The sequence below is a fragment of the Phocoena phocoena genome, chromosome 1, assembly GCF_963924675.1.
Source record: "Phocoena phocoena chromosome 1, mPhoPho1.1, whole genome shotgun sequence".
NCBI lineage: Eukaryota > Metazoa > Chordata > Mammalia > Artiodactyla > Phocoenidae > Phocoena > Phocoena phocoena.
The window spans coordinates 105,801,089-105,871,178 of record NC_089219.1 but is presented as its reverse complement, the minus strand read 5'-3'; the positions used below and the strand labels follow the sequence as shown (position 1 = coordinate 105,871,178).

The 70,090-nt window shown below is 46.8% G+C and overlaps 3 protein-coding genes across 4 annotated transcripts; 1 reads left to right on the top strand and 2 right to left on the bottom strand.

The window, feature by feature from the left end:
- The first annotated feature begins 7,031 nt into the window (after positions 1–7,031).
- ZNF697 (zinc finger protein 697) lies at positions 7,032–10,049 on the top strand. Its single transcript, XM_065896030.1, has 2 exons — positions 7,032–7,275; positions 8,671–10,049. The coding sequence occupies exons 1-2, from the start codon at positions 7,032–7,034 to the stop codon at positions 10,047–10,049; spliced, it is 1,623 nt and encodes a 540-aa protein (XP_065752102.1).
- Positions 10,050–25,731: 15,682 nt separating this feature from the next.
- LOC136125408 (3 beta-hydroxysteroid dehydrogenase/Delta 5-->4-isomerase) lies at positions 25,732–33,221 on the bottom strand. Its single transcript, XM_065880165.1, has 4 exons — positions 33,171–33,221; positions 32,815–33,046; positions 28,939–29,103; positions 25,732–26,610 (listed from the first exon to the last, which is right to left on the bottom strand). Exons 2-4 carry the CDS (start codon positions 32,957–32,959, stop codon positions 25,799–25,801), a joined length of 1,122 nt encoding a protein of 373 aa, XP_065736237.1. The 5' UTR covers positions 32,960–33,046; positions 33,171–33,221; the 3' UTR covers positions 25,732–25,798.
- A 10,872-nt stretch (positions 33,222–44,093) lies between these two features.
- HAO2 (hydroxyacid oxidase 2) lies at positions 44,094–58,841 on the bottom strand. 2 transcript variants are annotated; one of them, XM_065890695.1, is made up of 8 exons: positions 58,709–58,841; positions 56,826–56,977; positions 54,827–55,110; positions 53,386–53,595; positions 48,944–49,102; positions 48,504–48,573; positions 44,517–44,581; positions 44,094–44,420 (listed from the first exon to the last, which is right to left on the bottom strand). In XM_065890695.1, the coding sequence occupies exons 1-7, from the start codon at positions 58,837–58,839 to the stop codon at positions 44,526–44,528; spliced, it is 1,062 nt and encodes a 353-aa protein (XP_065746767.1). In that variant the 5' UTR covers positions 58,840–58,841; the 3' UTR covers positions 44,094–44,420; positions 44,517–44,525. The 2 variants fall into 2 exon arrangements, with proteins under 2 accessions (XP_065746767.1, XP_065746776.1); XM_065890704.1 differs by lacking the exons at positions 44,094–44,420; positions 53,386–53,595 and having other exon boundaries at positions 44,526–44,581; positions 58,709–58,839.
- Positions 58,842–70,090: the final 11,249 nt, after the last annotated feature.

The window sequence follows — 70,090 nt, the reverse complement described above, 5'->3', positions numbered from 1 at the left end:
AGAATTCCCAAGTATATGATTCCACGAAATACAGACATTGAACATTTGAGCCAACTACTGAGGAGTTATCTGAAGACAGTTTTTCTGAGGACTGCCCAGGTGCTAGATAAAAAAAATCGCTGAGGGGCTTCCCTGGTGGCGCAGTGGTTGAGAGTCCGCCTGCCGATGCAAGGGGACACGGGTTCGTGCCCCGGTCCGGGGAGATCCCACATGACGCGGAGCGGCTGGGCCCGTGAACCATGGCCACTGAGCCTGCGCGTCCGGAGCCTGTGCTCCGCAACGGGAGAGGTCACAGCAGTGAGAGGTCCGCGTACCGCAAAAACAAAAAAAAGACGCTGAGGCTATACATAAGTAGTGCTGGTAGATGATGCCAAGCAGAGCAGAGAAAAAAATCTTGAACAGAAGTATTCCCTGTGCATCAGGTAGAATATTCTATTTTAGTTAAATGTAAAATCTGGGACGAGTAAATGCCTGCATGAAAACCTTTAGCTTCTGTGCCTTCTCATCTGAGGGCAGATGGTCTAACTTTGAAGCAGCTTAGAATCTGTCTCTGCATTGCAATAATTCTTATTTTGTGTGGGAGTTGTTAGGTGGTGGCAGAGGCTTGGCAGCTGTGACAAGCTGAGGCCCTACAGCCAAACTGAGGGGTCCTGGCCCAACCATTAGACAGGAAATGCCTGACCCCAAGGACATATGTGCTATTCTTGACCATAAAGATTGGAAAGAATCTCAGGCTAGCTCTGGCCAGTGGGGCTGTAAATGGATTTCTCTGTTGCCTTGGTTTTGAGACTGTCTCTTTTTTCCAATAGGGCTTCCCTCTCCAGGTAGAAAAGCAGTCACCACAAGGAGGAAACCATATTATTTTAGCTTCTCCTGTCTGGGGAGTGGTCAGTACTTAGCTGCAGTCATCTTTTAGCTGTGTCTGAAATTACCATGCAGCTTATGCAGCAGTCTGCCACTTGGGAGGTTGGCATTTGGGGTTGGACAGTCTGGGTGTGTGACTGGGAAGTCAGCTGGCCCTTGGGGTGCAGACACATTCACCCCGTTCAGTGGAGGCATCCCCTCCCAGTATGGTGAGGTGGAGTTCTTCGCCCTTTTCGTTCTTTCTGACCATAGGCTCACCCATGAGGAGGTAGGACTCCGATGGCTGTATACCCTGAGAGGCTGGTTGACTGTTTACCCAGTTGGTGCCTGAAGATTGACAAATGATGAACCCCCCGGAATCCCCGGTGAGACCCCAGTTACGGTCATGAGTTCAGCCTTTAGAGCCGCAGACTTAAATTGTTTTTCTAGCATTCTACGCAGCCGGGCGCCCCTGCCGGACTCTGTGATGGAAACCATCCCTGGGGAGAGAGTGGTGCGCAGGGGGCGTGGGAAGTGAAGGGAGGAAGCACTGAGGGCTTCGGGGGAGGCGGGATCTGAGCCGCGCCGAGGTAGGGAAGGGACCGCCAGAGCAGAGGGGACCGGAAAGGAGCTGCAGCCTGGAGGAGGCCGAGTGGGAGCCGCTCCTGGCCGGCCGCCTGGCCGCTTCCTTCCCCTGACATGACAGCCCCGCCGGCCTGGCTCCCGGCCACCTGGCAGTGGCTGTGGCACATGACTGCCTGTCCCGCCTGGGAGGGGGCGGGGAGAGGTCTGTTCTCAGGCGGTGGCTCCCCCACCCTGGCCATCCCGCCTGCCCAGGGGCTGCAGGTGGGCCCGCTCCTCTCCGGGGGTACGCCCTGGCCAGCTGTCCCCTTCCCGGGGAGTGGGAATGCCATGGCAAGGAGCCAAGAGACGCTGGGGAGAGACCTGACAGTACCTAGGAGCTGTGTCACCTGGAGCTCAACTGGCTAAGCCTCAGTTTTCTTCACGTGGAAAACAGGGTGGATGACCCTCGGTGCTCACCCGACGGAATTACTGGAGTCAAATGAGAGGGATCCGCTCCAGTGCAGGGTCAGCTGCACTGGGCATCCCAACGGGAGACGACAGGCAGCAGTGCGCTGTGAGCGCCGCACTCCACCACTCCCATTCCCGCCAGCAGGAGGCGTGACACGGGAGGTCCTGCGCACGATACCCCAGAGAAGGACGGCCAGTGGCTCATCTACCAGGAAGGTGGGGGAGAGGTGTGTGCTTGTGGGCATCAACGTCTTGGCAAGAAGCGACGTTGAATCCTTAAAGTGGTGGCGCTTTTGCTGTTGGAAAGGAATGGGTTTTGCGTTTCTATCGGTCCAGAGGGCGCTGTTGGGAGAAGGTGCCAAGAAGCTCAGGCGGGTGAAGTTCTGATTCTGGCTCCGTGGCTGGCTCCACTTCCCCTTCCCCCACCTCATTCCCTCCCACCCCGATCCTTCCTTCCAACATACGTTATCACATTTACTTCCACTGTGTAGCAATATCTTCAGACTGATCGGATTCGTCTTTCGCAGGGGGTTGAGCTTGTCTAGAAGGCGCTTGAGCCTAGTGACGTTATAGAGTTAGAAACATTACTCTTTTCTGAGTTGGGGGGGGAAGGGGGTAAGAACATGAAAATATTAAAGGTTCTAAAAACTAGAATTTGAGCAGTCTCGGCAAAGTTGGCTGATCCTACCCTGATGTGGTCTGCGCCCTAGAGAAGGGTTTGGTGGTGGCGGTCTTGGGTGTTTGGGAAGTTAACAGCTTGCTGTGGGAGTCAGGTAAACGAGCTGGAGTTGAACGTGTCTAACGAAACAGACAGTGGTGCCTCCCTGGATTCATGCTCCTGCTTGTGGCATGACCAGGAGAAGAGGACTCGGGCACATTCATACCCAACCTCCTCATTGAACAGAAGCCCAGAGGGGCAAGTACTTACTGTAAGTCACACAGCACAGTGTCTTTGGTGGCCAAAACCAGGGCTCTCCTCATTACTGCTAGTTCAGTGATTAGAACCAGATGCAGAATGGATCTTATTTGCCTGACTACTCCCACTATTACCTCTGTTTGGTTTTCCCCCCTTTAAACTTGTGCCCCTTCTTACTAGGGGGGAGAAGAGCTCCCTTATAGATGGTTTAAGTCAGGATTTGTTGGACCACGCATACTTTAGACGAATACTTCCTGTGTGCAGGATGGGTTATCAGCATCTCCAAACCAACATGGAACTGAACTGTTTTCCCTCTCCCCAGCTCACCTAAGCATCCAGCCCCTCCCTGGTTCTTGTCTCCACGTGGTGGGCTATTCATTAATAGAGCCCTTAATGGCCAAGCCAGAGGAAGTTTTTTGTTCGTACTTGCCAAACACCATTCTCGGTGAATATAGCTATGAAAAGGCGACCCCCAATTTGCGAAGTGTGTGTGTGTGTGTGTGTGTGTGTGTGTTCTTTAATCAAGTCATTGCCGTAAGTTTCATATTATAACTACCATTTACTGTGTCTCTACAGCGTGCCAGCTGCTTTTCCACTAACCTTATATGGTAGGTGGCAGCATGCTTGTTTTTATGGATGCAGAATCTGAGGTTCAGCAAGGTTGATTCACTTGCACAAGGTGAAGTAGCTGACAAAGAACAGGATATGAACCCAGGTCAGTTTAGCCGCAAAGCTGTCACAGCGTCCTGCCACTTCCTCATTGGCCAACCCTGGCCTTGCCTCAGAAAACATGTTGCTAGTTCTTATTTTGAGAATGAATGGAACAAAATGTGCCTAGATAGCTAGTGACTGACAGTTCGATTATACTGGTGTGTAGATAACATTTCTGAGAATTAAGTCTTCTTGATTGAGCTAAGCACAACTCCTGTCCTTGTCTTCCTTTTTGCTGCTTTTGAATAATTGTAGGTTTTCCTATAATGTATTTTATCACATTGAAAACAAAGTTGGCATATTTTGCTGCTAATAATACATCTTTATTGTAGAAAATACTGACGTTCACAAAAAGGAAAAGTTATCCCAGACAACACACCAGCTTCTCGTGGGTACTGGAGCTGGACCGCAGGGGCTTTGTCCCTGCTGTGCCACTTATGATTTGTATGACCTCGAGCTAATCGCTTAACTTAAGTGCCTGGTTCCTCGTCTCTGAAGTTGAAAATCATACCCTGCTTTATTGGGTTGTTAAGATTAAATGATGCAAAGCCCCTAGAAGTGACCAAGAGATATTTAACATTTTGATAAATAATCTTCTGGTTTTCCTCTCGGAACCTGTGTAGACATGTGTAACTATATACTGGTGTGCATATACTAATAAACAAATGAGATGATTTTTAAACCAGCTAGTTTTCATCTAATAATATATTGTGACTACCTTTCCATACCTCTAAGTAGCCTTCTCCGTTACTTGATAGCTGCCTAGAATCCTATGGTGTGATGGTGTGAATGGAGCTGAATCCATATTGTGGGGCATGCAGATTTCCAGTTTTGCACTAACATAATGCATTTTAAAACAGATTTGAGTAGATGTTGTACCATGAGTGTATCTCTCTAGGCAACAGGAGCTTCCAGAACATACCTAATCCTCCCTCCCCTGGTGTGAATAAGGATCTGGACGTGCTCCCTTTGGGAGCTCAGAGCCTCCTTAATCCTGAGTGGGGCAGCATTGTGAACTTCATAAGACAGCTCTAAATGGGGAACTTACTCAGATTCTGCCTCTCCCTGCTCTCCCCACTTAAATCTAAAAAAAAAAAAAAAGTTTATTTATTTAATATCTCTGGTATGAACTATCTCTTGGTTCCCAAGAAATCACAAATCAGAAAGTCCGCTTGTTCCATTTTTGCTGTGTCTGAGGTGATCTCTGAGAAGGCGCTCTGTCCTTAAAAGGGTTTGGGGTAAAACCTTAAGCTTTCCTGCTTCCCAGGGTAGACTGTTAAATCCTACCTTTCATGGTGGAGGGCTGCAGTTACTTCTGCACCACTCTGGGTACCATACCCTGCCATTTTAGTTTTATGAATTTCTCGTGACACACTTATGTGATTTCCCTTACTTTATTGATAAAATTCTTCTTGCTGGTCTCAGATTGGCAGAAACCATTGATTAGGTCCCCTTTAAGTCCCCCTCCCAACTCTCCACTGCTTTCAGCCACTAGCAAACCAACAGGTCACATGTTTGAAAACCTCCTACCGCCCACCTTCGGGGTGTATATATCTATGCTGACTCAAGGGCTGTACTTGTCTGTAGAGTCTGAGCTCCAGGAGGCAAGAGGGTGATGGGTAGAAGTGACTTGGGGTCAATAGTCCCTTGCGGGATAGACCTCTTAAAAGGTTTATGGCTTTAAAGGGATTTTCTCCTACAGCCTAATCCTGAGTGTTTGGGACCTGGCATTTTAAACAGTTATACATTCTAAAGGGACCAGCTGTGTTCCATCCTCAGTCCAGCCATTTTCCTGTGATGTTTAAGAGGCAGGCTTGATGGTTCCCTCTAATCTAGGGAGCATATCATCAGCTCTGAGAAAGGATGTAATGTGCTATTTAGGGCTCTGGGTCTGCCAGAATTACGGAGGGGCTGGTGTGTCTTTGAGGTGTGCTGGAATGGCATCAGGACTTAGAAAGAGGAATACTGTGTGAATTCCACATTTGGACTAGTCAGAGTATCGAGTCCCTACCACAGTATTTTCCAAAGTGCTTTTTAATGTTTCCTTCTGACACCCTCCGTGTGTGAAAGGTTATGTAGCATTATCCCGCTTGCCCTGATGAGGACACTGAAACAATGAGAAGTTAACTGACTTGCCCTGGGCTGCAGAGTAAGGCTGACTCCACCGGAAAGGCTGCTGCCCGTAATTCCTGCTTTCCACGCCGAAGAGTCACAGAGCCAGGGCTGCCTCTGGGAAGCCCTGTCAACAGAGGCAGGTAGGAAAAGCCGCATGCTCAGCCATATTCTTGCTAGTCCTGTTTGGGGACTGCCAAGGCAGAGAGAGAGCTGGACACTTCAACGTCGGTCCAAGATCCTTGACCTGTAAAGTGTTTTGCTGCCTTGAGCTGAGCTGTGAGAGTGATAGACGGCAGACGTCAATTATTTTTGGCTCAGCTGGGCAGTCTTGGCAGGGCGCCCTATACTTTTGAAACGTAAACCTGCCATCTACAAAAGGGTTTAGGGATCTGATGTCATCGTCTCCCTACAACTCACACGTTGGCCTGTTCTGTAGAGGGGTTAACCAGTTGTGCCAGGGGACGTTCCTGTTAAGGGCTCTCTACAATTAAAGTATATAATAAGGCAAAGTATTTCATCAGGCTGTAGAGATGGCTTCTGATACGGAGGGTCCCTGCATCTCTTCCACCACCACCCCCTCCAACAGACCTACTAAAGCTTGAACTACTTGGCTGACTGCTCACAGGAAAGCAGCGGATCCTCACTGGAGCCAGGATGCTGCTGCTGTTGGTGACACAGTCTTAGATAAGAAGTTAAAATACCGATGTTTTTGTTAGTCTTGTGTCTCCAATGTACTTTTCCTCTGGTTCCTTAGAGGCCCCCTCATAATTAGCTAAAATCCTCACAAAATTGCTGTGGGTTTGAGGAGGGCAAGCTGCCCCTCCCCCCCCAGCTTTACTGAGGTATAATTGACCTCAGTAAATAAAATATTGTATACAAATAAAAATTGTATCTGTGTAGAAGAGGGCAAGCTTTAACTAGAGTAAGGAACTCATGGAACTTTGAAGCAGCACAACTGGTTTAATTCCCACTTTACTGCTTACAAGTTAGCCTTAGGCTAGTGGGGTCTTCTTTTTAAGTTTTCTCATCTGTAAAATGGGAATACCACTGTTACCCCACTGTTAAAGCTATAGAGCCATGTTAATAGAAGAATCCACTTCATATATGGAAGCAGATGGAATTGTAGTCCAGTGAGAGTTGACACGTGGCCTCATGAGTTGACACTGTTCCTCTGCTACCCAGCCAGACCAGCCTCCTTTTCGCTCAGTTCTGTTTACCTTAAAGCGTGAGATGGAGCAGAGATCTGCCGTCTGGGGCTTGGAACTCTGTACATTTTATTGGACTGTGCCATTGATTTTCATGGAAATCAAAGCCAGACCTGGTAGGGGGATGAGGCCAGACTCACGTGACTTTATCTGTGTGTTTTGTCTGGAGCAGGGATCCGTGGTCACCTCCCTTGTCCTGGTCTTCCTGGATGGAACGAGAAGATAAACGGGGCATGTGTGAAGCCCAGGACTCGGAAGACAAGGGGATGGGCTCTGATTTTGAGAACTCTGAAGACAGGGAAGGGGACCCAGAAGACAGAGGAATGGGCTCTAACCCACATGATGCAGACAAGAGAGAATGCCACCTGGAGCAGGAGATGGGCTCCAACCCACAGGACGAAGCTCTAAGAGGGGACTCAGAGGAGAGGGAACTAGTGTCTAACATCTGCACAGGTGAGGAGAAAATGGCAGTTTCGGTGGAAGTTGCCGCATTCACATTTATTTCTAGCTCCTCCAGAGATAACCAGGGGCAGCATTCTTAGGAGGCAGCTCTCTAGAGGACACCATTAAGCAGATTCTGTACCATCTTACGCCTGTTCATCAATCTGGTCTGAGGTGGGCTGTACTGGTAAACATGGGTGAAGAGGGTAACTCACAGGCGTGCACTTTACAGCATACAAAATAAAGTAACCCTTGTAACAGCACAAGAGGGAACAGAGGTAGCATTGGGACCTACGTCCTGGCCTTGTTGGAGAGTTAGATGAGTTGCTTAGCACAGATCTAGACGTCTGCAGTTACAGTCATCATCCCCGCTTGCAAATAAATAAACACAGTGGTAAGGGACCTGCCCAGGTTCATGTGGCTAATACCCAAAGTGCCCAAGGCCTCTCCTAAATCCCTTGCTATTCGTGATCTGGAAAGAGTAAACGCTGGGCCTCCATCCGCTTCCTCGGTTCCATCTTTGGGCTTTTGTTGCTTTATCCTGCTCTGTGCATGCCTTGGGGACAGAAATGAGCTGAAACACCTTATGATCAGGGCCGTGAGGTTACATTCCTTCCCCAGGACACCTCCCAGACCCCCGCTACTGCCCTCCCTTACGGTGCACAGAGCACATGGTCTTTCACATCCCAGTCACTTTCTTGGGTGTCCTCTGCTTGGGGATAAGCAGCCAGAGGCAGACAGATGTGTGTTCTGGATCACCCTCTAAGTTGGACTCACCAGCTCCAGGCCCTGCACTCACCTCCCCTTTTTCCCAACCCCCCACCCTCCTTACATAGTAAAGCCCTTAGGTTGGGGTGTGTTTGGTTTGTTGTTCCCACCTTAAGCGGTTGCAGACTGACCAATCATATTTAAAAACTCAGTTCGGAGCCTAGTTAGGCCGGGTGGTCTTTTCTTGTGGTTGGCTGGGGTGGCCTTGTCTTTTGAGGCTAGGGCCTTGAAAGGCATTGGTGGCTCTTGGAGTGGGCAGATGTCTTCCGAGATCCCAGAGAGTCCCACTTGGCCCAGACTTGACCTTCTCAAGCTGACTGTCAGGCCTTCAGGTGGCCCTGGGGAACAGAGCCTCAGGTCCAGTGGGTGGGGCCTGGGCCCGGAGACAGCTGCCTGAAGAACTGGAAAGCCAAGGGAGCAGGTGAGCTCGCTCTCCTTTAGGCCTTCCCCAGGAGTCACCAGGTGGGAAGGAGGCTGGAAGTGGGGGTGGAGGAGACAGGGACCTTGGAGAGAGAGTTTGAGAGTCCCCGGGGGAGGGGATTACCCCGTGGCCCACCGTCTTATTGAGACGGGCTTCCTCTGGGTTTACCTGTTGAGCGCCCAGTATAGTCACCCCCACTGCCGCCTTTTCTGTTGCAGAGGGGCTGCTGAGCGAGGAAGAAGGGGTTGCTCTCCGTGAGGAAGACGATGACCAAGCTGGAGTAGCTGAGATGGCGATGTTCGCAGGGCTGTCTGAGTCCGTCGGCATTTCCCGGAGCCCCCAGGAAGAGGGCGAAGAGGAGCAGCCGCCTCCTGCCGTGCTTCCCTGGAGGCGGCACCTCTCCCTGGGGAGTCGACACCGGGGTGACAAGCCCGCCCACCGCCGATTCCGCCGGCTCCACCACCCCATGGCCATAGACCTCGGGGAGCTCGACAGCCTGATGGCCAGCATCATGGACGCGCCCACCATCTGCCCCGACTGCGGGGAGAGCTTCAGCCCGGGCGCCGCCTTCCTGCAGCACCAGCGCATTCACCGCCTGGCGGAGGCCGCCGCGGCCGCCAGCCTGGAGCCCTTCGGCTTCGCTGGCGAGTGCGGCGGGGTGGTGGGGATGATGGGCGTGGGCGTGGCGGGGGGCTTCGGGGCGGGGCCCGCGCTGGCCCGGCCCCCGCGCGAGAAGCCCTTCCGCTGCGGGGAGTGCGGCAAGGGCTTCAGCCGCAACACCTACCTGACCAACCACCTGCGGCTGCACACGGGCGAGCGGCCCAACCTGTGCGCCGACTGCGGCAAGAGCTTCAGCTGGCGCGCCGACCTGCTCAAGCACCGGCGCCTGCACACGGGCGAGAAGCCCTACCCGTGCCCCGAGTGCGGCGAGGCCTTCAGCCTCAGCTCGCACCTGCTGAGCCACCGGCGGGCGCACGCGGCGGCCAGCGGAGCGGGGCCGGCGGCGCTGCGGCCCTTCGCCTGCGGGGAGTGCGGCAAGGGCTTCGTGCGCCGTTCGCACCTGGCCAACCACCAGCGCATCCACACGGGCGAGAAGCCGCACGGCTGCGGCGAGTGCGGCAAGCGCTTCAGCTGGCGCTCGGACCTGGTGAAGCACCAGCGCGTGCATACGGGCGAGAAGCCCTACATGTGCTCCGAGTGCGGGGAAACCTTCAGCGTCAGCTCTCACCTCTTCACGCACAAGCGCACGCACTCGGGTGAGCGGCCGTACGTGTGTCGCGAATGCGGCAAGGGCTTCGGGCGCAACTCGCACCTGGTGAACCACCTGCGCGTGCACACGGGCGAGAAGCCCTTCCGTTGTGGCCAGTGCGAGAAGCGTTTCAGCGACTTCTCCACGCTCACGCAGCACCAGCGCACGCACACGGGCGAGAAGCCCTACACGTGCATCGAGTGCGGCAAGAGCTTCATCCAGAGCTCGCACCTGATCCGCCACCGCCGTATCCACACGGGCAACAAGCCGCACAAGTGCGCCGGCTGTGGCAAGGGCTTCCGCTACAAGACGCACCTCGCGCAGCACCAGAAGCTGCACCTGTGCTAGGGCTGCGCCCGACGGAGGCTGCGCACTGGGGGGCGGGGCGGGGGGCTAGATGTGCTGGGGACAGACCCTGTAGAAAGAAATGGGGAAGGGGGGAGGGGCAATCGGAGAATGACTGGGGAGCCTTGAGGTGTTGGGGGTCCTGAAGGGGAGGGTTGAGTAAGACTTGTTCTTTCGGGGGTGCTGTATTTTGCCTGCCTCCTCCCTAATGAGGAAATGTTTGGGAGGTGTGCTTGAGCGTGGCGACATACACGCTGTGGAGGATGAAGAGCGTGGAGGAGCAGGCACTTTGAGGACCTTGAGGAAGGGGAGTTGGGGGTGGGGGAGGGTACAGGATGACAGGCAATAGAGTAGCTTGGGCAGTGATGGCCCGTGGGAAGCGGGGAGAGCAGGGAGAGCGTGTGGTTGGAGTGAGGGTTACGGGGTAAAGTGAAAGGCGGGTATGAGTAATTCTGTCCTGGTTTCAGCAGGTATTAAGCCACTGTTTGCCCTGTCCCCACACATCAGCTATAGTCCCGCGAAAAGTAGAGGAGCTTTGTCCGTCCTACAGGAGTGGATATTTGTGTGCTCTTCCCTTCCTTCCTCTGAGCCACAGCTAGCTGCTATTTTGAGGCGTCCAGGGGAAACTGGGCAGAAAAGCTACGCACCCTCGTCTCCAGGGTGGAATCTGAGGTTTAGAAATTCATTCACAACTGGTTTTCAGATCTGGGAAATCGTGGTCCTGCTCCTGGTTCTTTGCTACTTCCTTTAAAATAGTCTAGCTTCATGCTGGATCAAGGTAGTCTGTGTGGATGACCAGACCCCTGCCCCCGGTGTCAGGTGTGTTCCAGGCCCAGTATTTCTTTCAGGTCTCATCTGTAATCTTTTTAAGTGCTGGGAAATGGAACAGTCGCAGCTATGTGTGACTTTTCCTTTCCCAGGTCAGCTTGATGCTTGTTTCAAGTGAAACTCAGGCCATCAACAGTTGCTCCAGCGACCTGCTACAAAAGTCAGTTTGCTCAGAGTTTTGCTGGCCTTATGTGAGAAATCCAGGAAAGCAAATGTTCCCATGTTGGGGCGCCAGGCCCCTTCGTCTCATCTGCCTTCATTTTGTATCTGTGTACCCCTCCCCCTCTGCAGTAATGGGGGAGATAATCGAACCCACACCCCCACCCATGTTGATATGGGCTCTGTTCCGAGTAGAAATTTCTCTTTCCTGCACAGGGCGGCACAGTAGAAAGCTCAAGACTTTACACAAGGAGGGCACAAGCGGGGAGAGGTGTAAATGCAAAATTGACACATAGCACAAGCAACGAATGTCTTCCGGTTGTTATATAAATGCCAAAATAGCACTTTTGTATTTCGAAAGTGCTTTCTGCTTTTTAATGCTTGTTAGTTGTTTCTCACGTCTTTGTGAGGTAGAACAGTATTATGACCCCTGTCTTAGGGAAGGCCTGGGGACAGGCGTGGGACAGGTAGTTCTGAAGAGAGGCTGATGACAGTGTGGATAGGTGTGGTCTGCCCTTTGGTGCTCTCCAGCTCAGCTGCTAGGAAGACTTACCTGTCGTGATTTATATAATAAGGACACTGAACATTCTTAACGCTTGATGGAACACTTAAGGCTAGTCTAGAAGGGCCAAAGATGTCCTTGTTGACAAAGCTGGTCTTTGTCATGTAATTAGAGTGTCCTAGATAGGTTCCATTTCTAGTAGGGGCTATAGTTAGATGACTCTTGTATAGACTTCAGTTACCTATGCTGAAAATCCCTCCCTTAGGTTAGCCTTTAGAAGGTAGAGTTGTGGAAAGCAGTTTTCTTTTCTTTATTAGCAGTTGTTAACCTATACTTTTCATGGAAGCATCTTCACAAACTGTTGGACACGCTTGAAGGAAAAAAAAAAAAAAACCCACAAGATTGTTTTTACGGTTTTAGCAAGCTTTCTATGGATGCTGGTAATTTATACTTGCTCAGTTGTATTCTAGCAAAGAACCTCTTTGGGGACTCTAGGAAAGCATGTTTTTGCCATCATAACACTTAAAAAAAAAAAAACCCTTAGAATTCTGGGCTTGTATAATGCCTGTTGATCTTGCCCTCTTAATCGGTTTGTTGTTATTCACAAATGCAAATAGATTTTCAAACTATAGATAGTTTTGGAAGATACTAATTCCTTTTTATTTTAGTCAAGAGTAATCTGAGCAAAGCAAGTGTCCGTTATTTATTCTGACTCTTGTAGTTTGAATACCAAGTGTATGAGACTCACATGAAAATAATATAGCCAATTTGTAGGTAATCTTATTACTTTGTGTTTTTTTATGCACATCTACCTCTTCCAGCTGTTTTAAGTTCTCTTGAGTCTGTGCCTATGAAATCTCATCCAACTTTTGATTATTCCTGGGTTTATGATCCACATTCTGGGTCACTTGGTCTTTTGCTGACGTTTTCATACGATTGCACAGTCTCTAGCAGCAACTTTCGAGCATGGGTTCAGTGGGGAGAGGAGATTGAAGCTAATGTAAAATAATTTACTGGCGGTGGAATTCTTTGGATTTCACTGACCCACTCTGTTCTTTCTGTTACCATAGATAAGAAAGCCAGCCACTACTTCACTATCCCTTCTGTGACCACATCCCTCAGCAGAAGAAAACAGTCCAGGCACCAAACACCCCACTCTCACGATGCAGCTAAAACGTGATTCCATTTTTCTTACTATTCTTCAAGGAACATAGCTGCATTAAGTGAGGTTTGGTGCATTCAGGAGGTTGTTTCTTGTATCTAGTTTTAGAAAAATAGTATTTCTAAAGCAAACCCTGGTAACTGGTTCACCCTTGAAAATGTTACTCTGAAGATTCCTTCCACCAACTCATTAATGATGGTGGAGGCAAATGTATCGTTTATTTCCTGGGGAGTTTGGTCAAGTGCAGGCTGCCCTTTACTGAGAAGAAGCTAGAGCAGTTTTAAATAGGTTAAATGGCTTGATTAAATATTGAGCTCTGAGCTGGAAGGAGAAGACGAGAAGTTAACCCCTTGAGCCATGTGGCCTCTTCAAGATCCAGAGGCTGTACATATGTAAAAAAGTACAAATTAAGAACCTGTGTTCGTAGACAATCTGAACTGTGTTTCTGAAGTTTGTGCACATTTTCCTTCACTGTAATGTTATTTTACAGCTGTTTGTTAAAATGGTGAATAATTTAATGATCCTAAAAGTAACAGGTTTTGTGTGCGTGTGTGCTTGTGTATGTGAGAATTGCCTTATTTTTAGGTCTTATTTAATGATGGTTCCCTGGACAGCATTATGGTGTTCAGCAACCAGTATGGAATATTTGTCATTAAATCCGGATCAGTCTTTTACCACGTCAGTCTTTCCTTTTTACTTGTCACCCATTAAAGATCACTCAGTTCAATCTACGGAAGGTGTGCTCCGGTAGAACAGGAGTGAGCAAACTACCAAATCCAGTCTGTCCCTCTGTATGAATAGAATTTTGTTGGAATACAGTTCTAGCCAGACAGCCTTCCTGACATAGTGTCTCTGGCTGCTTTTGCACTACAATGGCAAGGCTGGGTAGTGGTGACCGAGGCTACGTGATTCACAATTTGAAGATATTTATGATCTGGATTCGTACAGAAGAAGTTTGCTGACTCTTGATTTAGAATGTTCCAGCGGATCCTAGATCATCCTGGAACTGGCTGATGTCTACACAGCCTGTGCATTGTAACCCATAATTCAGCGCAACACTTTTGCACTAATGTGGCTTTGGGATGTTGGGAATGTGTTAATGTTATACTGTTGTACCGATTTCCAAAGATCTGTGTCTTCGTTCCTTGTAAGAAGCAATCTGTGGGGAATTTTGGCAGTAGGCAGGGGGAAGATAGTCACGGAGAAGGCAGGCAGCCTCAGGTCCCATCTCTGATCTATAAAACATGTATTCGTGAATCACATAACAAAGTATTTTCTCTCCCCCAGTTCTCGGAAATGCAGCTTAATGACTATAGATAATACTGAACGGAACTTATCAGCTAGACTGACCTTTTGCTCAAAATATTTTCTAGGGCTTCCCTGGTGGCGCAGTGGTTGAGAGTCCGCCTGCTGATGCAGGGGACACGGGTTCGTGCCCCGGTCCGGGAAGATCCCACATGGCGCGGAGAGGCTGGGCCCGTGAGCCATGGCTGCTGAGCCTGCGCGTCCGGAGCCTGTGCTCCACAACGGGAGAGGCCACAGCAGTGAGAGGCCCGCGTACCGCAAAAAAAAAAAAAAAAAAAAAATTTTTTCTAGCTAGTCTCTGCCCATGGAGACAATGAGACAGCAGTTTGTAAGGAAGGGGTTCACAAGAAACAAAAAAGAGGAAGCATGATGATAAAAACACCTTAATTTCTTTTGATGAGCACAGCTGCCTCCTTGAGTGAATGTCCACAGCCCTTTCCCTGCCTAGCAGGGCCAACGGATGCTGGGTTCTGGTCCTGGAAGAAGGCAGTCAGTTCTGTGACTGCAGCATTCCTCCCCGAGCCTGACTGTTCTGGCTCCTAGTCTAACTCCTAGTCTACATTAAACCAAGCATTTGAACCTACATTAAACCAAGCATTTGAAGTACTCATTCAGTGTCCTGTGGGGACACAGCAGTAAACCTGGCCTTTGGTGCTGCACCGTGAGGGGATGCTCAACCTCAACTTCCAATCAGAGCAGCCCCTGTCCACGTTCCAGGTAGAGAAGGTGTATCTGGTCAACTTGGAATTCTCCAGGCTTGGTTAGTTTCAGACAGAGATTTTCTTAATTTAACATTGACTGCACCGTAGGATTACCTGGAGAGCTTTAAAAACAAATGCCCCCAACCCCACCCCAGAACACTGTTCAAGACATCGATTAATTGGTCTGGGGTGATATCCAAGTACCCTGTGATTTTATAAAGTCTTCCCAGGTGATTTTAATGGGAATCTCAACCAGGGTTGAGAGGTCTGTAGGATGAATTAAGCACCTCCTTTCTTTCTTGGGGATTACCGTAGGTGAAACGCCTAAGCCGCAAATCCTTTCCTCTGCCTCTGTCAGAGGGCATCTGTCAGATGCAAAGGGTATTGTCAGAGATGCAGCAGGCTCTGTTGCTTGTCTACTCTTGGTAGGTCTCCGTTTCGCACAGGCCTTCCCCAAATAGTTAAAGATAATAAGGGCCAGGAAAAGTGTCTGTCTTTGCTGTTCATCAGATAATGCCCCAGGGACATCTCAGGCTGCCACTGGCCCTTCTCTGTATTTGCCAACCACAGACTGCCTGCCTTCCTTTCTTTCTGACCTTCATTCCCTGTCTCGTCTCGACTCACTTAACAAAGCGAAATTCCATTCATTTCTCTTTTTCTCAGCTGCGCTTGGTGGTCGAATTGTTTCCTAAATTTTGCTGCTGGAGGGAAAGGGGAGGAGGTCCCAGCTTGAAGAGACTAGCGTCGTGCTCTTGTCTTTTCCAGCCAGAGCTAAGCAGTCCCTGGTGCATGCCCCTGTTTCAAGGTCACCTCTGCTAACCCAAAACACATTCCAATGGTTTTCCATTTCCAACCGCCCTGATGGGATCCAGGTCACACTGTTCACAGCCCTCTGCATCCATTTGTGATGAGGTGACCTACCTCATCACAGCAGCCAGGATGCTCAGCTTTGGAAACCAAAGAGGTAGGTGGCAAGGTGTTCCATGTGCCAAGTTGTCCTGTGCTTAAGAAGGTTGAAAAAAGGTATCAGCGTATGTGCAGTGCTCAAGCTAGCATTCTCACATATGTATTTGGAGGGATTTCATCCTGAGTGAAAGGATTGAAAAGTTCAAGGCCCCAACAGTTGCTAGAGACTTAGGGACTCAATGGAAGAAATTCAGTGCAAACGTTTATTCACAGAAGATACTCCTTTGGGATGCTTTTCCTGAGCTATGAGGGCTGGAGTAGTTCTGCAGAGATGTTCCCATAATATCCGTACACACATTCCTGGTGTATGGGCGGTCGGTCTCCCTCGTGCCCCAAAGCTGTGGCGTATTAAGAGCGGAGACCCTGAGAAGTTCACTCCATAGCATGCTCAGTGCGCATGTGCTGGGTAGTGCTTGATGCTGGGGATACAGGTATGAGAGGGAGAAGCTTCCATGTTCTAATACTCTACAAGGGTGAAGGGAAGACTGATTTTGTCCCCTGCCTAACATCAAACGCAGTTTCTTTGTGGTGATCATTTTGCAAACTGTGAGTATAACTTTGGGGATTTGGCCTCTGGTTGGGTTGGGGAGGAGGAACTTCTTAATATCAAGACTTCAAATGTTATGCCTAGGCAAGATGGTACTCCCAGCAAAGGCTCAGGATGGAGCAGATTCTCTGAGGAGGGCTTGTGTGACTGTAAGTTGGGGACACCACTGCTGCAAATCAGGTAGTGTCCACTTGATCTGTCTTTGCGGGTGGGGAAGCAGGGCAGTGTGTGACCTTGGAGAGGCTAATAAGGCAAGGGGCTGCTAAGCGATCTGGCTAGAAGTTTCTTTTGTCAGGTCTGTCAGGAGGTGTCTGAATAAAGTAGGACTTTGATAGACAAGGACCACCTCAAGGCTTGGGCTGAGGTAGCTCTACTGCTTCCTGGGTTGACGCTAATGGACATAGTAGAGGTCATGGACCTCACCTCACGGCCACAAAGCCTCTGGGCTGAGGGAGCCACTGTCCAACTTTGCTGCAGCCTGGGCTGGGCACTACAGGTGGACTTGATCTTGGCCTTGTCTGTCCAGTGGAAAGATGCAGGTGTGAGGTATGGAGAGAAGACCTTACAAAATAACACACATGAAGGTTCTTGGAAGGTTTAGGGGCTTGTATCATAGCTCCTGGGGGCCGAGAAGGAGGAGAGAGGCAGTTGCTTGCATGTCTGAGTTCTCTTGAATTTCCAGCTCCTGAGGCAGAGGGATGAGGGGATGGGAGGCCATGGCCTTCCCTTATCCAGGGACAGAGGGAGAAAGGAGGAACGAGTCCTGCTATCCCTTGGAGGGCGTGCGGTGCTGGGGAGAGGGCAAGGCATTCTGGTGTTCACTGGCTGCGGTCTGGAACAAGGCTTGGATTTTTCCGGGTCTCTGTTTCCCCTTCAGGAGGCACTACCTCTATTGATTCTCCCTCCTCTAGTGTCTCATAATTATCCAAGAGCTTCACACCTGCTCGGGGCACAGCCATAGCTCCATGCAAGAATGCCATGAGAACTCGTCTAAATCAGCAGTAGGTCCTGCAGCTCAGCTCATGGGATGTCAGTGGAGGGTGGGACCTTGCTCAGCCCCCGGCCTTGGACCTCCGCGTTTAGGAGGGTATTATGTCCCTTTACATATGAGGTGCCAGGTGCCAAGGGAGCTGGGGAAGGGCTAGGAAACCACGTTCCCAGCCTTGGCTTTGCACAAACAAAGAAATACTCAAGGGGAGGACTGTGTTATGGTGAAGGTTAGCTGCAGAAGTACGGGGTACCGGGGGACACGCAGCCAACTTACAGCTGCCCAGTATCATTGCGATGAACCTGAGAAATGGGCCACAGCCTTCATTTTGCAAGTAAGGAAACAGACCCGGGAAAGTAAAAGGATTTGCCTAACTTTCATGGCAAAATGGAAAGAGAACCCAGAGTTTTCACTCTTGTTTGTGGAAATGGTCTGCTTCTCAAATAAGAATCCTTTCTTCCCTTTGCCCTCCTCTTCCCCCTTCCTCAGGCCCCCCTCACCCGATTACTTTTGTTCCTGTACCATGAAGCCCCTGCCTGTCTTTGTTCACGCAGGACCCCCATTCCACAAGCTGAGGAGGGAGGGTCGGCGCTGTATGGGCACCATAGAAAGCTCAGGCAGCTGGTGTGCTGGTTAAGCCTGCCCTCTGCCCTCTTTCCAAATGCTCTCTCTCATCCCCCACCCCACTGTTTTTCCTTAACAAACATGTTGGTAGGGCAGCCTCCTGGCTCTGTGCCTTCTCTACCACCAGGAGGCTGTGCTTCTCCCTACCCCCTGCTCAGCTCTGCGTTCCCAGGCCAAGCTCAGGGCAGCAAATATTAGGTCACCATTACAGGTGGGTATGGAGTCCAAGTTTGTCTTGCTTAGGGGACACTCATACTTGGACCACCTTCACTCCATTCCCTAAAATCCTGTTATTCTAGTCCGACTCCCTTCCTTTAAGAACATTGTCTTCCTTCCTTCCTTCCTTCCTCCCTCCCTCCCTCCCTTCCTTCCTTCTATCCTTCCTTCCTTCCTTCCTTCCATCCTTCCTTCCTTCCTTCCTTCCATCCTTCCTTCCTTCCTTCCATCCTTCCTTCCTTCCTTCCTTCCTTCCTTCCTTCCATCCTTCCTTCCTTCCTTCCATCCATCCTTCCTTCCTTCCATCCTTCCTTCCTTCCTTCCTTCCTTCCTTCCTTCCATCCATCCTTCCTTCCTTCCATCATCCTTCCTTCCTTCCATCCTTCCTTCCTTCCTTCCATCATCCTTCCTTCCTTCCATCCTTCCTTCCTTCCTTCCTTCCATCCTTCCTTCCTTTCTTCCTTCCTTCCTTCCTTCCTTCCATCCATCCTTCCTTCCTTCCTTCCTTCCATCCATCCTTCCTTCCATCCATCCTTCCTTCCTTCCTTCCTTCCATCCATCCTTCCTTCCATCCATCCTTTCTTCCTTCCATCCTTCCTTCCTTCCTTCCTTCCATCCATCCTTCCTTCCTTCCATCCTTCCTTCCTTCCTTCCTTCCCTCCCTCCTCCCTTCCATAACTATCGGCTGAGTGTTTGCTTGGGGCCAGGTGTGCACAGGTGTCAGTGCAGGGTCCCCGTGGTGCCCTCCCAGAGTCCACAGTCTAGGCAGGGAGACAAGTTAATAAGCAGCCATGCTGGACAGTGATGGGTGCCTATCGGAGGGTCACTCCCCCGCTCCCCGGAAGGTGGGAGACTTCCTGCGGAGGTGCAGCCTGAAGCATGAAGAGCTGAGGAGGGAAGGCTGCCAGGGGACTGTGAGTGTGCTGCAGGCAGGGGCGGCTGTGGTGGAATGCGGTCCAGCGACGGGTAGGGATGTGCTGGAAGCTGTAACGCAATCCCCCTGGGGTCAGCTGCAAACTCTGGAACAGTCACCAGTCTGTTCTAGAAACCTGAAGCTCCCCATACGCAGTCTTTCCATAAGAAACAGAAGAACATGCCCCAGTGAAGTCAGCTCTTCTTCCAAAATAGGTGCTGGTGGCAGGGATTGGCCACGAGGTGGGCTGCTGGCCCTCCTAGCATGGACCCTGGTCATTAAGGTAGGAAGAGCCTGCTAAGGGGCCAGGATCTAGATTCCTCCTCCCACCAGCCAGAGTGTGAAGTCACCAGTGTAATTGTGAGCAGGGCAGCTTCACAGGCCTGGGGCCGTGCTTGGCTTCATGCCCTTGGGGACAGAGTGGCCAATCCACTTTTTGTTGGTCCTCCCTTCCCCTGCTCCACTCTGTCGTAATGAGCCTGTTTCATGCCTCGAAGCACTGAGTCCATTCCCTGCTCAAGACCTCTGGGATCTTGGGCCATGGCAAAGGAAAAGCACTCCCCACGAAGTTCCCCCAGAGACGCTTGAGGCTCTAAGAAACACTTGCTTATAGCCAGAGGGATTGCGTTGTCCTCACCCTGAGTCACTTAAGGGAGTGGGAGATTTTCTTCTGAATTCAGTTTTTAAAAATAGGATTTCCTTATTTTTGTAGTATAAAAACTCTTTGGGCACGACATTGTTTCAGGTTGTGTATCTAATTTCCAGAAACTTAAAATCTTAGCTGCTAGGTTTTGTCCTCATGAAAGCCTTTTCCCTCTCGTCGTCTCTTTGCTCACACACTCATCACTCACTCACTCTTCATGTAGTGCATGAAGTCATCTTTCTAGCCCTAACCTCCAGGGTCACTTCTCCTCTTTTTCCTGATCCTCATAGGGAAGATCCAGCTTCTTCAGCTTCATCCATGCCTTGACATTATCTCTGAATTCTTTCTCGCTTTGTCATTGATTCCCTTCGTTCCCCATCTCAGCAATTCAGCTGTTTGTGCTTTGTCTGTCTGTCTATTCACCACCCCCATCCGTCTGTCCATCGTGTGACCCCTTTGTGTCAGGCACAGGACTAGGCACTGGGGACACATAGAGATGAAATGGTGAGTTCTTGCCCTCAAGAACATAACCGTGCAGCCAGGGGAGCAGAATATATGCATGGCGATTAGATAGACACACGGTGCAGAGGTGAGAAAGTGGGGCGCTCTGGAGGATGAATAAGGAGTTGAGAAGGATGTGATGGCAGGAGAGGTGGGCAATCTCGAAGCAGAAGGAACACCACGCATTGGCGCGGGAGCATGTAAAAGCGTGATATATGCCAGCAGTTCCCAGTATTATTATCCCTATTATTGGAGCCTAAAGTTGGAGAGTCTGGAAATGGGGCAGGGATTGGTGGGAATTTAGTCTGGTGAGGTAGGCAGGGGCTAGATCTTGGGAAGCTTTTTTTTTTAAACTGAAGTATAGTTGATTTACAATGTTGTGTTAATCACTGCTGTACAGTAAAGTGATTCAGTTATAAACAAATATATATATATATATTCACTTTTAAAATATTCTTTTCTGTTGTTGTTTATGATGGGATATTGAATCTAGTTCTCTGTGGTATACAGTAGGACCTTGTTGTTTATCCCTTCTCTATATAAAAGCTTACATCTGCTAACCCCAACTTCCCACTCCCTCCCTCCCTCTCTCCCTTCCCCCTTGGCAACCGCCAGTCTGTTGAGAAGTTTACATGTTGTCCTAAGACACTCAGGGTTATCCTAAGTGTCCTGGGGCTCCACTGAATGGTTTTATGGAAGAGAGTGACATGGTCAGATTTTATGTTGGATGGACAACTCTGGCAACACTGCTGAGAATGAATTTCATGGGTGACCCTCTGAGGCAGGGAGGCAAGGCAAGAGGTGATCAGAACCTCAACCAGGCTGCGTTATCAGGGAAGGAGAGGACACATTCGGGAGGCGTTTTGGAGGTGAAATTGATAGGACTGGATGATAGGTTGGTGGGAGAGTAGGGGAAGGACATCCAGGTTTCTGGCTTCAGAAAGTGGGTCCAGGGGGTATGTGGGGTGCTGTGGTCACACTCAGGCATTGCCTGAAGTAGTGTCCATTCTGCCTCAGGCTGGCCTTAGCTGCCCCGTGTCCCCTTTGTTAACACTACATAAATCAAGCCTTTATTTCTTGCCTAGATCCTTGAAGAATCCTCTTAATCTCTTCCAATCCATCCTACACATTGCTGCCAAAGTAACCTTCCAGGGACAGCCAAACGAGAATCTTCAATGGTTTCCCATTGCATAGTGAATAATCTCCAAGTTCTGTAGCCTGACTACCACTATTTGTCGCTGGGGGCAGGGAACATGGAGACATGCTCCTTATTCTTAAAGAGTAATTTTCCAGAGAAGGTGAGGCATGTTACATGTGACGTAGTTAAATGTCAAATGGTCTTTGGAAGGGGGAAGAAGGCAGAAGGCCTTCTGGGAGAAGAGTGTCTCCCAGAGATGACCCAAGGTGACCCTGGTCTTTTCCCATCATGTTTTTCCAGGTGTATCTTCCATTCTCTCCTGCACCTGTGTTCCCTGGTCTGTCCATACTGGTCTCATAGTTGCCTGGAATGACTCCCCTTTCCCACCTCTGTGTCTTTCCCGACTCCATCGCCTCTGCCTGGAATATATTTCCCCACATATCTGCCCATTGAAATCCTACCCATCTGTCAATATCCAGCCCCAGTGCAAGGGCTCTATTGAGTCCCCTACCCAGATGGGACCCTCCAGAAGCACTTCACCTTTCTAAGAGCACTTGGTACATTTTACTGTGTACAGAACTTACCATGCCTTATATTTTATTGCTCCCACTAGACTGGGAGCAGAGAAGGAAAACTGGAAGGCTTAGGTGTCAGTCCAGGCTGCAGATGTGTTTGGTTAGTTTGAACTCTTTTTTTTTTAAATCAAAATCAATGTCTTAAAAAAATTATAGCCTATACCAAACATACAGAAAAGTACAGAATGTAATATCGTGTGTACTTGGGACCTATCACCAAGAATGAACAGATTGCCTCAGATACCCTGCCACCCATTTTTTAAGAAATAAACTATTACACATGCAATCTGAGTGCTAGCCCACACCATCCCATTCCTGGAGCTGGTTTTCACACTTTTTAAAATTTAGAATTAGTTGACAGTATTTAGAAATCAAAAGATTTCACATAAAAATTGGGAAGCTTTGCTTTCCTCAAAGAGTCAGAAGATCTGGTAACTTGGGGTATATTCCCACATGAGTCAGCAGTGACTCTGCAGCTGCCATCTCCCTGACGCGAAGTATGTGCTCTCCAGCACACCACACTCCCCACCACTCCCTAAAGCCTCTTAGCTTAGGCCGCCTCACTTATACATGGCGCCTGGCTCCTGCAGGCACGTGCGTTTGCCACCTTCATGTAAAATCTTTGAATTCAAAAAGCTTTTTTTTTATTACTGGAACTGAGCCACTAACTCGCTGGATGACCTTGAGCAGGTTATGGACCTCTCTGTGCCTCCATTTGCTCATATGTCAGACTAGGATAAGAAGCGTACCTAGTTTTGAGTGTGGATTGAGCATTATTATATAAAGTATTTAGAGCAATACCTGGCTCATAATTCTGCTGCTAAAAGTCCACAGTCTTTTATCCAAAACCCTTGGGGCTAGATGTCTTTTGGAATTCAGATTTCTTTTGGATTTTAATAAGGTAATAAGTGTATATATCATATATTACAGTCCATCCCGGCAGGATCCAGGTTAACACCTTGGAATTAAACACACTGAAATTTCTGCAGGAGAAAAAGCAAGAATACACGTGAAGTGTGATACAGACTTAAACTGCTTCATCCATTTTGGGATGGGTCAGGCTGCCTAGAAGCATTCAGGTCCTCGGGGAGAAGGCAGGTCCCAATCCCAGAGCTCCCAGATTTTGTCTCTTTCTTGGATATTTGGGTTTTCTTATGAGAGGAGAAATCGTGAGGTTGGTTTCTGTCATTGGTCTCGATCTGTTTGTTAATAAAGTAACTGAGAATTTTGTAGTCACCCCGGGGTTTCTACCACAGTTGGCTCTGTCTGGCCTTCCTCCTGCTGCTGCTTCAGGCCCTCTGCCGCTTTTCTGCTTTTCTGCGGGTCCTTCCCTAGGCCAGCCACCCAGCTGCGAGCTCCACCTCGGCCCTCTGAGGCCTGCTTCCTCAAGTCCGTTGAAGTCTAAGCTAGGTCTGGCAGCCTCAGCTGCCTAATCTCCCCTGGGCAAACCCTTCTCACCTGGCAGGCCTGCCCCCTCTCTTCCCTCCTCTGTCCTCCCCTGTCCTGGCTTCACACTACTCCCCCCCGGCCGGCCCCCCCGCCCCGCTGCTCAGCCTCTTCCCTCTGCCTGGACCACCTCACTCTCCTACCCAAGGCCCATCCCTCCTCCAAGGCCGAGCTGAGGTCCCACCTGCTCCTTGAGGTTTTTCCCAGTAACTTCAGCTCAGCTCCTTTTTCCAGAGTCAGTATACACAGTCCTTAACCTGGTGGCTGAGCACTGACCTGCGCTTTCCTTCACTCATTCACCTGTACTCTCAGCAGTCACCCAGGTGTGTGTGGCGGGGGGGCTTCCTTCTTCCCTCCGGGCCTCTGCTGCCTCCGTGCGGTGATTCCCTGCATTGCACCTCGGGCCGCTGTGCACGAGCTCGGACCGCCCCGCGCGGTCCATCCTGAGCCCAGTGCCAGTAAGGATGGGGCTTCGGTGGCCAAAAGCTTCCCAGGTCTTTATGCTTATTCAGCTGAGACCAACAGCCGGCCAGATCCCCTCTCCTCTTTCTCCGCTCACACCAACCCCCGCTTGCCCTCTGGTGACAATGCCACTTCCCTTCCCTGGGAGAACAGCCCTGGCGGGTTTATAGCTGTGGGATTTCCCTGGGCTAAAAAACGGACGGAGGGGACTTTGTCCCAGACTCCACCAGCCTCCTTTCCTTCCTTCCCTGTCGGTATAAACATGCGGGTGTGCACCCCTTACCGGGTTGGCGGATGCTGCCTTTCGTGTTCTGTGCGCTGGAGGAAGGCAGGAAGGGAGTGTTTCTTCTCTCCCCTTGTCTCACCCCCTGCGGCCACTCCACCCTGATCCCTGGGTGCCAGATCCTCTGTCTCTTGGGGTTTTGAAGGTGATGGAAACCTGTTCGTTTGGGCCAGAGTGTTTTTCCCCTTTCTCCTTAAGAGTGAATGCTTACACTAGCTCCTTTGCGGTAATCAAATTCAACCGAATTCATAATCCGTAAATTCCTTGGTTAAGAAAGAGGCCATCTGGGTGCTGGTCATGACTCTTGTTGTGTCCGTGGTTCATAAAGATAGGCAACACCCTGGTCTAGAAGGAGAGAGCTCCCCACTCCTGGCACTGAGCCCCACGCCACCCCCTCACTTGCTTCAGGTCACGTGGTCCTTGTTGGCCTGGCAGTGTTGCTTTTGACTGTGGGTCCTCCAGTCACTTAACGAATATGTCATCATTTAAGTCCCCAGACATGTCTCGATTGGCCTCCCTTCCTTAGGGGCATTGAGAAGGATGAGAAGGCCAGTGATTAGGGGAAGATGGAGGGAGGGGAAAGAGGCTGAGAAGGTGAGGGAAGAGAGCAAGCAGTGTGAGGGAGAGTTTGCATCTGTCCCCTTGACTTTACTAGGAAGCCGTGGTGCGGCTTCATTGTGTGATTTGAAAGGTTGGAATATGGGCTTATGAGTTGCCAGAGTCACCAACACACATATATCCAAGTGTGTTCTAGGGACCTTCAAGGACACTGGCATTGGCAGTGGAGGCTGGCTGCACCTCTGCTTCTCCCTCTCCTCCCAGCTGACAAGGGTATGAAAACCTCCCAGATTCCCCCAAGGGGCTGTCCTTGGTCCTAGGGTGTCTCCTGCACAGGACCGGGCAAGAAGTAGGTGACCCAAGGGAGCTGGGCTCTCCCAAGGATCCGTACCCCATGTCCAGTGCTCTGCTACACCCCCGACAAACCATCCACCACCCCGTCCCCGTTTTGCTATAAATTTTAAGCAGTTCAGGCTACACAATTCAGCGGACGGATAAGGGCTTTCAAGTCAGTCCATCTGGATTAAACGTCCCGGTCTCATGGCAGTTAGTGTGACTGTGAACGAGTTTCCTTATTCATCAAAAGGAATAGTCATCCCTACCTCGTAGGTTTCTGGTGAGGGTTAAATAAGTGATATATGTCAGTCATCTAATACATGCCTGAAACGTAGTAAGTGCTTAGTCAATCCTAGGTTTCCCCTCCCGACACTTCTGCTCACCCCAGTCCCGAGCTACTTTTCTAAATAGGAGATGGTGATTGGGCGGGGTGGGGAATAAAAAGGCATGCAATCACGTAAACCACAACTTCCTCCAGATTAGTCATTAAAACGTTTATTACGTTCATTGAGCTGTGTGAAGGAATATGAACTTTTAAAAGAAAAGAAAGGCTTTTGCATTTAACAGAGGAAATGGAACTAACAGGCAAAACTCTAAGTTAAAAGAAGCCCAAATAGCTCAGAATCGGCAACTGAGATGGTGACACCAGCAGCTGCAGCAAATCACCTTGTCTGGCCGCGTCCCCTGGAGGGAGGGTCGGGCACAAAGTTTCCCGTTGGGCCAGTGACAGGGAAAGGTTTCTGGTGGAGGGAGGAAGACAGTAACATGATCACCTTATAAAAGGGAAGCAGGAGGACCCGGGCTTGTGTCTGTGTGGTTTGCCGTATGAAGCCGGAAGGGGAGAGCGTGACAGACATCTCCTAACTATACCCACATCCATATCGTTGTCACCCCCCAGATCAGTGAGTCTTTGTTTTCAGGGTCTCCTTGTGCTGTTTCACCAGGGAGCCGACCCACTCCTTGGTTTTCTGCTTGGCTTCCTCCCAGGTGAAGAGGGGCTCATACCCCAGCTCTCGCTGAGCTTTCTTATAGGAGAAGGTGAACACACTATTTGACAGGGTTACCAGGTGGCAGTTGAAGGGGGGTCGATATTTGTAAATTGGACTGAGCAAGAAGCTCACTATCTCCAGCAGGAAGGCAAGCCAATACTTCAGAGAAACAGGGAGGCTCATCCCGGAATCCAAGCAGAGGCCCCATTCTTTGCCCAAAGTGTAATTGAGGTCATCATAGCTCTGGTGAGGTGTGCCGTCTGAGATGTAGTAGAACTGTCCTTGGATGGTTGGGGCCTTTTGGGGGTCCCGCAGGGCCCTCAAGGCCAGAATGTGGGCCCAGGCCACGTTGCCAACATAGACTGGGTTGACTCTGGAGAACTTGCAGTGATTTGACAGGATTCCATTGTTCTTCAGGGCACTGTCCACGTGGGCAAAAAGTAACGGGCTCCCCTCCCCATAGATGTACATGGGCCTTAAGGCACAAGTGTACAAGGTGCCGCCATTTTTAAGAGCCCACCCATTAGCTCCCAGCACAGCCTTCTCGGCAAGCTTTTTGCTGTATGGGTACGGAGAGGACCATGCCGTTTCAAGATGCTCTTCTTCGTGGCCGTCCTGGATGATCTCCCTGTAGGAGTTGGGCCCAGCCACCTCTATGGTGCTGGTATGGATGAAGACTGGCACACTAGCCTGGACACAGGTCTCCAACAGGAGCTGGGTACCTGCCCACGGGGAGCACACCGTCAGTGTCGGGAAAGAGTCCAGAGCCAGCCATGCCATGGACCATGTCTGCCCCTAACCCTCAAGGGAGGTGGCTACTGCAAATGAGGAGTGCATTCTGGTGTGTTTCTGGCTGAGGTCAGATTATGCTAAAGCCACAGGACGAAAGCAGAAATGAAAAGAGGCCAAGATTTGGATTCTGGAGAGCCAGCATTTCTAGGCTTTTGGATTTCATGGACCAGTATACGTACTTCTAATTTCAGAAAAGGACAACGAGTTGCCACTTTATATTTTGCGGAGTAAAAAGATTTAAAACTGATCATTTATCATCTCTACCACCTCATTAAAGATAGGCTATTTTAACTTAAAAATTTAGGAGGTCATACTCTTATAAGGACAGCTCTGGTCCTTAGGCAAAAGAGGACAGCTGAAGGATTCACATCACACACACACACACACAGAGTTGTATATAGGTAATATATACTCTTAAGTACACATTGAATTGTTCGTATTTTTCTCCTTTTTTTCTTTGAAGACCAATAAAAACTTGTCACAAGGACTTTCTTTTGAGTCATTGAGCAAATGATTGGTGGGTTCTGGGGAGAAGCTGGAGATCCAGACTCTGTTTCTGATTGTGTGTTTCCTACAAAGGCCACTGCTAATTGTGGCTGTGGCTTGTTTACCCAGGTATGAAAAGTCGGGGTGGCAAAGCTTCCTTTTGCTTAGCTTTCTGGAGCTAGCACTGGCCTTGTGTGTTGAGCCGGAGGATGAAGCAGAAAGGAGTGCACCCTCTGCTGGTAATATCTATCATGGGAGGATCTTGCAGAATCCCTTTATCTGGGTAGAATTTTAGCTCATGGAGGTCACCCAGAGGGCCTTCCTTACAAGAAGGAAGCAATTTCCTGGGCAAAGCATCATTTTTGGGTGGTATTTTAAAAAATCCTTTTTAAGGTCTTTGTGCAATTTGCTTTTCAGGAGAGACAGCCTCCTTTTTAAAAAATTAAATCTAGAAGCAGAGAAAATTCGGAGCTAATTTACCTGCAGAGGGAGAAATGGCCATGATTGTGAAGTATTTTCTAAACCTGTCAGTGATGCTAGTTTTAGTCAATGGAGGCCTCTAACACTTCTCAGGGATTTCAAATCCCCTGTTGTTGGGAGCCGTGGAGAGTAGAAATTATGAGAGGGGGGCCGAAAACTCAAGTCTGGTTAATCTTAGCACCCTCCTGGCAATATGGGGGTGACCGGGGGTTTGGCTAAGTTGAAACTAGAAATGGTCTTTTTTGAAACAGTGCAATTTTAGGCTGGAGATGCAAAAACAATGAGTTGCTTTAGAAAAGGAGTGTCTGAGTAGACTAACTCTGGCGGGCAGGGCGTGGAAGGCAGATGTTCTGGGGTGCTGTGGTCCTAGAGAGATTGGCCTCCAGGGGTCAGAGGGAGGATACTACACAGCAAGCTAATAAGGGATTTAAGCTAATCCCTTGAGTGACTGTGTCTAGATTTAAAGTAAATTGGAAAGCCACAGTTCAGAAAGAGCCACCAAGCACTCATGGGATGAGGATCTAAAGAGGGTGTACTTTGGGCACCTGGCTAGGAGCTACTCTTCAGTAATAGATCTGGTAGTGAGCTGAAGAGATGGTATTATGGATAATGGGAAATTATTCTTGTTAAGAAAATATTACAGGAAGACAAGTGCTGGCTAATTCTGTACTGCCAGACCACTGTGAACCAGCTTTGCTAGTTCTCTTATGAGGAATCCTTCTGGGGGGTGGCATTCTCTTTACCCTTATTATCCTTCCTTTGCAGAAGTCCTGCCCAAAGGAAACCAGCCCAGAGCTGTGGCCCGTCACTCCTAACTGACTTGGGGGTACCTCATACCACAGAGCTCTTAGTTCTTGGCTGTATGGTGACCCTCAACTTAGAGCCACACAGAAAAGCTAGCATGATGACCAAGGAAGCATTTGTAAGGTCTGGTTCCAGCCCAGTGGAGACAGGAGGTGGTTGGATAGCAAGAGTTTGAGGTCGGAGCTGAGTCAACACTTGATTGGACCAGCAGAAGGGTTTTCCTGGCCTTTGGACTCACACAGGCGTGGGTTTAAATTCTAGCCCTTTCACTCCTCCCCAGAGGGCCTTGGACAAGTCCCTTGGCCTGTCTCAGCCCTAGTTTCCTCATCAGAAATACGGAGGACGATGGCCTTGAATCTCTGTTGGTGGCGATGAGGAAAAATACTTGGTGCCCACCCAGCAGGTGTCTACCAGCCTCCTCTTCACTTATCCCAGCTTCTGACTCTCACCTGCCCACTTCCCTTCAGCTCCTCCCCAGGATCCTGTACCTCTCACATTGACATTCATGATGGTCTCTCGCTGAACGGCGTTCATAACATCGATGACAGAGGCGGTGTGGATGACCACCGAGGCACCCTGGCAGGCTTCCTTCAGGCACTGCTCATCCAGGATGTCTCCTTCCAGCAAGGTCAGCCTGATCTTGCTCTGGAGCTCTGTGTGAACAGGAGTCAGGTCACTGGAAGGCTTTCTGGATCTGGAAGATTCCTGATGACCCAGGTCTTTAAGGACAGGTAGATTGGGGGGAATGAGGAGTGGGGAGGGGTGAACATCCCATGGAAGGACCAATTAAACAAGGGCACAGAAATTAGAATGTGTAGCATTTCTTGGGAAAGAGCAAACATCTCTTTCCGTCCCATCTCATTCTAAAAAAAGAGAGTTTGAGCAGTGAGGGGTCAAGAGTGCCTGGAACACAAAATTGTTAAAGAGACTCATGGGGATTTTATAAAATTCATTAAGGAGAGAATTTGCATTTAATTCGGTAGGGAATGGGGAATCCGGTATAGGTTTGGAATTAAAGGAGAAATGTAAACAGAATTGTGCTGTAGGAAGCGAACCCTGGCTGCAGTATTATAACGTGGATCGGTCTAGTGGATATAAGAGAAAGCAGGGTGATTGAGGGATTAATTACACCGTCTGAACCACAGTTCACATGGGGAAGACTGGAACCGGGGATCCAGGAGTGGGAGACGAGAAGGGGAGAGGTACAAAAGGTTCAACTTTCAGACCTTACCTTGCCAGGTCCTGGTTCTTACTGGTGATGGGCTGGGAGGAAGAGTCAAAGGCAGCCTGAGTTTTTCCCACTTGAGTGATCAGAAGGATAGTGGCGCTTATTAATAGGAATTTAGGGTGGGCCCGAAGGATGGATTTAACTGAAAGAGCTCTTATTAGATATCATCAAAAGCACATATCAATGCTGAAAATGAGCCAGCCACCGAGGGACTAACATTCCGGCCATCTAGCCAAGGGTTGCAGAGACAACATCAGCGTCTCTGGCTCCTCTGAAGCCCGCGGGAAGTGGAGCTACTGTGCACTACTGGTAACATCATCACCTCAGATGAACCCACGACATAAACGCTACGCTACATACAGTTTGGATAAATACCCCGCACTTATTTTGTGCTTTTTATTTTGCACACGACCTTCAGCTTTCTGATTTCCTTTCACAGCTGTCTCATGAGATAGGGATTCTGATTTCCACTTTACAGGCGAGGAAACCGAGGCTCAGAGAGGGTGAGGAAACGTCCAAGTCACACTTCTAATGAAGACTCTAGCCTGCCCCCCGCCCCGCCTCCCGCCCCCACCCCCAACCCCGTCCCGGCTTCAAGCCTCGCTTGCAGGACGTCAATTTAGACGAAATTGGCAATGGACGGCAGAGAACAGTGAGAGAGAAACTCAGAGTGAAAAGTTCAGGGCTGCAGAATTTCCTCCTGGGGTTACAACTTGGAAGAACCTTAAGCCTGCTCTCCTTAAGCCTCTGCAAAATTAGCTCCGCCCCAATGCTTCCACTCCAAAAAGGCCACGAAGTGAGAGAAAGGCAGAGGAATTAGCCGCAGAGTGGAATTTTCTGATTGTGTCCGCACGTCTGCCCTGCCCCTCCCTTACTCTGCCTCTCTTTCAAGGCTAACTTCAGCAGAGTGGCTCAAAGGAATTGCTATGCCCTGAAGCCCAAGGCCAAGGGAGGAAAGACCTCTTACCCATTAGTATGCAGGGCCGCAGAGAGAACAGCAGAGGGCGCTGTGTATGCCTCGGCGGTGGAGCCCTAGCTTTCTCCTCCAAGGCTCTGCGGGACTTGGCCAGTGTTTTGCATAGACTGAATATGCAGTCGCTTACGTGGTGTGAACTGGATTGGAGGGAGGCCCAGAGAGAAGCTACTAGACAAACTAGTGGTTAAGAGTACAGACGCTGCAGCCAGACCGCCTGGGTTCAAATCCAGCTTTGCCATTTTCCAGGTGGGGGACCTTGAACAAGTTAATGAACCTCTGCAACGTCTGCATATTTGTGTCCCCTCAAATCCATTTGTTGAAATCCTAATGCCAATGTGATGGTGTTAGGAGTTGGGGGGATCTCTGGGTGGTGATTAGGTCATGAGGGTAGAGCCCTCACGAATGGGATTAGTGTTCTTATAGAAGAGACCCCAGAGACATCCCTCGCCCCTTCCACCATGTGAGAAGGTGTAGGCTATGAACCCCGGAAAAGAGCTCTCACCAGGACTTGACCCTGCCTTGATTTTGGACTTCCAGACTCCAGAACTGTGAGCAGTACATTTCTGATTTTAAGCTACCCAGCCTGTGGTATTTTGTTGCAGCAGCCTGAATGGACTGGATTCTTCTGTGCTTGTATTCTCATCTTTAAAGAAAGGAGAACACTGTTACCCATCCCAGAGGATTGTGATGAGGAACAAATGCGTTGACACACGTAAAACACTTAGCGCAGTGCCTGGCACAGAAAGAACACCGTGAGCGGTCTCTGTTATTATCCTGACAGAGGCCCCTGCCCACCCATGACAGCGCCTGACTTATTCACACTGGGGAGATGTTCCTCTTAGGTTGAGCATCGCCCTCTCTGGGCATAAGTTGTCAGACTGCCAATATTGCTGAGATGTAGGGATTACAAACGGTTGATGTTGATCAGTTGTGAATTAAAAAAAAAAAAAAATCAGAGACGCTGTTGAAGCAGAGGATAGAGGAAATAGGATGTTTGCAGAGGTCAGGGGAGAGGAAAGGAGAACAGAGCGATGGGCAGGGTCCAGGAGAGCGGGCTGGGGAGGGGAGGCTTTGTGTGGGGAGAGGGGTCCTCTGGGCAGCCAGGGCCTGCATGTAGACGGCCAGTCCAATGGGGCTGGGGAGGAGGACAGCGAATTGGTTTGGGGGCACATAGGGGGAAATGGCAGAAACTGAATATTCACTTTGCCAAGAGTCAGCCCTAGGGCCGTGTGATTGGAGTTCTAGTCTAAGCTCTGCTACCCATTAATCTGGGTAGCAAGTCACTTTACCTTTGTGGACCTCAATTTCCTCATTGTCCGGGTGGGTGTTACCCCTCTCCTACCTTCCTCACAGGGTTATTTTGAGGATCTGGGGGGGGGGGGGCGAAACAGGTTGGAAAATACACTATAAATCAAGCTTTTGCATTGGCACCATGGGCAGCAATCTGGAAAGAGAGACGTGAGGTGCTTCAGCAGATCCTGCAGTCACTTCCTTGTGGCGATGAGGAGAGAGGCGAATGATAAAAAGAGATGTACAGGGAATCCACGCGAGGTGCGTCCGTGCTCATGCCGCCTCTTGTTCTGTTTCTGGCTTCCTTGCTGCAGGCCTGTGCACGCTCTGCACTCCCCTCTCTCCTGCTCCGTCTCGAATTCTCTCTCTCTCTCACACACACACTCACACACACTCGCTTCACCTTCTCTTCCTTCTATTTCACCTTCACTGGAGATGCTCAGTGAAGCCACAGAAAGACCAGAGCAATCAAGAGGGGCGGGGACCCGCTGGTGGGGTCTCCAGGTTAATGGCACTTGCTCGCCCTTTGCAGATGGTACATAGCAAGTGACAAGTCAAAAATCATCAGGACATTGAAGACTTGTTGACAAGGGAGAAAACTGAAACATGATTTTCTGGATGAGAAGAGCAGAGGCTGAAGTGGCTGGTCTACAGCCACCCTCTCTAATCCTGGGTCAGGACCAGAATCATCTCCTGACACCATCTGTGATTACACCGTGGTATTACTCCATCTGTAATCTCCTTTCTGATAACATGGGATTAGCCTTGATTCGACTACAACTCTCCTTAAATTGCTAGACAAGAACCCCCTCCCCACACCTATGCAGGGTTTAAAATGGAGCTACACACCCACGACTCAAGTTCACTTACTAGAAAATTCCTCCCGAACTTCTGGTCTGAAGACTTTGTCCAGCACCCGGATCTCCTGCAGCTCCTTCTCCTCTGCCAACAAGTGGACGATCCTCTGACCCAGAAACCCTCCTCCTCCTGTCACAAGGCAGCTCCACCCTGCCATGGCCAAACCTGGGCACCAAGAAACACTTGCCAGGAACCAGAAAACACTGGGGAGTAGTTTGGATGAGAGGTTGACACAGGAGAGAGCCTGAAAGAAATGTCAAGTGATTACATGCTCATAAAAACCCACTGTGCTCCTTCTACTCCATTTTTGCAAAAATCCCATGCACCCCCTCCCAGGAGTAGCTGAAAGAAAATGAAAAAGCTCTAACCTGTTAGATTGTTGCAAGCCAGATGAGAGAGCGGGGTTCTGGTCTCCTTATCTCCCAAAGACAGGACTGGAGGGAGCTTTATGTGCTGTTGCCTCTGACTCAGCCCACTTCACCTTGAACACTTACTCCATACTCATTGCTCACCCCTGGTCACTTCATCAAAAAGTGGTGAACTTTTAACTTGTATCTCTCATTCCTCCAAAGCACAAGAAGAGAAAGCAAGCTTCAAGGCCACAGTGTGATAAAGATTCTTGGTTCTACCCTCAACAGGACTCGTGGAGGTCAGTGTCCACTGTCTGGGATCCACAGTCTGTAAACTTAAGCTAGACCGGGAGAAATCTCCCAGCACAGTGTGAATCGATGCCTTGTGCAGTAAATACATCTGGGCGGGGCGGGGCGGGGTGGGGCGGTGGAGGGTGCCTTCACTATGGAAGGCAATTTCCTTTCCCACCCAATATATCTGGAGCCTCAATTTCGACTTCCCCCTGGAGAGCTCTGGGTTTCTGGAGGAAGAGCACCATTGAAGGGAAGCTATCTGGTGATAACCACCTAGTTCTAGGACCTGTACAACGAGAGTAGGTGTATGGCTGTTAGCTTAACTAACACCATCTTGGTCCCTTACAGTTTTTCCTGTCCTTTCACTGACCCTACTCAGAACTGTGCAGTGAATTACTTCTCTGTTGTCAAGAGCTTTGTAATAGATATTAATAGATTTTGTTTAATATAACTATTAGAGCCAGGTGGCCTCTATGCTCTGTTAGTCCCCAAACAATGATGAAAACCTTTGCTGACGTATTCTAGGTGCCCATGAGACTAGTTACCCCTTCATAAATATTAATGTAGGAATGCACGTCCTGCTTCCAAGTGCTGACCCTCATGCCCTAGGCTAGTTATAAAGTTGTCCTGATGGCCCTCAGCAGTGCTGAGTGCAGCTGTGAATGCCTCTGGATCATTGTTTACCAAACCCTACTCTGTAAGTTACAATCTAATAAACTGATCCATTGATTACATGGAGCTGCCTGCCTCATTTTTCCTTCTCAAGATGTCTTCTCAGTTGGATGGGCACTTTTTCTTCCCTCTGTCCTCCAACAGTAGAGATCTGTAGCTGTGGGCCACCGTAGCTTTTATTAGGAATGTTTGCACTCACCCCAGATTTTGGCTGCAAAACCACTCTCAGTAGATTCTTGAACTGAAGATGCCCGTATGCTTCAGAAGCCTGTGCCCAGAGATGCCCAAATACCACCGCCATAAGCTTCGCAAGATACTGTCAAAAAATTGAGGTGTAATTTACGTGTGTTAAAATATCTACATCTTAAGTGTTAGTTCAATGAACCGTTACAATTATGTACACCGATGTAATAAACCACCCACAACAAAATATACATTTTCTTCCCTGCAGAAAACTCTTTCCTACCCCTTTCCAGTCAATTCCCATCCTTCCAATCTACCCCAGAAACAACGACACTCCGATATTTAGTGGATAGATACTCTCCTAATTTTTCTTCTAAATTTATGGTTCTGGGTATATATTTAAATATAGAACCCATTTAAAATTAACTTTTGTACACTGAATACAGAAAAATTCACTATTGTATGCCTTTGCTGTCTATCCATTTGCTTTCACCAGTTTTTTTTTGGTTTTAAGTATTTGCTTGCTTATACGTACTCGGGGTTTAATTTACACTTCTTTTTCAAGTTTCTTATGGTCGAAGATTGGACACTTGATTTCTTCTTTTTGACAACGTGCATTTGCATTTAGAGCTGCAAATTTCCCTCTAAGCATTGTGTTAGCTGCATCCAAGAGTTTTGATGTATTAGAATTTTGTCATCATTCAGGTAAAAATATGTTTCTAACTTACCTGTGATTTCTTCTTTGATGTGTGAGTTACTCAGGGCATGTTGTTTAATTTCTAAAATTGGGGATTTTTTAGGTATCTTGTTGTTATCAATTTCTAATATAATACTATTGTGGCCAGAGCATATACTCTGTTTGACTTTTAGATATTTATTGAAACTTGTTTCGTGGTCCGGCAAAAATGGTCTATCTTGGTGAAATGCCTCATGCTTTTGAAGAGAATTTTTCACGTTTCCCACAGTTGTTGGGAGTAATGCTTTACAAAGAGTGGGTTTGACCCCCTACTCCAGGTCTCTCCCTCTCCCCATGTTACAGACATTCTCCTCTTCCCACTAGGGACCTGACTCCCAATGCCTGAAACACACTTGCTTAGGAAAGGTTGACCCTAGTCACTGAGTTATAGCATCTTGTTCCCTGAAGCTATCAGCACTAACTAAAGGCCCTTGTCTTGCTGAGACCCATAGAGCCTATCTGAGGCCACTAAAGTGTATCATACAGCTTTGCCTGCTCTAGCAATGCTGTAAGTGAACCATATACATCCCCTGTCCTCTTCGAGGCTGGCGTTTGTACTCATTCCCCCAGCTGCTGGGAATGCTGGAGGCTGGTAGATTTCACCTAGTGTCTCTCTGGGAATTGCCTTCAGCCAAAGAGTCAACAGAACAAGAGTTCAGCGTCTCTGAGTAGAACCAATAAACTCTACAGACAGTGAGAAATAAAATAAAGGGGAAGGCAGATGGGGACCACAACATCACCTTTCTTTTATTTCCAAACATCTTTACTGAGATACAATTTACATGCCATAAAATTAACTTGTTTTAAGTATACAATTCAACTATTTTAAGTAAAATTATGGACTTGTATAACCATCACCATTGTCCTATTTTGGAACATTTCTATCTCCCCCAAAAGATCTCTTGTGCCCATTAGCAGCCACTCCTCATTCCCACTCCCCAGCTCTGGGCAACTTTTATTTATTTATTTTATTTATTTTTATTTTTTATTTTTTTTGAGGTATGCGGGCCTCTCACTGTTGTGGCCTCTCCCGTTGCGGAGCACAGGCTCCGGACGTGCAGGCTCAGGGGCCATGGCTCACGGGCCCAGCCGCTCCGCGGCATGTGGGATCTTCCCGGGCTGGGGCACGAACCCGCATCCCCTGCATCGGCAGGCAGACTCTCAACCACTGTGCCACCAGGGAAGCCCTCCAGCTTTCTTTTGATTTCCATTTGCATGGAATATCTTTTTCTATCCCCTCACTTTCAGTCTGTATGTGTCCTTAGGTCTGAAGTGAGTCTCTTGTAGACAGCGATATGCATCTTGTGTTTGTATCCATTCAGCCAGTCTATGTCTTTTTGTTGGAGCATTTAATCCTTCTACATTTAAGGTAATTATTGATATGTATGTTCTATTACCATTTTCTTAATTGTTATGGGTTTGTTTTTGTAGGTCCTTTCCTTCTCTTGTGTCTCCCACTTAGAGAAGTTCCTTTAGCATTTGTTGTAGACCTGGTTTGGTGGTGCTGAATTCTCTTAGCTTTTGCTTGTCTGTAAAGCTTTTGATTTCTCCGTTGAATCTGAATGAGATCCTTGCTGGGTAGAGTCATCTTGGTTGTAGTTTCTTCCCTTTCATCACCTTAAATATATCGTGCCACTCCCTTCTGGCTTGTGGAGTTTCTGCTGAGAAATCAGCTGTTAACCTTATGGAAGTTCCCTTGTATGTTATTTGTCCTTTTTCCCTTATTGCTTTCAATAATTTTTCTTTGTCTTTAATTTTTGTCAATTTGATTACTATGTGTCTTGGAGTGTTTCTCCTTGGGTTTATCCTGCCTTGGACTCTCTGTGCTTCCTGGACTTGGGTGGCTATTTCCTTTCCCATGTTAGGAAACTTTTTGACTATTATCTCTTCAAATATTTTCTCAGGTCCTCTCTCTCTCTCCTCCTTCTGGGACCCCTATAATGAGAATGCTGTTGTGTATAATGTTGTTCCAGAGGTCTCTTAGGCTGTCTTCATTTCTTTTCATTCTTTTTTCTTTTCTCTTTCTTTTCTTTCTTTCTTTATTCATTATTTTTTTCTTTATTATTTTCATTCTTGTTTATTTTCTTTATTCTTTATCCACGACAGTGAATGCCACCATTCTGTCTTCCAGGTCACTTATCTGTTCTTCTGTCTCAATTATTCTGCTATTGATTCCTTCTAGTGTATTTTTCATTTCAGTTATTGTATTGTTCATCTCTGTTTGTTTGTGCTTTAATTCTTCTAGGTCTTTGTTAAACATTTCTTGCATCTTCTCAATCTTTGCCTCCATTCTTTCTCCAAGGTCCTGGATCATCTTAACTATCATTATTCTGAATTCTTTTTCTGGAAGGTTGCCTATCTCCACTTTATTTAGTTGCTTTTCTGGGGTTTTATCTTGTTCCTTCATGTGGTACAAAGTCCTCTGGCTTTTCATTTTGTCTCTCTTTCTGTGAACGTCTCTCTCCTTTCTTAGGATGTCAATTATCCTTCTTTTTTAAGTGGTTGCCCTAGAGTTTGCAATATACATTTACAATGAATCCAGGTTCACTTTCAAATAACACTATACCATTTCACGGGTAGTGCGAGTATCTTATAATAACAAAATATCCCTAGTTCCTCCCTCCTGTCTCTTTCATCATTGTTGTCAATCATTTCACTTATACATAGGCATATACATAAATATATACATATATAATTGTTACTTTATTATTTTGAACAGGCTCTTATCTGTTAGGTCAACTGAGAATAAGAAAAATAAGAGTTTTTAACTTCACATATTCCTTCTCTAATGCTCTTTCTTTGTGTAGATCTAAGTTTCTGACCTATACAATTTTCTCTTTCTCTGAGGAGCTTTTTTCAACATTTCTTGCAGCATAGGGTTACTGGTAACAAATGCTCTCAATTTTTGTTTGTCTAAGAAAGTCTTTATTTCTCTTCAGTTTAAAAAGGCAATTTCACAGAATACAGAATTCCATGTTGGTGTTCTTTTTTTCTCTCAACACCTTGAATATTTCACTCCACTCTCTTCTTGTTTACGTGGTTTCTGAGAAGGATGTAATTCTTATCTTTGCTCCTCTATAGGCAGTGTGCTTTTTTTTCTCTCTGGCTTCAGTCAAGACTTTTTTTTTAATCTTTGATTTTCTGTAATTTGAATATAATATGCCTGCTTGGTGTTCTCTGACCTTCCTGGAACTGGGGTTTGGTGTCTGACATTAATTTGGGGGAAATCCTTCGTCATTATTTCTTCAAATATTTCTTCTCTTCCTTTCTCTCTTCTTTCTCTCTCTTCTATTCACATTACTCATGTAATACACCTTTTATAGTTGTACCACAATTCAGGGATATTCTGTCCTGGGTTTTTTTCCAATATTTTTTCTCTTTGTTTTTTAGTTTTGGAAGTTACTATTGACATATCTTCAAACTCAGAGATTCTCTCCTCAGCCATGTCCACTCTGCTAAAGAGCCCATTAAAGGCATTCTTTATTTCTGTTACAGTGTTTTTGATCTCCAGCATTTCTTTTTGATTCTTTCTTAGAATTTCCATCTCTCTGTTTACATAACCCATCTGCTTTTGCATGTTGTCTACTTGGCGCATTCGATCATTTAGTGTATGAATCAGAGCTGTTTTAGATTCCTGGCTTGATAAATCCAACATCCCTGCCATATCTGAGTCTGGTTCTGAGGCTTTTTCTGTCTTTTCAAACTGTATTTTTTTGCCTTGTAATTTTTTGTTTAAAGCCAGACATGATGTACTGGGTTAGAAGAACTCTGGTCCATAGGCCTGTAGTGATGTGGTAGAAGGGTGTGTGTTGGGGAAGTGTTCTACAGTCCTATGATTAGTCTTGGTCTTTTGGTGAGCCTGTGCCCCTGGACTGTGAACTTTACTTCTCAATCCCCCCTTCCCCGCTAAAGTGGGACAGGATTGCTAGAGGGGGCAGGAGTTGGGTATTTCCGGTCTCCCAAGTTGGTTGGGCTCTGATAAAACCCTAGTAGGTGAGGGTCTGGTAAAGTGGTTTCTTTTGAGGGCAGGCCTTGTTAAGAACAGCATGCACTGGCGTATATCAACATGGTTATTTTCCCCTCCCCCTGCTAGAAGCTCTAGGGATTTTTTTCTCTGATATTCACTGTGAGAACCTAGTAGAGTTCCTGTAAGTTAAACAAAAGTATTGGGTGGGGGGGTCCTCCTCTGACTGGGTGCCCCCAGAGTTTTTTAACTCTCAGACGTGTCCACACCTAGCCTCCAGCAATTCATCAGCTACAGTTCAGGTTTTCTGATGCCAGGGCTGGTTTTCACTGAGGCTTCTGCTCATAGATTTCTGCTCAGATAAATTGTGATTCTCTGTATCTGCCAGTCTCTCTAGTTTGGGATGGTGGTGGTGTGCCCTGTGACCTCACTTTTCTGAAGGATCTAGAGAAGTTGTTGATTTTTCAGTTTGTTCAACTTGTTACTTGTTGTTGGAATGGACCGGCAACTTCCAAGATCCTTACCTCCTGGATTGGGAAACAGAAGTCCCCCATATTGTTTAATTTTCATGATGAGAATCCAAGGAGATTGGTATTATTATTTAGTAGAGGAAACAAAAGATGTTTTGAGTCTTGCCAAACATCTTGAGGACAGTGGAGTCAGAATCTGAATCAACACAACCTGACCCTGGGGTGACTCCAAAGCCGATCCTCTTTATCAGAAAACAATGCTTATCTTTTAGATACCCAGTGTTCTGTTCGATTGTTGAACCCGATTTCTCTGCCTTCTTTATCCGTGCATTCTAATGGAGGACATTTTTAGGGGCCGAGAAGTCCCTTCTGAGGTTTCATATGTATCTCTTCATGTGACTGTGGACATTCTGCTGTCCACACTTCTGATGCAATGAGAACAGCCTTTGGCACTATCTTTATAACATCCCTGCTCATCTCCCTTGGGATCCTGGATCTTGGATCTAGCCCTCTGAGTTCAGAAGGAAAAGACAACTTAAAAAATGACCCAAATGTGTCTAGGACCAAAAAAAGAGTACAGTTATCACCCAGGTAGATGTATACAGGGAGAACTTACACTAGATTCTCTTGTAAAGTAAGCTAACTCCATTATCTACATCCCCAATTGCCTTCTTGCCATATGCTATTGTGATTGGTTTCTCTTACCCCAAACCAGTCTGGAATGACTCAGTCAGGCTGCCACCTGGTGATCTCAGGGCTGAAGAGACTTCCTGGCCATCATGCTTACTTAGAAGTCCCTATAATAAGCACAGTTATTACAGAGAAACGTGGGGAATTTTACTGCATGCTCATCAGCCAGCAAGGTAGTCTGACCATGCAAAAAAAAATCTGATTTATGAGATGGTGGTGGGTGGTTAGGAGAGTGGATGTTATCTTACCAATGATTCCTCTGGTTTCAAACCTTATTTTCAAGGCTGCTTATTTATTCTTTTGCACCACAAAAGACAATGAGGTTCTGAGACATTCTTATCTGATCTCTGACATAAGAGAATAATGAGACCAAAGTCAGGGACATAACACAAATTGGAAGAGCCTTCCACAAGTGGTATCTGAGGCATAGTTCTGTGATCTAGAAGTGGAATTCCAGAGAGTGAATTTCTAGGACGGTCACCAAGCCCCAGTGGATGTGATGCTGAGTCCCAGCTGGCGACAGGGGTATGAGGGCTGAGGAACAGGGAAGAGAAGAGCAAAGTCTATCTAGGTGCCGTCACATGCTACATGAGGTGGCTGGGTTGTCCAGTTCTCTCAGGAGTCTGCCCAAAGCCTGCCCACTGTCAGAGTCCATGTTCTTGGAGACCCCTGGGTAAGAGAATATTTCTCAGACTTTAATTTCTTCAGTTGGATGAGCTCTTTAGTACTTTATTGAGAAAGCCTACATCTATCTAGTAAAACTACCCAATATGACTGAAATAAAGATGTCTCCTTTCTCATTTATTGGTCAAGGACTGGTATAGTCTAATTTGTTTCCAGAGTTCCTGCATCTCTTGTCTCTTTTCACTACCTCTCCTGGAGGTCAGTACGCTACACAGAATAGACATTATTTAACAGGATGCTGTGGCATCCTAGGTCACAGACACAAATATTTTAGGTTTTCATTTGTTTTTCTGTTCTCTCATGTCTCTGGCATTGGCTCTGTGAACTAACATTAGTTTCCCAAGATCCCTTGTAGTGGTGCATGAGTTAGGCTATACCAGGACCACCCCCGCCCCATAACCCTTTTTGACCCTGTGAAGCTGCCATCTTTTCCAAGGCACATTGTTGCTACTTCAGTCAGTATGTTGAGGGCCTTCTTCACACCCCTGCTCACTTAGGCCTCCTGTCCCACAGTGCAACTGTGACTGCTGTGTCAGCCAGGCAGTTGCCCTTAGACATGGCACCTCCTTAGCATGTCCCTAAATTTTAGCATAAGTACTCCATCCTTGCTGCCAAGACCCTTTCTTGGCCTCAAAATGACCATCAGCCCAACAATGCAGGAGCCAATTTTAACTTTTAACTGAATAAAAGGTTAGGATCTAACACAAGGGTCACGGTCAATTATCTTTTTCCTTTTATCAACCCATTAACAATGACATCTAACTTACTCTCCCAGGCCTCTTTTCAAAGACCACAATCCTATAAACAGTCAACTACTCTTTAAGCGTTCTAACTACACTAGCTTTACTTTCCTTCTTTTATCTGGTTCGTCTGTTCTGCCCTGTCTCATAGATAGGGAATATGATTTTTGTTGGGGAATATTTTATACGGATAGCTCTTCTGTCCAGAGTGCAAATTTCCATAGTTATCTCATAGAGATATAGAGGATGTAAAAAAATATAGCTATTTAAGTCATGACTGATCTTCCCTTTAAAGATCATTTATTTAGAGAAGAATCAAAGGAGCTGATTATTTGGAAGTCTGGGTGTTCACTTCCCCTGTATTCTGGGTTCTGAATACACCCCAGTATAGGCAAACAGGACTGTCTAATACCACCATAGTTTATTTTCTCTTTATAAATATGTAGGTGGCAAATAGTCCATACATTTGGGTTAGGCAGATGGCTATAGCATTAAATGTTATGACCAGAGAGGCTGCTGCAGGACTGTGTTCTCTGTGTTTCCCATGCTATCTAATGTTCTCTTGACCTTGGTTATGTGGGATAAGCTGGGCAAAAGTGGAACCATACTATGGCGTGAGTTCACACAGCCAAGTGTCGACCCAGGAATGATAGGAGACTTTTCATGTCTTTTGGCTTAGGTAGTGACCAGTTCAGCTTGGTTCTGTCCTAACTCACTGTTTTCCCTCTCGGACTTCTATACTTCTCCATATGTGGCAGTGCAGTTTGATCCAGCTTTGTCTTTTTGGATTAATTCATTTAACAAATATTTACTGAAAGCCTTCCATGGTGTTGGGCATGGTTCCATGCGCTGGGAATGAAGAGGCGACCACAACTGATAAACGTGGCTGTGAAGCTGAAGATTAACAATAAACAAACAAAGGATAAGTTAACTGCCGATTGTAGTAAGTGCTGGGAGGGGAAAAAAAAACGGGGTAATGCGATGAGTAAAGTAGAGCCTGTTCTAGATAGGACAGTCAGGGGACTCTCACTTGATTGGGGCAGTGGCTTTTAAACTGAGATCTAAGTTTCTAGAAAGAGCCAATCATAGAAAGAGATTGGGGAAGGACATTTTATGTAGAGGGGATAGTAAAGGTGACAGTCTAGAGGCAAAAAAGAGTTTGGCTTGTTTAAGGAATAGAAAGGAGGCATTATGGCTGGGGCATAGTGAATGAAGGGGAGAGTGATAAAGGATTTGCAAGAACAAGATCCTACAGTGCCCCAAGAGCTGACGATCAGTGTAGAACTGATACTGAGTGGAATGGGAAGCCGCAGAAAGGCCTTAAACAGGTGAGGTATAGGATTTGCTTGTACTTAATAAATCTATCAGATTGTTGTATAGAGAACAGAATGTAACAAGGAGTGAGAGAACATGGGGAAACTAGTTATGAAGTTATTTATTTAGGGCACTGGAAATTCATCCTTAACTTTCTTGTTGACTTCAAGTGTCAGATCTTATCCAGCTGGATGCCCCTGCTCTAGAAGTCTATTTTTGCTGACTACTAGTCTGGGGAATTTTTACTCTGGTAAGGCATCTATTCATTTTTCCATCTCTCCTTTCACCCACGTATCTTCAGTCCATCCATCCATCCATCCATCCATCCATCCATCCATCCATTCACCTATCCATCCATCCATCTGTCCATCCCACAAACGTTTATTGAGATGCTGCTATATGCCAAGCCAAGTATACCAAGTACCAAGTATATAGTTTCTTGCTCAGAGCCATGTCCAGTCTATTAGTGGTGAGAGACAAATAAATAAACATAACACATTATAATAAGGATTGTAATCGTATAATGTGCAAAACACAATAGGAAACACTTAACAAGTAGCCAGGTAAGAATAGGTGACGTTTGAACAAGGTCTTGAAAGATGAATAGGAATTTGCCAAATAATAATAATAAAAGCTACTTTTTTTTAAAAAGGAACCTTTATTTATTTATTGGCTGTGATGGGTCTTCGTTGCTTCACGCGGCTTTCTCTAATTGCAGCGAGCGGGGGCTACTCTTCATTGCCATGTGCAGGCTTCTTATTGTGGTGGCTTCCCTTGCTGCGGAGCATGGGCTCTAGGCTTGCGGGCTTCAGTAGTTGTGGCACGTGGGCTCAGTAGTTGTGGCACGCGGGCTCAGTAGTTGGGGCTCGCGGGCTCTAGAGAGCAGGCTCAGTAGTTGGGGCACACGGGCTTAGTTGCTCTGCAGCATGTGGGATCTTTCAGGACCAGGGATCGAACCTGTGTCCCCTGCGTTGGCAGGTGGATTCTTAACCACTGTGCCACCAGGGAAGTCCCAAAGCTGCTATTTCTTAAACACACTAGAACTCTGAACTTTACATACATTATCTCAATCTTTCTCCCGTCCTAGCGAGCTAGGTAGTATAATTCCCATTTTATAGACAAGGACATGGAAGAACAGAGAGATCAAAAAACTTTCCCAAGTCACAGTCCTGTCAATCCTATGTCTGTATGACTCCAAAGCCTATGCTTTTAACTATATTATTTCCCTATTATCTACAGATAGAAGTATAATTTTTGTTGGGGAATATTTTATATGTATAGCTCTTCTGTCTAGAGTGCATATTTACATAGCTGTTTCATAGAAACATAGTATATTCAAAAATTTTAATCCACTAGCTACTTCAGTCATTATTGAACTGCCCTTTTAAGAAGTCTTCTTTCAGAGGAGGATTTTAGGCAAGAGAACAGCATATACAAGGCAGTGAGGCAAAGAAGAGCATCGGCACATTTGAGGAATATGAGGGATTGGGGGTGGAGTGGTTGAGGGTGCAGGAGATGAGCCTGTGGACAGGATGGGACCGAGGCAGGATGGCATCACACACCCTATTAAGATTTTGTCTTCTTCCCGTGGGCGAACTCAGCAGTCAGTCCCTTCACTCTCTTTCTCTACATCCTGGAGAACTGGATCAGGTCCCGACTGATCTCGGCAACCGACCGGCAGCCTAAAAGAACCACGTAGTTAAAAATCTCATTTCTCTAAAACCCCAGTCACCTACCCCACTGTGGGGAAGAGATGGTCTAGTGGGAACAAGCTTGACTTGACCCTTGTGCTCACCCTGAATAAATGTTATGTAATCATCTAATTCTGATCGCACTGGGAATTATTTCGTGAGCCTGTGCCTGTGTCTTCTTTTAAAACAGCCATGTCAAAACGGCATGGTAAAAAGGTAAAAACCACATTTCGGCCTTTTGAAAAATCACTTTGTGTGCAGTGGATACACTTGACCTTTATCTCCGTCGTGATAAGGCTTCAGGACACAGGAAGTATCTGTCAGGGAGGCATATGATTCAGGGAAAGCAGACAAGATAGGGCGAGTGTTTCATACAACTGCCTTCTAAGAAAAAGTTTTGTAAAACGCAACACCCGTCTTCGGTGGAGGAGCTTCATTAAAATGCAAAACTGGGACTGTCGCTGAGATGAGACACAGGGATTGGAGACAGTGACTCCAGACAAATGTCAAGAGAGAAGGGAGAAAGTGAGAACACGAGCTGGAGAACTGTAGGCGCAGAAGACAGTGAGACATCACTGGTGATAAGAGGATGTATAATGTTTCACTTGAAGTTCTTTCCCCATCTGTGGTGTATGCACCGTCACCTCCCAAAACCTAACTAGCAAATTGTATTACTCACAAAAGTATAACTAATGAGAGGGTCTTTTCCCAAAAATGGAAGCGGAGGAAATGGTTGCGCTTCATGCCCGCGTGGATTGTAAGGGACAGAAACGGCAGGTGTGGAATACATAAATAACCCGTAAAATGAATTAAGTCAGCAGAAGCAGGAATTCAGAGCCACAGGTGCTCTCATCAGAACTGACAGTGAGTTTGAGAGCTCTGGGTTTCCACAGGGCAGACAGAAGAGTGCAGCGTCAGAGCAGGCAGACCTCCTCGAGGAGCACAGAGATGCCAATATACAATCTCTGCTTATATATTGTAGTAGAAATAAATATTTAAATTATGGAAAAATGTCTCAGTAGTTGCATCAAAGTGTTGCGATTCCATTTTGAGATGTGAAGTATCTGTTCACATTTAAGCCCTGGTGATATCTGTGTACTTGTTCTACTTATCAGTATAAACTCATCAGAATGGGTCAGGGTCCCACAAGGTACCAGGGACATTGCCTTACTCTTGGTAGAGGTTCAGTAAAAGTTTAAGAGTGAATGCATAATTACAATGTATTCCCGCTTTTTCATTACTGTAAATTATGTGGATATTCACACTAAAAAGCTTTGGCTAAATTAAAGCAAAGTGGTTAATTCCCAGCAATAAATCTGAAGAAAATTCATATACTCTTCTGATTTAGCCCCCTCGCCTTACGCGGGATGAGAACTGAGTAAGGTGTGTGCAGGCTTGTGCTGATATGATTTATATGTGCACATTTTTGTTTTTTAAGACAAATCACAGTTTTACCCTTTCTATAAATATAATTTCAGCAATTGGTCTCACAGTTAGAAAAACGTTAATTTTAAACTTCTTTTGCTTTCAACCGTAGTGTAAATAGTGTTCTCCTCCCGGGTCTGTGATGTCTCAGGGTTATAAGGGGAAAATATCACACATTTCTAGGGGAATTAGGGAAGAGAAGTCATATTGACTGATCACCTCCTGGGTGCCAGGTTTGTGTTAAGGCGTCTGAGATGCAGTGTGCAGGGAAAAGCTAAGGGGTGACAGAATCTCTGGGGTTTCACATTATGATTTCGCACTTTAGTGAGTTCCACCAAAAACACAGCGCCCCCTTCAGCTGAGACCCCCCTCTCCCCAGGGACTAGACTGTGGGGTGTCTTTCCTGCGGGAGCGACACACACAGAGGATACCGAGGGATGGCCGTCGGCCTGGGTTTTCTATTCTTCCTCTTCCTCCCCAAACCCTCCTCTCCACCCCACATTTGGTTGTTGATTAGTAATTTTGCTATACATTTAAAACAATACATTCTCACTGTAGAACAATTAGAAGGAAAGAAATATAAAAAGTCAGGCATAAAAGTGTTCATAATCCTGTTTTTTCCTTCTTTTTTTCCTGCCCCCTTTAAAAAAGGGTGCTCTCCATGCTCTATTTCAGAAAAAGATTTTCCAGCCACCATTTCCACCCCCAATGGTTGTTAAGTATAAACTTTTGGTGGAATAAAAAAGCTTTGCTATTGTGAATTCCCCCAACAGGCTTCTGTGAAAGAAGTTCAGATATCATTTCACAAGGACAGGAGAAAATATTTGGGGGAGCAGGAGAAGTCACCTCAATCTCCTGGAATCTGCAGAAACCATAGGTCTTCCCATCCCTCTCCCCACAACCCCCCCCACCTCCGAGGGGCAAAACACACCAATACGATATTTGTTCACACTTGTTTTCTCCCTTCCCTCATGGGAGCGACTTGGGTCATTTATTGCCTTATCTTCATAGGCTTTGGCCCAAAATGGACAGTCCCGGTCCTTGACGCCTTAATCCAGTTCCCTTTTTTTTCTTTTAAACTGCTAAGTGGAAAGGGGCCGGTGCTGGCATTAATGCCGATCTAAGTTTTCCAGCTTGTACTACTCAAGCCCAAAAGGGTGAGTCTGCAGCCCCAGTGGACACTATGCAACTTGGACGCTGAGTACAAGATACTTGTCTAAATATCAGATCAAAACCAGACTTGAAAAGACCTGGACGTCCTGCCTTGTGCCTAGCACATGTCACATGCTCAGTCACGCCATCTACAGAAATAAGTTAATGGCGTGGAAGCAGTCTTGACTCCACTTCAGAGCTCTTGATTCATTAGTTCCTTACTTCTGGAGGAGGTTTCTGTTATTACCATATTTTAGAATTGAGGCGTGGGTGGAGGTCTTATTGGGGTTCGTCTTGTCTGTCTCTCACATTGCCAATTGATTACCATCTATAGCAGACTGTCAAAGACAGAGCTATTGACCATTGGCATTTGGGCAGGACAATTCTTTTCTGTGAGACAGCTCCAAGCATTTTAGGATAGTTAGCATTTCTGGTCTTTGAGCACTAAATACCTCCAGTACCCACCCTGTATCATGGTGCCGATGAGAAAAAAAATAAACTGACCCCCCGAACAAAATGCCCCTGAAGAGAGAAGTTACCATCATTAGTTGAGAGCCACTATTTTACTCTCTGGGATTCCAGGCTTTGCTAAACATGTATGTTATTTTGTTTTGTTTTGTTTTGTTTTGTTTTTGCGGTACGCGGGCCTCTCACTGTTGTGGCCTCTCCCGTTGTGGAGCACAGGCTCCGGACGCGCAGGCTCAGCGGCCATGGCTCACGGGCCCAGCCGCTTGGCGGCATGTGGGATCCTCCCGGACCGGGGCACGAACCCGTGTCCCCTGCATCGGCAGGCGGACTCTCAATCACTGCACCACCAGGGAAGCCCAGCACATACGTTTTTATGAGCACTGCTTTACAGTCATCTCATTTTTGACTGAAATAGCCTGCCTGTAACTTCGAGACATTCATGCGTGTCTTGCTGTCTGTGGTTACGCAGGATGATCCGTCTCCTTCTCCCCGTTCTGTCCTCCTGTTTGTTTCTATCTCCCCCAGCTCCTCCATGCTTCCCCTATGACATAATTTCTCTACTCTTCACAGTCCATGAATATTACTTAAAACATGACACACAGAACCACATCTGACAAGCCTGATAGGATCTGAGCAGGCTAGAGTAAAACGGGACCCTCTTTCCCCAAATCTGAAATTGCATTTGATTTTGTAGTAGATGTATCACATTTTGAGTTCGTGCTTAATATTTGTCTGGCACATTTCCTCCCTGTTCTTTCCTTTGGGCCGTCACTGGGTCTGGGAAAGGCGAGCTAGAAGGGCCACTGCTCCTGTTCTTTAGACGGCCTGTTTTCAGTTCTGAATCAGGAAAAGAATTGTAAAAACTTACCTGTCAGGGTCATGGAAGTGTGGAATTCATTTTTTAAAATGTTCAAAACTTCCTCAACACCATGTTCACCCTGCTCCCAAGACGGAGAGAGAGAGAGAGAAAAGGAGAGACAAAAAGAGGCATGAAGGAACATTCTGATATGTGCTGAGTATAAATTCCAGGTGAGCTCAGAGCTGTGCTGGGGAGGACGGGGCTACCTGTGAAATTAGAACCATGTTGGGAATAATGGAAAGCAAAGAGGAAAATGTAGGGTGCCAGCTCTTGAAAATGGGCAACACGCTGCTGAGGAAGCATGGTGGAGCTGGAGAGGAGTCACTGTCCTTCAGGATCTGTGGCACCTTCCAACAAACGGCCAAACTTGGGGCTTAAACCACAGAAATGCATGGAAACGAATGAGAAGCGTGGTACCTTCCGGATGGTTTTCACTTTGCCACTCTCACCTTGTAGGCGAGACCCCATAGGATGGGTCTCCCCAGAAAAACGCATTTAGCCCCGAGGGCCAGAGCTTTCAGCACGTCATTGCCGGTTCGGATGCCACCATCCAGGTACACTTCAATTTTCCCTTTCACAGCAGCCACCACTTCTGTCAAAGCATCGATCTGAAAAGGACAGACAAGTGTGGGTCAAGGGATTTCCCTTTTGACTCTCAGGATGTCAGGGGACAGCAGTGCCCCCTCAGCATGGGCTGGCGCCAGGAGGTCCAAGCGGGGGCGATGCCTAACTTTTCCTCGCCTCCCGTGCTTGAGGCTGCAGGTGCCTATCAAAGCAGTGCAGCTACATTCCCGAGGGCCAGGGACTTTCTGTAGGCTCCCTGTTCTGCCATTTTCTGCTCCAACAGAGACAGAGCAGAAACCTTTCTGTTCCTCTTCACATCCCCTAGGGGACATTTCCCATTTGTGGTGTTCACTTTAATGCTCTTCTTTTTAAAGAACATTTTGACTTTTGATTTTCTTCCACTTTTTCTGTGTCTAAGGTGGCACAGCTAGAAATGCTTTCCATTGCTAAGGCCCTAAGTCTTTTTGGCAAAACAAGTGTGATCGGCCATGACCCTAGCGTCTGGACCACAGCCTGTTCAGTGTGACTGCGCTGTACATCATTCCTAATACACCACATTTGAGCAACTTGTTCCTGACTCCTTTGGGGGTTACCTGAGACATGGGATAGGTATGCAGCAGCAACATTGTAAAACTAGGGTTGAAGACTTCCAAAGACAAAATAGAAACAGCTGATCACTCTGGCCTGGTTGCTCCGCTGGACCTTTTCTCTCACCTTGTCTCTTTCATTCCATGATCTTTGGTCAACAGGCCCTGTGCACCTAAGGTGCCACAGACCAAGCTGTGTTCCTCCAAGTCTATAAGGAAGAGTGACTGCAGAGTCTAGGAGGAGGGTCCTGGAGGAAAAGGTTCTGGAACTGCCTCGGGGGCTCCTGTTCTGTGCCTCATTGAGGAATGACCAGAGAGGAGAAGTAGAAACTGGGCCCCTAAGAGGACTTGTGCTGCCAAAGGCATCAATTGGAATTCTACCTGAACAAGATCCTTCGCTGAGACTGAGCAGAGTATGAAATCAGGGAGGAAAGAACTTTGTACTTTAATTTACAAGTGGAGGAGAATTGAATACGTCATGACTCACATGTAAAGACTGGAGGGAATTCATATCCAACTAAGGGGTATTTTTACAGTCCCACCATGGTATTATTTGGAATATTTCTACAAACTATTTCTACAAATATTGCGAGAAATGAATAAATATACTTGTGCAAGGACTCTTCTAGTGAGCCATAGTGCACAACGGAGCTGACAGTAATTTGAGAAACAGAATAGGCAGTGAATTTCAGCCTAGGGTTCAGTGTGGTTTGAGAGTTAATTTTTGATAATCCACAACAGGGCATTCATTGGAGGCTTCTGGCGATAAAACCTGGCTGATCCTTTTCCCTGGTTCCAGGAGGACGTACAGGGGTGTTAGATATGGAATCTTATAGAGATGGAACTTTGCTCAGAGAGTCACATCCCTCACAAGGAGGGGACTGGGTTGAGAAGACTGAGGAAATTAACCCCAGCACAAAATTTAAGGGGTGCCAAAAATACAAATAATATTTGAAGACAAAATTTTAAAAAATCAAAGGGCAAACTTTGACCTGTGAGCTGGGGGCTTGTTTTGATAAATAAAGTTTTATTGGAACCAGGGCCAGGATTACAGTGAGATGAGTGAGGCAGTGTTATGCAAGTGCAGGGACGGATCCTGTCTTTATTAAAAATGTTGATATTTTGTTTACCACAGATTTTTTGCATTAAATTTCATTTTTTCAAAGAGTGTATGAAACTATTATATACCTTACTCAGTTTTTCTGGCACCTTCTAAAATTTTGAGCCAAGGGTGGGTTTCCCACTAGACTCACACTAATCTTGGTGCTGTCCCTGGTTGACCTTGGGTTTGGTTGTAGGTCAGATGGCTTGGGAGAACAATATGCTGATCAACGTAATGGGGCAGGAGAAATTCTTCTCGTTCTGGCGCCTGCCTTTGCCAACACTCATTCTCTATTGAGGAAGTGCAGTGGGAAAATTAGTCGGCCACTTTTTCCCACTCCTTACTCAGTCCTCCCCAAGGGGGCAAGACTAGCTAAGCTGATTAGTGAGGGAAAGCCGATTGTATTATATTTTATTAGCATTTTCTCAGAAGTCAATACTCTACCCTGTTTGCTGCTAGTTGGTGAGGGCCTCTTTGCTTTCTCCTCCTATTGTCAGCACAGTCGGGACAGCTCAGGACCTGCTAAGCTCTTTTGCATCCTCTATTCTGTCAGTTACGAGGTGTGTGAGAGATAGCTTTGTGGGCATCCTTGCAGGAGTTGGGTGAGAGGGCTCAGCATGTGTTCTGAAGACCTGTGTTCTTCTAAGGTCTTAGGTCAAGAGTTGGGATGGAAAGTGGGAGGCCTGACCGTTCCCTGCAGTTCAGCTCTTACGGAGAGTCATAGTAAAGTGTGCCCCTTGCTCTCCATCATTCCATATTCCTGTTTGCTATCAGGTAGAGCCCGGTGGAGAGGAGAAGGCCAGTGATTGGTACTTGAAACCCCCAAGCTTCAAAAGCCTTGAAATGTACAAACTGGCTGATGTAGCTTTTCTATTTCCTGGAATTTTTTTTAAAGAAGTAATTGAATATGTGCTAAAGATTTAAGGATGGTCACTGATGTGTTGTTTAAAATAGTGAATGCTTGGAAGCAATCCAGATGTTCAACCATAGGAAGCTGGTCATATAAATTGTCTATTCATATTACACACCATTAAAAACAAGAAAGTGGGCTTCCCTGGTGGCGCAGTGGTTGAGAGTCCGTCTGCCGGTGCAGGGGACACGGGTTCGTGCCCCGGTCCGGGAAGATCCCACATGCCGCGGAGCGGCTGGGCCCGTGAGCCATGGCCGCTGAGCCTGCGCGTCCGGAGCCTGTGCTCCGCAACGGGAAGGGCCACAACAGTGAGAGGCCCGCGTACCACAAAAAAACAAAAACAAAAACAAAAAAAACCAAGAAAGCATATCTACTGAAATAAAATGAGTTCGATATATTAATACATGGAAAGAAGAAAATTACATAATATCATGCATAGTTTTCAAACCTAAAATGTTATGGCCACGTTAAGTTGATTACCAAACTGTTGTCAGTATGATAGTGCTTTTTATCTTATTCTTTTTGCTTATGTATATTTTATAGTTTACTTGTGGTGAACATGTCTTACTTATATAATAACAAGGCCAAAAAAGACTTTAGAGGAAAAAACCCCACTTCCCTTTCTCAAAATGAGTCAAGTGGCAATAGAAGAATCTCTTGAAAAATATAAGCTATAAATCTCCATGAAAATAAATTAACAATTGGCCTTCCCTGGTGGCACAGTGGTTAAGAACTTGCCTGCCCATGCAAGGAACACAGGTTCAATCCCCGGTCTGGGAAGATCCCACATGCTGAGAAGCAACTAAGCCTGTGTGCCACAACTACTGAGCCTGTGCTCTATAGCCTGCAAGCCACGACTACTGAGCCCGCGTGCCTAGTGCCTGTGCTCTGCAACAAGAGAAGTCACAGCAGTGAGAAGCCCGTGCACTGCAATGAAGAGTATCCCCCCTTGCTACAACTAGAGAAAGCCTGCATGCAGCAACAAAGACCCAAAACAGCCAAAAAAAAAAAAAGAATTAAAAAAAATTTTTTAAATAATTTTTAAAAAAAGAAAATAAATTAACAATTAACTCCCTTAAAAAGTTCTTTCCCTTCCTCCCTCCTTTTCTTTTTCTTTCCCCAAACTCCATCTATAAGGGACAAATTCATAAGTTAGGGGAAAAATTAGACTGTCGCAGATTTTTAGCAAAGGATTCATAGGGCATTTTTAAGTTTCACTGTGAAAGACAGTTATTTATTAGCTTCAGTTAGGCACTGTTTCTTCCTGGGATGTGTCATATGAGAAAAGATGAGGTTCCAATCCATGCAGACAGGCAAGCTTCCAGCTGAATGCTTCTTCCAGAAGGCAGGAGACCTCCATGCCTTGGGAACAACTCTTCTATCAGATTTTACCTTAAACACTTACTGTGTGAATTCAGACAAGTTACTTAACATCCCTAAACTCTAGTATCCTCATCTGTAAAATACGGATACTAATGCCCATCTTGCAGGACTGTTTTGAGATTTAGAGATGACATACGTTGAGTTTGTAAAAATAGCCTGGCACACACTAGGCTATTATTAATGATTCGAAGTCCTTAACAATTCGCAGGTAGATATGAGCACAGGTGGTTGGGGGGAGGGGAATGTGCACCAAATTGCACAGAGTACCTTTTGCTGTGGACACACATACACACACACACAACAGAGCACTCACAAACACACCCAGGCTGAAGTCATCCTACTTACAGAAGCAGGAACCTCATCAAGCTGCCTCCCACCATGGTTGGAAACAATGATGCCATGGACATTGTGCTTCACAGCTAACTCTGCATCCTCTTTTGTCAAGATCCCCTTAAGGATGATGGGCAATCGAGTCATGCTCTGAAACCAGGAGAGATCATCCCAGCAGATGGATGAGTCAATGGGGGACATCTGGAGATAAGGCATTAAATTTCCCTGTGGGGGAATAAAAGAGAACTTTAGTCCTGAACTCCTTCATGATTCCCATTCCAAAGATGGGACACATTTGGAGAGCCACCAAAAGCTTGAAAAGAGGGCCCACAAAACCCAACACTACTTCTAGCTCCTTTTCCTAACAAAATTTGTGTAAAAGACTTTTATTTCCATTCCTTATTCATTAACCATTACTTGTGTCCCTGCTCAATAATTATGCCAAGATCTGGGCACATAAAGACAAATAAGACACAGTCCTCACTTAAAAAAAAAAAAAAAAAAACACCTCAGAGTTTAGTAAGTGAGATAGATAAGCAAAAACATTTATAGGCCGTTGCGATGTGTCATGACTGAGATATGCACAGGGTAACAAGAACTAAGCAATACTTCAACAATCTTAAGTCAGATATTATCCAATATTTATCTTGGCTCACCGTGTGAGTCAAATATCTATAGATCCCAATGTGTCCCTGGAATCTAAGATTCCAGAAAACCTCAAGGCCAATTTGTGGTTAATGAGTAGAACTGTTGAGTCACTTGGCTGGGTATCAGAGCTGCCCATTGGCTGAAAAGGCTGATATCACTACCTCTAATGTAGCCAAGGGATTCCAACTTTACCATGGCTTTCTCTCTCTGGGGCACTCCATCCCATTGGACTATAGGATTTTAATGGGAGAAGTGCCCTTTGTAGTCACCTTGTCTAAACAAGTGTGCTGTAGCACTCTAGTGCCCCGTGGATGAGTTCTAGGTGTGCAGAGATATTTCCTCCCCAGTTTTCAAGGGAGGAGGGTGGGGCTTGGGCTGACTACACACCATGGGCCATTCACCTTGGGTATGAGTATCCTCTTCAGATAGTCAATTTATCTAAGTATGCCATCCAGACTGAGCATTTTCTAAATGTGGCATAGAGTAGAAAATGTTGGAAGAACTTTTTAGTTTGCTCTCCTATTTCATGAAAAAATCCTCTCCCTAGCTCTCCTATTTCCCAGAACCCAGCCCTGCCCAGAACATTTCTGGGCTGCCAGGGATGGGAAAGAACATTTTGTCTTATATTCTGCTTGTCTGGAAGTTCCGGGCAGCAGGAACCACATCTGCTTCTTGAACTGCTGCATCCCTAGTGCCTGGCACAGAACAGGTACCCAATGACTTCTTGAGGAAAGAAAGAAAAGAGGAAAGAGGGATGGAAATCTACCTCCTGTAATGCCTGCCCGCTTGGCTCTGGTATCTTTCCTACCTTCTCAGGTGATCCGAGATCTTTTAGCAGTAAGCTCTTCATCAAGTTCACTTGGTTTGTAATGTTGTGTCGTCTGTTGCCAATTTTGGGTACATCCACAGTGATTACCAGAGCTTTGAAACCCAGGGATTCTACCTTTTGGATCAGCTGTTTGTTTAGCTGCCTGTTTGGGTGCACGTACAGTTGGAACCATCGCAGGCCCCCGGGGGCAGTGGCAACAATGTCTTCAAGGCTACAGCTGGCATACGTGCTGGTGATGTAACAGATACCGGCTGCTTGCGCAGCTGCAAAGCAAAGGACACAACTCAGGTTGGAGGGCAGAGGCATTCTGAACTGGGGTGAGATGCCCTAGGAGTCTGTGTTGCCTCTGGCCAGCTTGCCCTGTGAGTGAAGATAAAGCTTGACTTCATTCTGCTTCCCTGTCAGGCAGGCAGGCATTGCACGTGTTTGATCAGATTGTCTGGGTCCTCCTCTGTATAACCTGTCTTACAAACTCTGTGTTGCATATTAAAATATTTCAGGCTAGAGATGACCTTGAGTCCCCAGAATGATTTGAAGATGTTGCGGCTTTCAGATAGGAAATGGGCTTCTTGTGAACTCATCAATGAAGCAGAAGGGAATTAAAGAAGGCAAAGGATGAGAAAATGTAATTCCAATGGAGAGGGGTGAGTTTTGCAGCAGAAAAAACATGCTATCTGGAGTTAGAAGAATGCGAGTTCTACCACTTCTTAGCTGTGTGGCCTTGGGTCTCATTTTCTTTATCTGTAAAAGGGCGGGGTGGGGGATAATAATACCTCTCTTATAGGGTTGTTGCAAGATTAAATAAGATACTAGCTATAGAAGCATTTTTTTAAATTATGAAGTGAGGTGCTATTACAAATACTAGGGATAATGAGGATGATGACGACGGTGACAATGATGTGCTGATTGCATCTTTCTCATTTCTCACTTTAATCATTTTCCAGGGATTCCCCAACAGGTTAATGTCACTACCATCCTACAACCCATGGGCAGAGAATTTGACCTAATCACAATGAATACTTTCAATTCCTATTGTCAACAGGAGGTATCCCATTCTCCTGCTCCACCCCCAAAACAACACAGCACGCTCAACCATGAAGATTTTGTAAAGCAGTCATATTCATACAGGGTATTCATATTTCAACATAGCCAAATTTGGTTCCTAACCTGATGGAGGTCACTTTCAGCTCTAGAATCCATGCATTCATTGCTTCCTATATCACAGAGTCAAAGGAAAAGACCCCAGGGAAGCCATGGGCAAGTTGAGCAAAAACAGATCTGGCTTCGGGTGAAGATTACAAATGAGTCACAGGAATATTTTTACCCCCTGCCCTTCCTTTCTTCTCTCCTCTCCTTTCCTTCTCTTCTCTTCTTATTTTTTAGTGGTGGCAGATGAGGGAAGAGAACTCAGGGGTACTAGGAAGGAAACAAAACCCAGTGAAAAACTTTTTGTCAAATAAGGTGATCAAGTCAATGGAGGAGAAGGGAAATGGAACATTTGGACAAGAGCACCTGCCAGGGCCTTGTGTTAGGGCTTAACGTCATGACTTTCTCCTCATCCTAAATTCAGAGGTACACTGTTCAGTCCCAGCCCTGGCCCATGAGGGTTCAAAGAGAGCCCTACCCTTGGGGCCACACTGAGCAGCCCTTTCCCCCCAGATGCTGTGTCAGAGGGGCCAGTCAGTGCCCCTCTTCCTTGGGATGGCTTGGTGGGATTTTCACCTCCTCTTCACCTGTAGCTCCCTCCCCGTCTAACCATTCTTTATAATGGAAAATTGGTACTTTCTCAATCTTAGGTGAAATGTTATGCAAATGTAGCTTTAAGCATTCCTTTTCCTACCCTTAATTCCAACCAGATTGCTGTCCCTAAGCCCCTTCTCTAGAGAAATTCTGGAGCTGTTTGCCCCTGCTCTGAAGGACACCTCTGCACACTTTAAGGCCCTTGGGAAGGGAGCCTCAAGGTGGGCTGGGTTCACACCTCTGGCTGTGCTCATTTCTCCATCAGGCCAGGCAAGGCAGTGGAAACCCGTGGGTGCGATGCAAATGGGGGTGCTGATCTCCTCCCCTTGGATTGTGGTCCGCGTGTCCACCTTTGACACATCTTTCAGGTACCGGGGACGGAGGCGGATTCTGTGCTGGACAACAAAGAGATTTTCTATCGGTGGGATGACTCACCAGCACGGAGGGGCTGCTGAGTGCTGGGACCTCCAGATTCCTGACACAGATCTAGACCACACTGGGTCCCGAGAAGCCATGGGCGGAGTCAGTTGGCTGGTAGCTGAGTAGGCAGCATAGACAAGCTAGAGCCTCTGCTCCTCCGGAAGCCTCTCCCAACCCCCTATTCCACACTAACCCCGCCTTCTCTGAACTCCTGGTACACATATGGTCCACGCTGTTCCCTGCCTTTCTCCGTCAGAGGACTGTGTCTTGGAGCTGTGCCTCCCTGACCAGACAGCCGGCACTTGGATGCTTTGATTGACCCATCTTAACAAGGACTAGAAAGGGAAGGAATATGCAGGACGGAGTTCCAGTCTCTTCCCTCTTAGGTTGGAAACAAATCTCTATAAAGCAAGAAAAGGTCATTGAAAGAGAACAAATCCCAGAGAATGACCACGACTTTTTTTTTTTTTTTTTTTTTTTTTTGCTAGAGGCTAATTCATTTGAAGATTTGACTTAAACACTACTTTAGAAGGTAGGGAAATTAACAAATAATAATTATATGAAACGAACTTTTAAGTCGAACAGATACTTAGCTTCAGGGTCCAAAAGTGCTTATTTTCCACAACATATTATTATTTCTATACGTAAACTGAGGAAGATTTTTCTGGAAATGCTGATTGTGCAAATTTGGGTAGGAGCCTCAGTTACTTCATCTGTGAAATGGGAATAATAATCCAACTTTCCTAATAGTCTTGTGAAGACACCATGAGATAAAGCAATTGAAGTGCCTAGTATAGTGTTAAACAAGTATGAAAATACAGATAGTGTTCACCATGCATCCCATTTTCCAGTTTTCTCCTGACCTCTGTATCACAGAGGTCAGCAAACATCTTCTGGAAAGGGCCAGATGGTAAATATTTTAAGCTTTGTGCCATGCGGTCTTTGTCACAATTACTCAGCTCTGCTGTCGTAATGCCAAAGCAGCCATGGACAATATGCAGATGACAGAGCATGGCTGTGTTCTAAAATAACTTACTTGTGGACACTGAAATTCTGATTTCATATAATTCGACATATTGCAATTCTTCTTCTTTTGATTTTTTTCAAGCAGTTAAAAATTAAAAAAAAAGCCCATCCTTAGTTTGTGTGCCATCCAAAAACAGGCAATGGGCCCGACCTGGCCTGTAGGCTGCTCTTTACTGACCCCTGCTCTACCCGCTGCTGTACCGCCCATCTCTTCTCCCTTGAATCAATCTTCTTTCATCCCCAAGACTCCTTGGGTCTCCATATTTCCTCCAGCCTTGAGCCCTCTCTCCTGTTCTGCCTCCAAGCCGGAAGTTCAGGAGCTCAGGAGATTTAGGTTTACCCAGCCAGCTTCTCCTCCCTGCCCAGGTGGCTGGAGACCTTGGGACTCTTGTCCTATCTTGTCAGGGGCAAAGTCACCGTGATCAGCACTCAGGCGACTCACTTATGGTAGTTCTGCAGAGGCACTGAGATAGACTGTCTCTCCATCCATGCTCTCCCCAGTCACCTGTCTCCCACCAAGAAAATCCCCCCAAATCCCAAACAACAACAGAAACCCATTATTATGTCTTGAGTACTCTATCTTCTTTGGAGGCAGAGACCAGAACTGCTACCTTCCAAAGAGCTCTCAACCAGTACACCTTAGCTTAGCAATAGAAAGGATACAGAAGACCAGACTTTTTAAATGCTGCGATGTTGTCATCCCGCGTGAGGCAGTCATCAGCTCCTCCTTCAATAAAATCCCAAGTTGACTTAGACAGCTGCTCCCGTGCATGGGCCTTGAAGTCTGTCAAACACACCAAGGGCATTTCTGGACCTTTAAAGGAAAAGCCAAAACTCACCAAACAAAACCCAATAAGAATACTTCCGATATAGAGGAGAGGGTGGTGGCAAGGTGGACTACAGCATGAAGCTCTTTGGATTCAACGTGAACCCCCTGTAACCTTTATCTCAAAGGAGGTGCTGCCAAAGATGCTGATTCCGAGCCCCAAAGCAGGTAGTCATGCTGCACCCCTTCACTGTCCCAAGCCCCTCTCCCAATCCTGGTTATTGGGTCTTCTAAATATCCCTCAGGTCTGTCCCCTCATCTCTAGGCCCACTGCCTCAGATCTAGGTGAGGCCCTACCACCTCCTATAAGATTATTGCAAAAATTTCTTATCTTTGTCTCTTAGCCTTCAGATTCACTCTCCATCTTGTTTCCCTCCAGCTGCCCGGGATCTTTCTAAAAATGCAAGTCTGATCATGGCTCATGTCTTTCAAGTGCCCACGGCATGGCATTCACAGCCTTCCAGGACCTGGTTTCTGCTCACCATCTTCATTTCTTTGTGGCTTTTCCTTGTCTTTTGGGTCACTATGAGCATTTCCTGAGCATACCGGAGATTTATTTCATATTTTTGTGCTCTTTTGGAAGGATATCCATCAGGGTGAGAAAACTGGGTCTGAACAGATACTAATGCCTGGAAGTTCTCAGGAATCTCCGGATGTGTGAATACGGGGCTGTAGCTGAGTATCAGGCATGAGGCTGACTTTTGCGACTCCCTGGTTGGGTCATTCAACATGGCTAATTTTGAGACCAAGAAAACAACATATGCTCCTTCCATTCATTGCCATCCCAGTCTGAATCCCGTAAACCTGGAGCTTCTGCTACCACTGCCCCTGAAAGAGGGAAGAGGGCAGTGTTGTGGGGTACATCCTTCCAGTAGGGGCAAGGGCAGAGGGAACACAGTAGCTACAGAGATGCTGAAGGCACTGGTAACAGTCAGTCTCAGCTTGTAGAGCTTCTGTGTAAGAGGATTCCTCTAGGAAGGGTGAGGAAATCTGTAGTTCACAGTGCTGCGTGTCTTCCCAGCAGTTGGCAATGAGGTAAGAATTAGCCAAAGGCTCTGAGTAGAAACTGAGTGATTTCCAGGTTATTGTCTGAGGAATAGGGATAAGCCCCAGGGACTAGACTAGGGCTTCAAATACGAATGGGGCAGCTCCTCTAATGAACGAGGGGGCCAAGGAGGCCAGATGAAATGTGGGGTGCTGGGAATCTTGGTAGGGGTATGGCTGTGCCAGAATCTAGTTAAGTCATACAGGAAAGTAGTCCCAAATACCCACCTAAAGGGCTAAGCAGAAGGAAGTTATATGACAGACGAGAAACAGCCCCCAGGATGCGCCATGGATTCTGAGAGGAGGCCGGGAGGTGGACTTTGGAGCACAGCCACAGAGCTTTTTATAGCAGCACACCTTGTCAGTGGGTGGGCAGGGAGCAGTTGAGGTGCTGAGTTGAGTTTGACAAAATACAGCAACAATGTCTAACTTATCTCGTTCCTATCTGACCCTTCAAAGGCTCAGTAACTTTAATCGAACGAATTAATCATTGTAATTATCCAACTGTATTGCAATCAGTTATTTAAACCTCTGTGTGCATAAAAGAGTTAATATAGCAGGCGTGAGAATGCTAGTCTTCAAAAGGCCTGCATACAAGGTTGGCCCTTGGCTGGAGTCTGGGACCTTGGATTTCAGGAGAGTTCCCACCATGTTCTGATAAGAATGTCTCTCTGTGTCTAAACTATTTGTACAAACAATGTGCTCTATGCTGAACATCTGCTTTCCCCCTGAGAGTCTAGAATTTTGGTATGGGTTAGGCAGAGCATGTCCATATGACCAACCCCCAGCAAAAAACCTTGGGCACCAAGGCTCTGAAACGAGCTCCCCTGGTAAGACAATATTTCACACGTGTTGTCACAACTCATTGCTGGAGGAATTAAGTGCATCCTGTGTAGTTCTACTGGGAGAGGACTCTTGGGAGCTTATACTTGGTTTCCTCTAGATTTTGCCCCATGAGCATTTTCCCTTTGCTGATTTTGCTTTGCAGTCTTTCACTGTAATAAATCATAGCCTCAACTATCTGCTGTGTCCTGTAGGTCTTCCTCGTGAATCACTGAACCTGAGACCCTCCCCGCCCCAGCACATCTTGTATCTCCAGGCAGTAGGACAGCGTGTGACACTGAGTTGCTGTTCATAAATATTCATTACTTGAATTTAACATTCCCCTGTGTGTCATCTCTCTGCCTTGTGCGATGAGAATACTCCATCAAGTTTCAACTCCCGATGTCTCAACAAATCCCCATATCCTAAACATCACACACTCACAGAAATGTTCTTCTGCAGATTTCTAGCATAAAAACTCAACAATGGGGCCTTCCCTGGTGGCGCAGTGGTTGAGAGTCTGTCTGCCGGTGCAGGGGACACGGGTTCGTGCCCCGGTCCGGGAAGATCCCACATGCCGCCGAGCGGCTGGGCCCGTGAGCCATGGCCGCTGAGCCTGTGCGTCCGGAGCCTGTGCTCCGCAACGGGAGAGGCCACAACAGTGAGAGGCCTGGGTATCGCAAAGAAAACAAAAAAAAAAAACCCCAACCCCCCCACAAAACTCAACAGTGTTTATTTCTAATCCAAGGGAAATGACACAGCTTCACTCAGAATTACTTGCCTGGAACAGTGTGAATTATATCATCTGAAAGCTGCTTGGAAATAAATAAATAACCCAGCATATTTATATATATACCAAACACAGTTTTATCAATTTCTATCTACTATTTCCTCTTCCACCTACTATTTCCTTTTCGATTCCCTGTGAAGTAGACAGAGAAGGTATTAGTCTTTCCATTTTGCATTTGAAGAGAACGTGGCCTAGGAAGCAAGATAACTTGTGAAAGATCAGGCAGTAAATTATTACAGAGGAAGGCTCAGAATCATATCTTCTGGTAGCTTCTAAAGGTAAACATTCTCCATTTTCAATTTCATGGTGCAGACCAAAGTAGTTGGTTCACCTAAATTACTTGTTATATTGAATTTAAAAGAATTTTGTAGGGACTTCCCTGGTGGTCCAGTGGTTAGGACTCCATGCTTTCAATGCAGAGGCCGTGGGTTCAATCCCTGGTCAGGTAACTAAGATCCCACATGCCACGTGGTGAGGCCAAAAAAAAAAAAAAAGTTAGCATTAAAAAAAAAAAGGGATTTCCCTGGTGGTCCAGTGATCAGGACTCCACCCTTCCACTTCAAGGGGCGTGGGTTCGATCCCTGGTCGGGGAACTAAGACCCCACATGTGGCATGGCCAAAGTGTAAAAACAAAAAGAATTTTGTAGGGTGAAAATACAATTATGTCGCATTTTTCCTTTTCATAAAGAAAAATGCGACATAATTGTTGCATGAATATTTGTATTAATATCTATTAATATTTCATAGCATATTTAAAGCCTAGCAGAGTCCTGAGCCCATTATTTTTACTAGCAGTCCAATACAAGGCTTATAACTGAAGGGAAGGACGACTGTGTTGTTCAAAGTTTTTCCTATTTGGGAGTGAAACTAAGCACTATATGTTTTTATGTATTTCGGTTTGATCCATACAGGCTTTAAAGCCACCAGAAATTAAAGGGAGGGTGCAAGTTGTCTAACGTGTAAGTGTTTTTTGTACTCCCATTTTATTTGATCTCCATTCCAGTATTTTTTCTTCTTTTATCTTCTACTCCAACTGTGAGAGAGGAAGAGAAAGGGGAGAAAAGGATGAAAATCTCCTGCTCACTGACCAGGAACTTAGCTCACTTAATCTGTTTAGCCTTTTTGTCTAGGGTAAAAAATGATGAGGTGCAACTTGTATACCAGTGATAAGGGAGCTAAAATCTAAGAGCAAGGGCACTCAGTGGTACCTGTTGCTAACGCTCTGAAGTTCAAATTGTTTTCCTGGATGAGGGAAGGGGGAGGGACATAGACTGGCGCTGGCTGGAACTTCAAGGCGGATTTTGCTTTCTTCAGTATTACTGTTTGATCAAACGCAGTTAGTCTAGATAACAACCTGTCTTCCTTTGAAGTTTCATTTGGCGCATATGATTCATGTTGATGTCACTTTAGGAACACTTCCGCTTGTATGAAAAACACCTAGGCGTTCTGTAAGAAATCTCAGGGGGACATCATGGGGCAGGTCACTGAGATTCAAGGGGGAATCTCAGGGGCAGGTGGTTGGTCTACTTTAGGACCCTTTGGCCTGGTCCCCTGGGAACTTATGTCAAGTTTCCCAATGCAGCGGTAGAGATAATGCCAAGGCTACACTTTGGGGGCCTTGTTTGAGAGATTACCCTGTTCAAGGTTGTCTGAAAGTGCTTTAATCTCTTTGTGGGTGACAATCTCAAGGAGAGTGGCTGCAAAGCCTGGAGCCATCGCCATAGCAACGGTGGCATTGGCCCAGGAGAAGCTACTGCAGGAGGAGGCCCTGGTAGTGGAAGGCATGGGGACAGGGCAAGGAGGGGGCCTGGGGCTACTGGAGCCACAGGCAGTGCTGGGACCAGGAAGACAGGAATCTACAACACCCGTGACTGAGGCAGATGAGCCCGCAGGGAGTCCCCGAGCAAGGTCAAAGTAAAGGGCTTGGATTCCCAGGAACATCAGGTCAGATATCAGAGTAAAGATGAGACCGGAATGTCCCTAACACTGGAGCGGTCTGAGGAACCAAGGATGACATCTGTATAGGAATGAGGGGACGGAGGGCCCAGTGTCGGTCTGACAGGCGCGAGCAGTCAAATGCCGCAAGAACGGACCCAGGGTCCTATCAGCCCAGGATCGGTTCTGGCCTTTTCCCTGAGCCCTCCCACACTGAACTGAGGACTCAGGGCCCCTTCCAGGACATGATGGCCATGTTTGCCATTTATTCTGTTTTGCGAACTAATAATCTGTCCTCTCCAGCCACTGCCTCACCACCCACTCTCATTAGCCCGTTTTCCTTCCCAGGCATTAAAACTCCCCTGGTGACCTGTAGGCACGTTCTACTACGAAGAGCAGTACATGTGGGTTCTTCAGAACCAATTCTGCAGTAGCTATGGGGAATGTCTTTGTTTTACTCTAGGAGCTCGGTTGAAGGAGTTTTTAAACTCCTTAAACGTGAGGGAGGCACATTTATATTAATGTTCATACTGGAGCTGTCGTGACCTAAGTAGGTCATTAGTGACCCACTGTGCCACCTCCACAGGCCGTAATGACTGCCACTCCTGCCTGGCGAGGATGAGAAGACAGTTAAACAGTTGTGCTTGATGGAGCTGAGAGCGACTTTAGAGAGACGGATAAGATATGCACAAGTTTACCCTGAAGCAGAATTTAAAAACGAACCCGGGTTTCCTGTCTCCATGTTGTGTCTTTCTGACATAGTATGTGACTCTCAGAATTTCTCTGACTAGCCTCGCAAAATAACCTGGAATTGGATTCTCCTTATTTGGGAATTAGCTTCTCAGCATAGACCTAAGGTTTCTAGAGACTTATCTACACTGAATTTCATCACTCTAACACCTCCTCTATTCTCTCTGACCCTGCTTGGTTAGCCAATATCGGCGAAAAGGGCTGAAGCTGGAGGAACAGAACAAGCTCTTGCTTGTGTAGTCAGTGGACCAGTGCTTGTGAGGGTCTGAGAGGCAGCCTGCTTCAGGGAAGGTTACTGACACTTAGCTCTTTGAGCAGAGGCAAGTGACCTCCTCTCTCAGGACCTCAGCTCCTCATTGGAAAAACTAAAAGTTTTATATATTTTGGAATAATCTCTACCAGATTTTTTTTTTTTTTTTTTTTGCGGTACACGGGCCTCTCACTGTCGTGGCCTCTCCCGTTGCGGAGCACAGGCTCTGGACGCGCAGGCCCAGCAGGCCATGGCCCACGGGCCCAGCCGCTCTGTGGCATGTGGGATCCTCCCGGACCGGGGCACGAACCCGCGTCCCCTGCATCGGCAGGCGGACTCCCAACCACTGTGCCACCAGGGAAGCCCCTCTACCAGATTTGAAGCTACCAGAAATGAAAGGTTGGGCTGTTGTCCATTAGGCCCTCATATTCTGTGTTTCCCCTGCCCATAAAAACGCAAAGACCTGTCTTTAGATGGATCACGTTAGCATTCTCGTTCAGCACTTTGTGGCGATAAAGTACAGAACAGGAAACTAGCCCATCATTTGGGCTGGTTCCTAACACCAAATAGCTAGGAGCTCACAGCCTTTCTTTTTTCTTCCTCACCGACCTCGAGGCTCCCTTTTTAACCAGCTGCTCTGGCCCTGTGGCGCCACCTGATGGCTTCAGCGGAGCTTCTCTGCCTGTCAGGGCGCCATTTCCCTTTTGGAGGAGGGCTCTCACCCAACCTGGGTTCCCTGTTGGCCGAGCAGGTAATCCCTCATCCTACATATGTATGCCTCTTCCTCTTTCGCTGATTTCTCCAAACCACTGGTTGATTTTTGCAGGAAATCTTTCGCACTCTTCTTCCCTTTCCCTAGTCTCTCCTGTCTCCTTCCCTTTTCCATTTGCAAACGCAAAATAACCCCCTCGCGCGTGGATGAGATTAGTGCTGTAGAGTCCCTTGGATTAAGAACAAAAAAGTAAACAAGTTTTGAAGTCACATTAGATTTGGGTAAAGAACCTCCAAAGCCTTTGAAAATATCCTCAGAGGCACCTTGAGATTCCATTTACTTCCGTTGCCACTGAACTCTTTCTTCCTCTAATTAAGCCTCTTTTCCTCATCATCAGCATTTATGAACGCCAAAGAAACTATTTATTACACAATTTTCTTAGTTTTCAGTTTTAGCCTAAGACTAACAATACATGACTTTACACTCATTTTCATTGCAAATATGCCAGATTTCTGCTACTTGGCAAATCAAGCAGGTATTTTCAGTCACCTAGGACTCCAACCACTATTTTATTAGCCTTCTTTCTATGGGAAAATATGGGCTGAGTTCCAAACAAATGGCTTCCAAGGTTTGCAGTTTTGGAGCACAGCCGCGTTGTGAATGGCGTGCTTTCCGTCGGGTGTTGGCGATCGTTTAGGAAAAACTGGGAGACACTGACCCAAGCGCTCATAAGGTGTTTGGGAAGATTGGAATTTTCTTCTTCTATTGAGCAGTGGAATAACTTGGTTACACAAAGACCCTTGGAGACAGCGTGATGGCTCCTTAATAATAATAATAATGACAATAAAACTGCAACCATTTACGGAGTGCTTCGTGATGCGTCATGCACTGTGTAAATTGTTTCATGTGCATTAATGTGTAGTTCCCAAACACAAATATTATTATCCCCATTTCAGATGAAAAACCTGACGTTCAGAGAGATTAAAAGGCTTTGCCCAACATCACACATCTAGTCAGACGTGCTGACTACCATAGCTTGTCTCTTAAGCATCATGAAAAGAAGCAAATATATGTAGCCAAGTGTGGTTTGCAGGGTGAGAGCTGGCATTGAAAACGCCCTGGGCAGATGCAGCTTCGCTTCCTTCCCTTGACAAAATCATAACTTGATCAGAAAAACTTCGTCATTTAGCTGGTCATAAAAAATACCCTGGCAAGTTTAAATGAATCTTAATGGTCTTCAAAGCACTCTTCCATATTTTATCCCATTTAATGCTTATAATAACCCAGTGAGATAAAGGGCGATCACAGAGTAGAGGTACAAGAGTCCCATTTTATATATGAAAAAATTAAAACTCAGAGAGTTCAAGTGAATTATCTTTAGTCACATGATGAGACTGGCAGGGCCTGACCAGGAATCCCTCTGACTTGCTCTAGATATTCTTTACTTGGCCAGTACGGGTTGTTAGTGGTTTCGCTAGGATACATTCAGGTCTCTGTAGGGTCAGAAGAGCTGCATAAAGTGAGCTTGGTCAGTTCCCACAAAATCTAGGCCACTGGGAAAGGTGTCCTGTGTGGAGATCATTGCCCTGCATCTTCATTTGCTCAGAAAGGGCAGAGTGTCAGAAACTACGCAAAGGGTCAGAACAAGCTCTGAACTCTACTCTTTTCACTTCTGACTTGAGGTCTCATAGGCATAGCTATGTGTAGGAGTGGCAGCCTCTGGGAGGCAGCAGGAGAGGGATGAGAAGGCAGAGCAGTGGGGATGGACTACACCAGGTCGGAGATGGAGCAGACGTCTCTCTGCCTTCCTCTAGCATCTCTCACCACGGTGTCTATCCAGATTGCATTTCTGAAGGCCACTGCCTTCAGCTGTTAACGTTACTCCATGAAACGTTAGTAGTTGAGGTAGTCCATTCAGTCAGGACGACAGAGTCTCATAAGCTTTGTAACTTGGCAAACATGGGCTCAAACTCAGCTCTGCTACTTGCTCACCGTGAACAAGCTATTCGTGGAAGAAGACAGTTAATGCCTATCCCATAGGGCCTTCAGGAGGACTAAACACTATAACCCGTGTAACGTTTCTAGAGCAGTGCCTTATATAGACTAGACCATCCATAAATGGTAGAACCGTTTGCACTTTTTCTCTTGTTGATGGCATTCTCCTGAGAGGCTCTGGAGGTTGACAGTGGCTTCCAGATTTGAGTCATTCCATGGTGGTATCGTTTAAACCCTGCATTGGATTTGTTCATTAGTTCATCTCACGGGGCTTATTGAGTACATGCTCTCAGGCAGGAAGGCAGAGGCAGCCACTGCTCAGCACGTGCTCCCTGACGTTTCCTGGTTGCTTACAGGTAGGCAGGGTTTATATGACCAGTTCTGGTCAATGGGCTATGAGTGGAAGTGATGTGTGTTCATTCTGGGCCAAGAATTTAAGTGCTGATATGTGACCCTCTATCTTTCTTTTCTTCTGTTACAACATTCCGGAGGCCATATCCACCAGAGGCATAGCTGTAGGATAAAGACAGCCTGGATCCCTGAATCACCACTTGGAAAGGAGTAGCCTTGGAGATCAGCTGACTTTGCCTGGGCAACAAATAAATATTTGCCTGATAAACCACTAGAATTCAGAGTTTATTCTCTACTACAGCATAGCCAAACCTAACCTCACTAATATATCTAGGCATCACGCCAAACACTAGAAATTTTTAAAAACTTAGATGATATCAACATCTGCTTTCAAGAAGCTTACAGTCGAAGGAGAAGACAGATTTCAGTAGCTGATTCTCTGTTAGTTGATATGATATAGAGTATAACAGAATTCCTTTTCTAGGGAGAGTTACCCAGGAATTTGGGAATATTCCCATTGTTTCTCAAAGGGTATCCCATAAATGATGTTCCGCTCCATCTATTCTAGACAAGCTCCAATTCCCATCTATCTATAAAATTAGAATACGGCTGTCTAGCTCACAGAGATCTTGTGAGAATCAAAGGATCTTGTAAAATGCAGAATAGCCTAATGATTAAGAGTAAATACTTTGGGAGTTTTGTTTCCTGTTATGAGGTAGAAAATCACAAAGAGCAATTTCTCCCTTGATCCTGTTTCCAGACTCTCTTACAATCCATTGATCTGTCTGTCTTTCTTTCTACCAATCCCACCCTGTCTTGATCACCGTTTGGGGAAAGTTCTTCCCAGATTGATCTATAGATTCAACTTGACTCAATCACAGTCTCGGGAGGCTCTACATTGGAGGGAATTACTACCTCGTTCCAAGCAAGCTTATTCCCCAAAGAAACTACACCAGCCCGATTGTTTGAGAAACATTAACTTCTTTGCCTTTTAGAAGCAGTCCCAGTGTCACTGTTTTCCTCTGCCCATGGCCAGGAAGCAGTGATCAAGTTACAAGGCATATCTCGAGGGCAGGAACTGTGCCTTTTAGATTTTCCAGAACTTTTGCAAGTGGACATCTTTCGAGCTATTTTCCTTCCTGAGGACACCAATAAATACTCCTCCAGGTGGTTCTGAGACTTAACTTCTCTAGACATAGCCTTCTCTAGCTGTAGTGTCTTTGAAGCAAAGCCTCCCTTTGCCAGGTCCTTCAGTGTCCTACTACCTGCCTCCACGTTACCCTTTTCTGCCACGACTCTCCCTTACAGACTCACAGTGAGCACCTCCGATGCCTCTCGAAATCTCTGGCCTTCTCACCCCACCTGCCAGCTCATCCCCCTTCCCAGTTCCAAGCACACAGAAGACACGCAGCTACACACCTGGTATTAGCCTCTCCCAGTACTTGGGGAAAGCGATGTCCAGGGGTCGCCACGCCACTCCTGGCTCACGGCTGGCTGTGGTGGGAATAGCAGTTCCCTACCCACAGCCCCCTGAGGACAGAGAAGTTTCAAGGCTACAAGTTAATCTTTAATGGGAACAACATCACTGGCTTGGAAGCCAGTGAGCAAGTGGGCCAGAGCAAGGTTAACCATGAAACAAACTTGGCGAGCTTTGCCAAGTTACCTCACATTTAAGGGACGTTCATTGCCAAATTCAATCTCAAAATAAAAGACTCGCTTTTTTTCTCCCAAACCATATATTTTCCCAATTCTTCCAAGATGGTTAGAGGAAGGGAGTGGGTGATTTCAGGTGGAGAATTACGAAAGCCCCGTGTTGTAAAGGAAAGGCTTGTCTGGGGAGGTGGCGAGGGGATGGGTGAAGAGTGGTCACAGCCTGGGAGCCGGGAGCAAGGAGCAGCGGGGACCCAGCCGGGATGGACTGAGGGCCGCGCTGTGTGGAGCCCTCCAGGCCTGACCAGAGAGGAATATGAGAGGCAGGGAGAACCACTAATATTTTTGAGTGGAAAAATGACTCAGTAATCAGGCAGAAGCCAATACAAGAGTACATGTGAAAAACAAAGAATTCCCCAAGGGCAGTCCTGTGGGGTTCGCTAAAGGTCGCTAATTAATGTCCAATTCGTCTGGGTCCTTCCCTCTGTGCTTCTGTGCCAGCCTTGCCACGTCCTCAGACTGCAATAATAAACGGCTATTAAGTGCTGACAATAGGCCTGACACGTTGCATGCATTATTCCACTTGATCTTCACAGCAACCATATGGGTAGATATTATTTTCCCCATTTTTCAGAAGAGAAAATGAAAATTAACTAGCCCAAGATTTCATCAGTAATGAGCAGAGTTGGTTTTTTTTTTTTTTTCTCGTCCCTGGTATGGCAACTTGCCCTTTCATTAGCTTGTCCTGAGGTGCCCAAGGAGGAAAGGAACACAAGACTTTATCCAAAGCCCAGCTCCCTCTGTGAGCACATCTAACATACTCCACAAGAGCAAGCTGACCTTACTTTTTTTTTTTTTTTTTTTTTGAGGTACGCGGGCCTCTCACTGTTGTGGCCTCTCCCGTTGCGGAGCACAGGCTCCGGATGAGCAGG

Excerpts from the sequence above, each read along its gene's own strand:
- ZNF697 (XM_065896030.1), top strand. The coding sequence starts at position 7,032 with ATGGAACGAGAAGATAAACGGGGCATGTGTGAAGCCCAGGACTCGGAA. Across the intron at positions 7,276-8,670 it reads AGTGTCTAACATCTGCACAG|AGGGGCTGCTGAGCGAGGAA; the intron begins GTGAGGAGAAAA and ends TTTCTGTTGCAG.
- LOC136125408 (XM_065880165.1), bottom strand. The coding sequence starts at position 32,959 with ATGGCAGGGTGGAGCTGCCTTGTGACAGGAGGAGGAGGGTTTCTGGGT. Across the intron at positions 29,104-32,814 it reads AGTTCGGGAGGAATTTTCTA|AGCTCCAGAGCAAGATCAGG; the intron begins GTAAGTGAACTT and ends CTGTTCACACAG. Across the intron at positions 26,611-28,938 it reads CATGAATGTCAATGTGAGAG|GTACCCAGCTCCTGTTGGAG; the intron begins GTACAGGATCCT and ends CCCCGTGGGCAG.
- HAO2 (XM_065890695.1), bottom strand. The coding sequence starts at position 58,839 with ATGCCCTTGGTGTGTTTGACAGACTTCAAGGCCCATGCACGGGAGCAG. Across the intron at positions 48,574-48,943 it reads TATGGGGTCTCGCCTACAAG|GGTGAACATGGTGTTGAGGA; the intron begins GTGAGAGTGGCA and ends TCTTGGGAGCAG. Across the intron at positions 44,582-48,503 it reads CACTTCCATGACCCTGACAG|GCTGCCGGTCGGTTGCCGAG; the intron begins GTAAGTTTTTAC and ends TGGTTCTTTTAG.